We start from the raw sequence: 72,089 nt of genomic DNA, 5'->3' as shown, positions 1-72,089 counted from the left end.
TTTGGATGTGGGTGTAGGGTTGATTAGCTGAGGTATTGTTGCAGCCATACTCTTTCTGTGTGTTTTAGCCCCCCTTGACCATTGACGGAATTGGCAAAAGACACCGGGAGCAATCTTTGTCGGCTGTTTCTTTTCCACTGAAGCACAAACTTGTGTTTGGTTTGTGTGTTTTAGCCCCCCTGACTATTGTCAGCAGGGAAGGGATCGACAAAGGGTGGTATCATCAAATGTTTGCTAGGGACAAAGCCCCCTGTGTGATGGCGTGACATACTATTCTATGCTTAGTGTTTGTCAATGTTGTGTGATGTGGCGGCGTATCGAATTCTATTGCTGATGGGTGTCAGGGAAACCTTTTAAGGATGTCCATGTGTCGATCATTATGAGTGAATCCGTGTTTGTCATATCATGATAAATGCGGATTGTTCGCTCGTGTTATATTATACCAATATCCGATATATATGCTGTGGAAGTTGCTGATGTGGCACCTCTTTTGAATTAATGTTCCATTTAGTCCGCCCTTGGTGTTTATGTAAATTACCAAGGGCTACTTGTTGTCAAACATCATTTTGATTCCTGTGCTAGCATCTATGCATCTTCTCCCATGTCGATTGGTATTCTGCTAGTGCGGGGAATGTATTTTTAAGGGAGAGGTGTGACATTGTTACTTTTACTTTGTATTCTTGCTTTCGGTTGCCTTCTGTGCTAGTCCAGTTCCTCTGTTCAATTGTTTCTCCATTCTTGTTCCGCTTTCCGTTCATGGCACAACGTTGACAACGAGCAGAGAAGCAAACTGAGGAGACGATGAGCAAGATGGTAGAGAAATGGACTGAGTGTCCTTTCCCTGGTTTTGTTAGGGAAGTGGATATGGAAGAAATGTTGTTTGAGAGAGAGTTGGCCCCTGTTGCTGATGGTGGGAGGGGGTTTTGGCCTCCGATGCTTGTGTCCCATGGTGAGGGAGGGATTTTCGATGTCGTTTCTGCTACAAAGTTGATGTGCTCGTGTGATCACCACGAGGTGTTTGTGTCCTATAACTATCAAGAGCCTAGGACAGATGCTTTGAAGTCTCCTAACAATTATATGGTATGGATGCAATACATCCTGGAGAACCCTTTGTATTGCCGCATTTTACAGGATACAGGGCTTCTTAGGATTGTGGACTGCTACACGAATCTTGTAGGGAGGGAGGGGGTTAAGTATGTCAGGCACGTTCTGGATCATTGGTGCTATTGTACTCACACTTTTGTTGGGTCATTCGATGAATTCACCATTACTGTCGTGGATGTAGGCGCACTATTGGCATTGCCCAACAGAGGAGCCCTTTCTGCGTAACATTTGCAGCATGTCGAATCCCTCCCAATAAGCCTTAAGGGGCTTTGTGACCAGCTTCTGCGAGAGGTTACCGCATACAAAGCGCGAGTAAATCGATCTATAGCTTGAGGGAAGATGCCGCTGGAGAGGTGGCTTCAGTACTGGTTCGAGTCTCGCAGTGGGAGAGACATAATGGTTCGAGGTGTAGATAGCCAGTGTCACCTGACTGCTTATATACTATATGTGGTTTCTCGCTTTCTCTTCCCTGCCCCCCCTCCCAATTTTTGTCTGTGCTTGACTTTAATTCCTATTGCAGTCCTGGCTGCTAGCGGTCACCATCTGCCCCTAGCCTCCATGTTTTTGGGCTATTTGAGTGAGCAATTGGAGGACACCGTTCAACAGATAATGGACCCCTCTTGTAAGAGGCGCAAGAGCTACATATGTGCCCCATTCTTATGGATGTTCCTGTGTGAACGCTTCGCACTCAGCGTCACACCCCATCGTCTATCTCCCCCCTGTGTGGAGGTTGCTACTATGGAGGGGGATGGTTTCGAGAGGAAGAGTTACCATGTGATAGACTTTTCTTTTGAGGCAAGAAAATAGCCTGTGGTTTTATTGAAATTCCACCTCCTCCTGGTTCTGTATAACCCAGGTTTAAATACAAGAAGTCACTCAACCAATTCTCCTAAACTCAAGCAACCGTCTATCCTATACTTTAGCAATATTCTTAACCTAGTCAATAGTAACTGACGCAACAAATAGTGAGATATTCCCTCACTCGTTTATTTGACTCCTACTCATTTATTTGACTCATTCTTAAGCCTAACAGCTAGCAGATATGCACGGCCACGCATCTAGCACTTCATGCAACGTAGTCCTGATAATGTGGATTCTTGGCATGGTTCCTTGCTGACCTTCTCCATGTATCATTCCCCCCCCCCCCCCCCCCCCCCCCCCCTGAAGTGGAACCTTGTCCTCAAGGTTCAGATTAATGAACTGACTTTTTAACTACTGCGTATTCTCCCAGGTTGCCTCTTCCCTTGGAAGATTCTTCCATTGCACCAAGCTTTCTTCCACGAAGCCCGACCCTTTTCGAACCCAGCGTGTATTCAGTATAGCCTCTGGTACCGCTATTACCTCACCTTCATCATTCGTTGGTGGTAAGTCAAATCCAACAGAGGTGTCCTCTCCCACAAATTTCTTGAGCATTGAGACGTGGAAGACAGGATGGATACGGGCACCCTCTGGCAGCTCGAGCTTGTATGCAACGCTCCCAATCTTCTCCTTCACTCGATACGTGCCGAAATACTTGCTGGCGAGTTTGTGGTGGGCTCTTTTATAAGCAGTGTGCTGACAATATGGCTGGAGCTTAAGCAATACAAAATCACCTTCTTGATAAACAACCTCCCTTCTCTTTGAGTCCGCTATTTGCTTCATGTGATTAATAGCCGCCTGCAAGTGAGACTTTAGTTGTTTGAGGATGTTGTCCCTTGTCTCCAATGCTTTGTCTACCTCATGGACAGGTGATGTGCCGGTTGAGTAATGTGGAATTGCTGGTGGACTCCTCCCATATAGTGCTTGGAAGGGAGTCATGCCGATTGAGCTATGGTACATAGTGTTGTACCAGAATTCGGCCCACGGCAGGTAATTGCTCCATCTCTTCTGTTGCTGGGATACAAAGCAGCGCAAGTACTGCTCCAAACAGCGGTTGACCACTTCGGATTGTCCATCCGTTTGGGGGTGGTAGGACGTACTCACTGATAATAGATTTTGGCATCCCGTGAAGTTTAACCACTCCTATAAATCTGTCAGCAACTGTTTTGGTCGTGTGTGGGTGAGATAGAGGCAAGAAATGAGCGAACTTGCTTAGGCGATCTATGACGACCATGATTGTGCTTTTCCCTTTTGAGGGTGGAAGTCCCTCCACGAAGTCCATGGTTATGTCATCCCATACCTGACATGGAATGGGTAGTGGGTGCATGAGTCTGGTTGGGGAGAGGGTCTCTGATTTATTTTTTTGGCACACTGCACAAGAGGCGACATATTTTTGAATTGATTGGTGCATAGACGGCCAATAGAACTGTTGTGCCAATCGCTTGTACGTCCGCAGTACCCCTGAGTGACCTCCATAGGGAGTGTCGTGGAATTCATGGAGGAGTTTTGGTATGATTGGAGAATCCAATGGAACAACTACCCTGTTCTTATAGTAGATCAGCCCGTTGCGCCAACTGTATGGAGCTCCAGGCTTGTTTGTAGCTTGCTGACCGATCCGTACCATATATGGGTGCTGTTGCATATCTCGCTTGATCTCGTCCCATAGAGAGGCATGAGAAGTATATAATGTATGGAGGCTGGGACTTTCTAACCTCCTTGACATAGCATCTGTGGCTGAGTTCTCTTTCCCCGGTTTGTACAAGATTTCATAATCATATCCTAGCAGCTTGGAAACCCATTTTTGTTGTTCAGGCGTGGTGATGCGCTGCTCAAGCAAGTACTTAAGGCTTCGCTGATGATCTGTTTGGATATAGAATTTGCGTCCCAGAAGGTATGGCCACCATGTTTTGATTGCTTGTACGATGGCTAGCATTTCCTTAGCGTAAATGGACTAAGCCTGCTTTGCAACTCCTAAGGCTCGGCTCATATAGGCTATGGGCTTCCCTTGTTGGCTTAGGACTGCTCCGATGCCTTCCCCTGATGCATTCGTCTCTATGACAAATGGTTCATCGAAGTTGGGCATGGCCAAGGTTGGGGTCGACGACATGGCTTGTTTTAAGGCTTCAAATGCATCTTTGGCCTCCTTGCCCCATGCGAACTGGCCTTTCTTGAGCAGATTGGTGAGAGGTCGGGCTATCATTCCGTAGTTTCTTACGAACTTTCGGTAGTAGCCTGTGAGACCTAGGAAACCACGCAATTTAGACACATTAGTAGGTTCAGGCCATTCTATCATAGCTCTTACCTTTCCAGGATCCACGTGCACCCCTTGTACAAAGACAATGTGACCCAAGTATTCGATCTCTTGTTGACCAAAGGTGCACTTGCGAAGTTTAACAAAAAATCGATGGTGTCTCAACACTTCAAAAACTTTTCGAACATGCATAAGATGCGTTTCCCACTCTGAGCTATAGATGAGAATGTCATCGAAGAAAACCAGCATAATCCAAAAGGCATGACCAAGTATTCATAATGGCCATTGTGCGTGCGGAAGGCTGTCTTGTGAGTGTCAACGGGGTGGACTCACACTTGGTGATAACCCGATATTAGATCGAGCTTAGTAAAGTAAGTTGCTCCATATAGCTCGTCTAGCATGTCCTCCACCGTTGGGATTGGGAATCTGTCTTTGATAGTAATGGCATTGAGGGCCCGATAATCAGTGCAGAACCGCCACGTCCCATCTTTTTTCTTTACCAACAAGATGGGTGAAGAAAAGGGGCTGGTGCTAGTCTTGATTATTCCCATGTTGAGCATGTCTTGTACTTGTTTCTCTATCTTGGTCTTTTGAAAATGAGCATACCTATAGGGTCGTACATTAACCGGCTCGGTCCCTTGTTTGAGGATGATTCGGTGGTCAATTTCTCGTGAAGGAGGTAGCTGCTTTGGTTCTTGGCACACGTCCTCAAATTCTTGCAGTAATGGCCACATCTTTATAGGAACCCCCTCCTCTGTAGTCATCCATAAGCACACGACAAACAAAGAAATCCCTTGTTTTGCTTCCTTTGATATGGCTCTAAGTTCGGCAGGTTGGATCGGCTTATGATTGATTCCTTCTAGGCGATGGGGGCTTCCTTCCCACGTGAAATCCATCGTCATCCTTTTCCAGTCACACATGACCGTGCCTAGCTGCTCGAGCCACTGGACCCCTAGCACCATATCTAACCCGATTAGTGGTAAAGAGTAAAGAGTTAGAGTGAATGGGGTACCTTGTAGCCACACTTTGACATTCTCGAACCTCCCTTGACATTTGAGGGGTGCACCGTTGGCCACCTTCACCTTAAAAGGTTCAGTTGGGATTTCCGGAAGTAGCAGTAGCTCTGCAACCCGATCATTAATAAAATTGTGTGTCGATCCACTGTCAATGAGCACAACTAAATCGCGGGAGCCGACTCTAGCTACAACTCTCATGGTGCGAGCAGGGGACCAGCCCGTGAGAGCATGCAGCGAAATCTCAAGGCCTTCCGGTTCCTCCTCATCCTCCTCCAAGCTTCCTTCTAACAGCAGCAATTGTGGACCCTAACACTTGTGTTCCATGACAAATTTCTCGTCACAGTTGAAGCAGGGTCCTTGTGCACGTCGTCGTTGCATCTCTTCCCACGATAGTCGCTTCATCGGTAACGCTGGCTTAGGGTTGGTCGAAGTCGAACTCATCACAGTAGCCGCAGCCGCATGGAACCTAGTCACCTTTGCCGACTGATTTGTTCATCCCTCATCCTGGCTAGGCTAATGGCCTCTTTGAGTGACTTTGGTTTAAACATTCTGATCCCGTCCGCAAAGTCCGTCTTGAGGCCGCCCATAAACGTCCCTACCAGAGCCTTCTGAGTCCAACCACGGACTCTGTTACCCAGTCTTTCAAACTCTCGCTAGTAGTCCCGCAGAGATCCTATTTGTCGAATCTTGGACAAGGCTTCATCGAAATCCTCGCAGTCCGTTGGTCCAAATCGCGACCACAACTCCTCTACAAAAATGTCCCACGTAATTTCTCTTCTTTCTTCTTTGTAAGCTCGATACAACCACTGCCACCACTGGTCCGCTTCCCTTTCAAGATGGAAGGAGGCAAAAGGTACTTTTTGTTGCTCTGTAGTGCCTTGATACCTGAAGAATTTCTCCGCCTTATTGAGCCACTCAATTGGATCTTCTCCCGCAAACCTAGGGAATTTCAGTCTTGCAAGTTTTGAAGAGAACATGGGGTGGTCTCCTCCTGTGTGCTCACGACCTCGGTCACTTGATGAAGATCCACTTCGCTCAGTGACTTGGTTAAACTTAGGTTCCAGTTGTATCATAGCCGCTTCCGTGAGATTGCTGATTGCAGCCTCCAGTCGTTGCAACTTCTCGCCAAATCCCAGCTCCAGGCGGTTGAAGCTTTTCTGCAAACTACCCATGCTGGTCTCTAGACTCTCTATTCGCTCTTTGTGGCTTCCCATCGTCAGCCTCGCTCTGATACCAATTGATAGACTTTTCTTTTGAGGCAAGAAAATAGCATGTGGTTTTATTGAAATTCCACCTCCTCCTGGTTCTATATAACCCAGGTTTAAATACAAGAAGTCACTCAACCAACTCTCCTAAACTCAAGCAACCATCTATCCTATACTTTAGCAATATTCTTAGCCTAGTCAACAGCAACTAACGAAACCAATAGTGAGATATTCCCTCACTCGTTTATTTGACTCCTACTCATTTATTTGACTCATTCTTAAGCCTAACAGCTAGCAGATATGCATGGCCACGCGTCTTGCACTTCATGCAACGTAGTCCCGATAATGTGGATTCTCGGCATGGTTCCTTGCTGACCTTCTCCACTTATCACCATGTTTGTAGGGAAAAGCGCTGACTCCAGGCCACTAGTGGTAAAGAATTCAAAATGAGTGCGATCGATGTCAAACTATCCTCTCTTGATGGATTTATCTAGAAGTCATATGTACGACAGGTTCGGCATGCGATGCATTTCTACATGGGTGGCTAGTAGTTGAGGGTGGTGATCAGCATTGTGCGATCGAGACAGGTAGACTCATTGCTGGTGTAGCATGTTTGGTTACTTGGCCTGGCATTATTGCCTATTTGGATTGCACGGGGGAGGTTCAGTTCAGCACGTATCGGCTGGATCGGGTCCTTCGTCAATTTGGATACGATGACCTTGGTGGACAGTTTCTCCGGTAAACTGGGGAAGATGATTTTTGGATTCGTCACCATGAGTTGGCCTTCCTAGGATGTTCCTACTTCCCTATCGTAGGTTATGCAAGGGCGTAGGGGTGTTTATCTTTGCGACTCTCCTACCTATGTGCACTATTTGGAGGTTTCCAAGAGTTGTTGGTGGGCAACCCCCGAATTCGCCATGTCTCTGCCCCACCTGAGGGTCATGTTGCCAATCTAGGGGGTAGCTCAGTTGTTCCTCGTATAGATTCCCCGTGGAGGGTGAAGGGTCAACAACCAATTGAGGGCAACAAGGAGAGTAGCCAGCCTCCTCCTGCAAAGAAACCGCGGTCTGTGAGGGTGCCTCATTTTTCATCTTCGTTTGTTTTGGGTATCGCCGCCTCGGTAGTGACTTCATCGCATTCGTTGGAGGGTGGTCATGGCTCTGCAATGTCACCTACTACGAAGAAGACTACCTCGACCCCAGAGTCGGCGACTTTGATAGTTGCGACACCCTATGCCGGGGGTGTCATCATTCACTTCTTGGGTGAACGAATGAAGAGGAAAGCTCATCCTTGTCCAAAACGAGGTCCTACAGATAGTGCTTTGGTATGAGACTTTTGATATTGTGCTTTGTTTTTCTCTTTTGGGTTGCGTTAATGTAGTTTTCTTTTCATCCTTACAATTGGCAGAGAGTGATGGTGTTCGACCAACCAATGAAGTTCTAGTAGTTCCTCCGGAGTGGGTAACGGAGGTCCCGGTCAACTCCTTTGTTGGGGCGGGTTAGGTGAGTACTTAACGCTTGTGTCTACTTGGGAATGTTATGCTTGTTGGTTACTTTATAAGATGACAATTGAATAGTCTCTTGTTGTGAAGCGTGTGGATTTCGATGATGCATAGTCCAATGAGGACGTCATGGGGGTTACTGGGCCGGCTCAAGAGGTGGGTTATTTGTGTTCTTTGTTGTTTGTTTATTATTTAGCAAATGGCTAGAACCATTATGATTGAATGTTGGTATACAACTATATCACAGGTGCCTTTCTTCGAGTATCCTCCCGGGTGCCAGACACGCCATTCTTTAGGCGCTTGGCCGAGGAGTTGAGGGCGATGCAACCCCCAGTGCGACCACTAGTGATGTGGGTGACAACACCGTTTCTTTGGATCGGACAATTGAGCCAGCTGCAGACACGGGGGTGGCGACCAATTGTGTGGAGTACTCTAGTGCGACCACTAGTGATGCCGAAGGCCCCGAAAGTGTGGAGGGTGCGGTTCCTGTTGAGCCTCAGTCCCCTGTTGCAATGGTTGGCGTCATTGGGGATGCTTCCTTGCAGCCTAGGGCAAACGACTCTATGGGGCCTAAGGTCTTGGCTGAGCCGGAACGTCACTCAGGGAGTGAAGAGACGTAGCCCGACATTATCTTTCCTCCCGAGGAATTGTCGTATGAGAAGGAGCTGCTTCAGATACAGCGGAAGCTATTAGAGTACTGTGACAATCACAACATCCCATTGTTGCACTTCCCAGTAGTGGATTCGGTACTGGTTCAAGGCAAAGGCATGTAGCACAACATTTCTAGCACAGTTTCCCCGTTCGCATCAATTGCAATTCGTGCGGAATGGCTAACAAAAGGAAGGCTGCATCTGGAGATTTTAGGTCCTTCCCTGAACACTGTTGCTACGCTAATGAGTTGTGTAATGGTCCACCTGCTAGAGGATTTATTATGGACTAACTTCGCCTACTGGTTGGAGGCATGTCGAGCTTTTTCGTCGATGGGTTTCTTCATGGTCCAGATTGAGGACCGTGTCATGGTGTTAGCGCATACCTTTTGGTAGGCTAGCCGGGCCATACCTCAGATTGATCTGTTTCGTTCCATGAAAGATGTTCGTGGGCACCGGAAAATAGTTGAGGCAAGCGTCGCCAGAGTCGCGGATAAGCTAAAGGGTCTGCAGGAAGAATGTGCACGGCAGGAGTGGATCCTCGAGGATTAATAACAATTTTTTGGTAAATAGTGTAAAGTTCAATGATGTTCAGTATTAATCTTGTCATATAAACCTGTCATGGGTCGGGTTGAGCCGGGCTTGGGCCAGGCTTTTACTCTGTATTATCAAATTTTTCTAAGGCCCGAGCCCGAGCCCGGCCCTCATAAAAAATCCAAAGCCCGGGCCTGGGCCTGAGCCCGAAATTTAGCCCATGTTGTTACTATTGCTGAAGTGGCTGAATAGAGAGAGAAATTAGAAAGAAAAAAGTAAAAAAATGTATATATTATATTATAAATATATATATATATTTCAATAAATATTATATTATTTATATATTTTATATAATCTATAAAATACACATTATGTATTTTATAAAATATATAATGCTAAATCGGGTCGGGTCGGGCATTTTTAACAAATCTCGAGCCCGGCCCAAAACACAGTCGGCTTACTGTGTTAGGCCCGAGGTCTGACCCTTGGGCCTAATTACATGACTAAGCCCGACCGGGTTGCGGGCCGGGCCATCGGGCTACCCGACCCATTAACAGGTCTACTATCATATATATAGTAAAAAATTTTTTTCTCATTCCAGTCTTTCCTAATTATCAATCGCATTGTGTGTTTCTTGTCTTCGTGGTACTTTGTGTGGCAGGGTTCATCGTAGTGCGCTAAGGTAGTTGAGTGAGCTTATCAGTGCGCTTAAAGGAGTTGTAGCGTTTGTTATGACGGAGTCCTCTGGGTGGTCTTCGTGAGCGATCACTTGTGATTTGAATGTGTAGAAAACTTAATCACGGTATGCTACTCGTGTATGTATACTTATCGCACAATAGGGGTGTAGCGATAGGTGTGAGTTAACGAGTTCCCTATCGGGCTTTATTGTAATCGAATGCAAACATTATGTCACTTTATCACAAATCATTTAGAGAAGCTGAGGGATGTGGATTGAGGCGCGATTAGGAGGAGTTGTTCAGATAAGAGGTTGTGCCTATATTGAAACATTAGATGCAAAAGAACACCTCGCAGAAGAGTTGAAAAGTAGGGTGTCCTCTAATGTTTAGAAATGGATTTGTGCCTTTTGTGGGCGGAGGAACACTAAATGATTTGTTAGCTTCTCTGTGTTGTCATACCTTAAAGGGGTGGGGCCCTTTATGAGCTGTGTAGTAGACGCTTAGTTTATCGCAACCAACCTTGGGAGGGTCAGGTGTTGTTTGCAAGTGAAGTGTTATTGCTGATATTTGGGTGGTTGAAGTTTGTTCTCCCTTGGATCATCACGGTTAGGCAGAGTATTTGAATTTATGAATTCCATGGGAGTCATACCTGTTGTCGACATAGCCCCCCAATGGTTACATAGAGGTGTGGCTGTGCCTGGGGTTGCTAGGGTTTAGGCGGTGCCTAGGGTTGCTAGGGCTTGTCTGTGCTTGGGGTTTCTAGGGCTTTATTCGTGCCTGGGTTTCCAGGGCTTGTCTGTGCCTAGGGTTGCCAGGGCTTGTTTGTGCCTGGGGTTGCTACGGCTTAGTAGGGTGCTCGGGGTGTCCAGGGCTTAGTAATGTGCTTGGGGTGCCTGGGGTGTCTAGGGCTTAGTACTGTGTCTAGGGTTCTTGGGGCTTAGTGGTGTGCCTGGGGTGTCCAGGGCTTAGTAGTGTGTCTGGGGTGTTCAGGGCTTAGTGGAGTGCCCGGGGTGTCCAGGGCTTAGTAGTGTGCCTGGGGTGCCTGGGGGTTAGTGTTGTGCCCGGGGTGTCCAGGGCTTAGCAATGTGCCTGGGGTGCCTGGGGCTTAGTGGTGTGGCTGGGGTGTCTAGGGCTTAGCAGTGTGCCTGGGGTGCCTGGGGCTTAGTGGTGTGCCTTGTGTGTCCAAGGCTTAGAGTTGTGCCTGGGGTTGCCAGGGCATTCTTTTGGAGCATGCGGTATAGAGTGCCCGGGGTTTCCGAGGCTTTGAGAGCATGGTAAAACATATTGTATAATCATAAACATGATATGTATGTGATACATATTGGAACGAATTGTAGTGTACCATTTATTTCACTACTTTCACGGTGTACAAATGCATGTGATACATATTGGTGCGAACTTTCTCGTAGACATGCCAAGTCGAACGTTGAAAGTTGTCTTCAATACTTTATCCCATTCTTTGAAACTTCTGGGCCTTAGGTGTGTCTATTGAAGTTATTAGCCAGGGCTTGTTTGTACTTCTCCTGCTTCTGTGAGGTTGTGTCTCTAACCTCGTCGACTATTTCGAGTCTGTCTGCAAGTAGCTTATCTAAATATTCTGGTCTGATCTTCTTACCCATTGCGAAAGCTACCTTGGCAAATACAACCTTTATCTCTGGTGGGAGCACTGCTTCTTGACCGTAGACTAAGGAATTGGGTGTTGCCTGTGTACTTTTTCTGATAGATGTACGATAAGCCCAAAGTGTTTCCGATAGCATGTCCGCCCAATCCTTTTGGTTATCGGCCACTATTTTGCTCAACATTCTTAGTAATGTCTTGTTTGTGGCCTCTGCTTGACCGTTTCCCTAGGGGTAGTATGTCGTTGATGTTCCTAATCTTGCCCCATACTACCCTAGGAGGTCACAGACTTCTTGATTTTTGATGGACAGGCCATTGTCAGTCAGTATAGGCATTGGTATTCCAATTCTGAATCTGTGGACTATGTTTTGTCTCAGGAAATTTGCTATGTTAGCTGCACAAATTCGTCGTAGGGGGATGGTTTCTGCCCATTTAGGGAAATAGCCTATGGCTAAAATGATGAAACAATAACCCCTAGAGGGTGGGTGTATCTTGGCTATTAGGTCTACCCCCCAAGTGTGGAAGGGCCAAGGTGTGATAACTTGGTGAAGTGTGTTGGCAGGCTTGTGGATCCTTTCGCCTTGGATTTGGCATTTGTGACATCGACGCACATGCCGCTGTGTGTCTTCCATCATAGTTGGCCAGAGGAAGCCTAGATGTAGGATGTGGTTGTGTAAAGCGAGCTGGCCTTGGTGGGCTGTAGGTTCAGAACTATGGGCTGCTTCTAATACATCATTAATCTCTTCTCTGGCTAACCATCGCAAAGGTTTTCCTGCGTGCGATTTCCTGTACAGCATTCCGTCTTGGAGATAGAACCTCTTGACCTTGGACAATAGCTTCCTCCTCACTGTAATATCAATGGGCAGTGTGAGTTCTCGTAGGTAATCTAAATACATCATTCTCCAATCCTCTTCGCAGACCGCTAGACATTCTCTGCCATCTGTCTATGAGATGCATTTGTCGCATTCTCTTTGTACCTTGGTAGAGTCCCACTTCATCATAGGCCAACAATACCCTAACCTCTGCAATTTACAGAATAGGGTACTCGTGACATCTCCTAAATTGGCCTTATGAACTTCGTTCAACACCAATTTGGCCTCCGATTTGCCTAGGCATCTTGTCCTTACACCATCTGATTCTTTGTGGTACAACACCTTGTTCACCAGTTGGAACTTTGCGAATAACCTGATGTCTTGTGTCCCTATAGCTTGACTTTTTAGCTTCTGAATTACTTTGTATCTCCAATTATTTGTTGCTATTTTATGCTCCTCTTCCACCTGGTCCCTCAGGGTGAAAGTTGATTGTTTGCCGATTGATTGGATGGTAGTATCTATTGGGTCTGGGCAGGCTTGCATCTTGGACCCCAAGGTAGCTAATGCATTGGCAAACCTGTTTTTGGCTCTTTTATGATGTTTGAAGTCTACGTCCAGGTTATGGATTAGCTTATGGGTTAAGGTCCTATATGGTAAAATGGTTAGCTCTTTCACCGTCGTGCTTCCATCGAGATGTCTGATCACCAGCTTGGCATCACCAATTACCTATATCTTCTTTGCGCCACCTTCTATTGCCTTGATCAAATCGAGGGCTAGTGCTTCGTATTCTGCTATATTATGAGAACAGGGGAACCGAAGTTTGAATGAGTAGGCAGATGTTTGTCCGTCAGGCGAGGTTAGGGATACTCCAACACTGGCCAAGGTGCTCGTACTACTCTTCTCAAAGGTTAGGACCCACTCTCTACTTTCGGCTAGGGTGACCATGGGTGTATCTCCAAGAACCTCATCTGATATAGGAAAATCGGTGTTCGATGGGAAAGTGGCCAATAGATCTGCCGCTACCTGATACTTAATGGCTCTAGGCTATGTATACTTTATCGCATACTCATTGAGCTGCATCATCCATTTGATGAGTCTATCGGAAGGAGGAGGTCTGTCGATGATGAACTTAATTGGCTCATTTCGTGCAATAAGCCTCACCTGTTGCCCTAGGATGTAGTGCTTGAATTTTTGTGTAGCAAAAACCAAGGCCAGACACTTTTGCTCTATGTGAGAGTAGTTCCTTTCCACCGGTTTTGAGGGTCCTACTGGTGTAATAGAAAGGGAGTTCCACTTTGCTATCATCCTCCTAAGCTAATAGGCATCCTATGGCCTCTGCCCCTGTTGCGATATATGTTCTGAATTCTCGTCCGTATTTGGGCGGTGACATCATCGATGCCCTAGCCAGTGTTGTCTTTAATTGCTCAAATGTATTTTGATGCTCCTAAATCCATCTGAATTCAATGGATATCTTGACTAACTTCATCAATGGCAGAGTTACGTGCGCGAGGCCGAGGATGAACCTTCTTAAATATGAGACTTTTCCTATGAACGTTTTTAACTGGGACTCATTTGCTGGTGGTAGGAGGTATAGGATGGCTTTAACCTTGCTTTCGTTTGGGTGTATCCCAATCTGATCTACCTGGTAGCCTAGGGACTTTCCCGACTATACCCCAAATGCACACTTTAGTGGGTTCAATCTCAGCTTGAACTCTCTACATCTCGTGAATACTTTCCTCAAAACTTCTAAGTGATCTTCTCTTTTCCTTGCTTTAACGTCTATGTCATCTACATAACACTCAATCTCCTTGTAGATCATGCTGTGAAAGAACATTGATCATCACTCTCTAGTATGTGGCCCAGGCATTCTTCAAGCCAAAGGGCATCATCTTGTAATAAAAGTTCCCTATAGGTGTCCTGAAGGATGTGTGAGGTGCATCTATGGGATCCATGAATATCTGAATGTATCCACTGTAGGCATCTAGGAAAGAGAAGAGATCATGTCCTATAGTTGAGTCTATCAACACCTCCATGTTGGGAAGAGGGAAATCGTCTTTCGGACAGGCCTTCTTCAGGTCCCTAAAGTCAATGCAACATCTGCGGTAAGGTGGAGTTTGTGTTTGGGTGTTGTACTTTTATTAAGGAACTAGGTGAAAGGGTACTAACCTTAGTTGTCTGTTCTTCTTCTTCACTGGAACTACATTGGCAAGCCAATGATGATGTGCTATAGGTTTGATGAAGCCCACTTTCAAAAGCCATTATATTTCCTCTTTGATCTTTAGAGTTATTTTTGGCTTAAAAATCTTTTGCGGCTACTTTACTTGTCGGAATTTTGGATCTATGCACAAGGAGTGGCGAACAAGTTCTCAATCTAGCCTTGGCATCTAGTCATATGACCAAGTGAATACATCTTGAAATTCTGTGAAATAAATGCGGGTTTCTACGATAAGGACACTTACCTTTTAAAAGTGCGATGAGTTTTCCTTTGTCATCGATTGCTAGCTTTGTGGATATGTATAAGGGTCTTTTGTCTGTTTCGTCAGTTGCTAGGTAAATCTCCTCTAGTGGTTCCTCGACTGTGTCGATGGAATCCATCATGCACCTTGGGGGTACTCTAACTTCATCGCAGTATTCCAATGTATCTTCTTTCGACTCCTGAAGTTGTTCATGTTACTATTTGTCTTTGATTTTGAGGATTTCATGCCTATACATGTCCGTGGTTAAAGTAGTACCTTTGTGCCATATTTAATGGTCAAATTATTGCTTGATGATGTGACCGTAGAGATATTGATTTGTGATATGGTGAAATGGTATTGGTTGAGACATTATTTAGAGTCTTTCGTTAGATAATTGTAGTGACTTTGTGACAAATAAGTATGTATTTGATTTTGGAAAATACTGATAGTGGACTAAGTTTGAACTAAGAAATTTTATTGCTAGTACATGCTGCAATAAGGTTATGCTAAACATGATATATTATAATAAAATCATACCTCGGAATTGACCTTAGGTGCGGGTGGTTTGTCATCCTCGTGGTCCTTAATGATAGTGTAGTAGTCTTTCCCGTCGTCCCCCGTCACCCGGACGCACCTGCTTCTCTTCCGATGTTCCAAGGTTCCCGCAAGTTTGTTCTCAGGTGGGTGGGGTAGCTTTGTTCCCTTGACCTTCGCTATCCTTGTTTCGCCATCCTCTGCCAATTCTGTAAAGTAGATAGCGTCTTGTAAGTGCATCTCATACTTGTCAAACGGAGCCCTAGTGGTCGGGATCCTTATCGATCTCCCTCGGTATCCAACTTTGATGCATTGGTGGTATGTCAAGGGGACGAGGGCTAGGTTGTGTATTAGTGGACGCCCCAAGAGAACATGATAGCAGGTCCTTCTCGGGATTACTTAGAACTCTTACATTATGTTGAATGGCTCAATCGCCACTTGCAGCTAGATGGACCCTTCGGTGAGGGACAGGTTTCCGTTGAAGTCTGTTACCTCTAAAGGTTGTCTCTTGATGCCCTCTTTCTGAAAGTTCATCAACTCCAGCATGTGGATGGAGATAATATTAACAGAACTTCCCGGGTTGACCATCAATCTTTTCATGTCGAAACCCCCTATCTTCGCCATGATGTATAGGGGTCTGTTGTGATGAGGATCAACGACCAACATGTCATCTGCTGTGAACTCTACATTGCTGTAGTCGGGATTGTAGGTTTGTAAAGGGTGTCGGAATACCTCTGCTAATGCTTTGATGGCCAACTTATGTGTGGTTGTGTTGGCCCTGTGTTTGGTGAAGAAATGTTGTAGTTCTTCGGTCTATTCTAGTTTCTTTGTAAGAGCATCAGCCTGGTACTGGTCAAACGCCCTGACCATGTTGATGCTACCTCCTACACGAATTGATCTAACTTCACCTTCTACACAAATAACCTTCTCAAGGTGAAGCAGTCCATTAGGTCATGGTGTGGTGTCTGATGGTAGTTGCACCATCTGCCTCCGCGCTTGTCCTTCTCTAGGTCTTCTCCTGGCGGTGGTGGTGGCAGGCTGATGACACTGTCTTCTACTAACTTGTTCATGATCATGATTACCTCCTCCCTTGTGCAGGGGAAGGAGGAAGGTGGTGGTGCGTTTCTCTTCCCTTGGTCGAATCCTCACTAATATGGTCCTTGTCTGGCTCCTCCATTGTTTTTGGGTCTCCTATCAACTGCTACACCCTGTTTCTGTTATGCGGGGAGGTGTCTTTGATGGTTCGTGTCGTTCTCTCCACGCACCTCCAGAGTTGGCTGAAGGTTTTGACTTCGATATTTTTGATGCCGATTCTGTAGGTAGGGCACATGCCTTGAACACATTACTCGATAAAACTTCTCTCAGTGGCATGCTCATCGAAGACAGAGTGTGTAAGTTTCTGGAATCTCATGACGTAGGCCAAAAGATCCTCTCCTGGTCCTTGCTCTACATTTTGTAGATCGACCATTGTCAGTTTTCTTTCTAAGGTGAACCATTTTGACAGGAACTTCTTGGCTAGTTCGCCCCATGAATCAATGATCTCGGGGGTGAGGCTTACGAACCATGTATTCACTAGGCCGGTCAATGACTTCAAAAATTCTCGTACTTTGAGGTCCCCGTTGAGGGTGAAGGAGTCGAGGATGTCCTCGAACTTGTTGATGTGCTCCTACGGGCTACCTCTTTGTTCATCGTATTACGACCACTTCTGAGGAGGGCTGTACTCGTCAGGGTAAGACTTGTACAGAATATGGTCAAAATAGGGCTTTTGCAAGATGGCCGAATCCTAGGCTGGGTTGTGACTTTCAACTACCAGCCCCTGGATGTATTACCTCAGCTCGTCCAGGCTGAGAGGGGTCTTTGTTGTCAGGTCGGTGCAGGGGAAGGTGTGAAATTGGTGGGCAGGTTGGTGATCTATTTAGGTTGGGGTTGGGTTGGCCCTGTTGGGATGTTCTGGGATGGCAGGTGTAGGGTTAGAGGTGTGGCGGTTGGGGTTTGGTGTGGAATTTGGGATGCCAAGGATAGTGGCTGTAGGGGTCTATTCGGCTTGGGCCGAAATGTAGACCAGGATCTGGAGGGTGCTCCTTGTCTCCTCCTGGCTTTGTTCGAGTTTCCCGAACCGTTCTTCGAAGAGCACCTCAAACCCATAAACCTTATTTGACAATATTTCAATATCGGCTTGGATGGGCGTTTGCATCTTAGGATGGTTTTCAACTTTAAGGTTGGTGTTCTCTTGAGTGTTGCTCTCCTCCTCAGGGATGGTGGTAAGGTTGATACTTCTTGAGGCCATTCTCTGTGATCAAAGTTGGAACCAAAGGTTCAACTATAGGTAGGGTAAGGCTGAGGTGAAGAGCGATCTCTTTGAAAAACAGAGAAGGGTCTCGTGGACAGAGAAGTGAGGATTTTTGGGTTGAGGATGCAGGAAGAATAGGGAGAACTTGGGGTGTACTCGGGGGTACAAGGTGACAGATTGCTTTGGATCAGATGATTTCTCATACGAGGAGGATCCCTATTTATGGAGGGTATCCTGAGATCCTAAAAGGTACAAGATGAGGATATTCGCTCTATATCGGGGAAGGGAATATTTGATTCGTTGTCAATTATTGGATGCATTGTTGGGGTATCGCCACGTGTCTCATGAGGATCTTCTCAAGGATTGGCTTTCCTTATCCTCGAGATCCCTCATACTAATGCGTGCTACTACCTTTTTTGGCGCGTTATAACTAATCCTAAGTCACAACGGTGGCGTTACCATTTGGCGGTTGGTGCTTCATCGATTCCATGTGGCGACTCGTGAGACCCTTTGCTGTGGTGGGCCCGTGTGCGTCCGGGCACACGCGGGCCTTGCCGTGGGATCGACCAACCGTCCCTTCTAACCCGTCGTCAACAGTGGGCTCTCGGGCTATGAGTTCATCGCATGCCATAGCGGGTGTAGCTTCATCACACACTCGGGTGGGCTTGGGTCCCTTGGACGGGTCCTTTCTGGGGTTTCTTTAGGTTCAGACGTTGACTAGACTCGGTCGACCGCGGGTTATCATAATTTTGCTTCATGTATTGCGAGTTCATCACAAAGGTGATAGTGTGCCACAGGTTCATCGCACCATGGGGGTTGATTGCGAGCTGCTCGTAAGTGAATATTCCATCATTGAAATATTCCGTCACCCAAAAATGTGAATATTCCATCACCAGAATATGTCGCAGGTTTTTGGGTCTTTGTCCACCAGAAATGTGAATATTCTGTCATCCAAGCTTGTTTTTCTCCTTTGTCTTTTACTTCTCCTTAAGTCTGATTCTTGATTCCTAGAATCAGTGTTGTTTTGGCTAAGTACTGATTCCTTAAGCATTCAAATGTTCTTGATTTCTGTTATGGATTTGGGAGGGTTCCCTATTTACTGTTTATTTTCTCCATGAAAAAATGTGCTCAAAGAATTCTACATCTCAGGACTCAATTATTGTGTTGCTCTCTACAACATTATCAATTGTTTTAATTAGAAGGAACTGATAAGCCGCACTATTGTTAGACAGTGTATGCCCTTATCTCAAATTAGATTGATGTACTGATCCATTTATTGTAAATGAACAAAAGTACATAGTTGATTCATGTTATGTATGGTGTATTTCTCTGTAATTACCCTTAAACTGGACACTTATGAGACTTGTGTTAGTTTAGAATGTTCTCAGCCATTTGATAGACTTGGGGAAGTTTATCCTGCCAAGGCTAACATTAATGTGCTGCCACATTGGTTAGGGTGGCTTGTCTTAGCTACCCAGGTGAGACCCGAAGCACATGTAGTGTGTGTTTGTCTAAAACACTAAACCAGACCATTTTCCAGTTATGCCCTAGACCTTGGAGACTGGTGGGCAAAATTGAAAATTCACACCTAACCCCTAGACTCGATTATGGTATTGCACTATGTATCGGATTGGGTTGTCTTTGATATGCCAATCACTGAGATCCTTAGAGGGGGTCAAAACTTGGGTATGTTGGAGTAGTCTGAGAATTCACTCGAGTGGGTGATCATAGTGATAGGATCTGCCCCTTTGTCGGACAAAGTGAAAGATCGGGACTGCACTCTCTTTGATGGAAACCAAAATTGTCGGGAGTTGATTTCAACCGTGTTTGAGATTTGTTTTGAAAAATATATTTATATGAATATATATATATATATATATGTATATATATATATATATTAATTTTTTATGAAAAAGGTTTGCAAAAGGTTTTAAATCTTGGGATCCATCCGATCAGAAAGTGCAACAATGTACCTTGCAGCCGAGGGAGAGGTCATCTCTTGTTTGACAATGTTTGATTATTAAGGGCTGAAAGGTTAAGTGTAAGACCATTTATGGCTATTATACCTGATGAGCTAATCTCACTTAAGACCATTGTCCTTGGGTATTCAAAAGATGATTGGACTCAATGACCATTTAGTGTAAATGTTGGGCCCATTAAGAGCCCATGTTGATGGACTCAGGGGTTCATTGTGTTTAGCAATGAATTCGGAAAGGCTTTGTTATAGAATATAAGCTGAATCCATATGGCTTTTGTGAGGTCAATGTTAGGGTCCCACTCCATACAAAGAGAGCCAAGTTATCTAGCAATTAATAAAGGGACATGAACCACCTGCTTAATGGGCCTAAAGCCCAAAGATTAATTGGATTAATCATCATGGGCGAATTTGGGTATGGATATGGGTTGGATCAGTAGATAAGGATAAGAGGATAAGTCTTATCCACTTAAAAAGTCCAGATCCAAATAAAGATTTTGATTAGGAAACTCCTAATTAGATTAGGAGATCAACTCTTTAAGATCTATATAAATAGAGGAGGGCGAACTACTCTAAGTTTACACACTGCTTTCAGTTCTCTCTCTCCTTTTGCTCTTGCCGCCCTAACCCTAATTCGACCTCCATTCTTGAACTCATAGAGATCAGTTCTGATTCCAATTTTTGCAAGAAAATATCAGATCTAATTCGTGCTCACCTACCTTGCTAGATCCAAGCTGTTGGATTGTACTTCTTATTAAAGGACTGCATTGTTGAACCTACTTCATCTCAAGCTACGCCATATTCAGTAGAAGCGGGTTTTGGTACCCTCTTTGGGCGTGAACACCTACTTTGGGAGCTATACGTGTGGATTCCGTATTAGGCATTCCCCTTCCTTTCTTTTGGTTTCAGATTTGGTCTTGTTTGGTTCAAGAACGATCTTTGGAAAATGCAGTTTTTCTAAAACTGAGAATACGATTCCTGGAAGGGAGAAAAGAAATTTTTGAAATTTCACCTAGCCACCCTATAAGGTTCGGCCATCCATATGATGGATTTTCCCTTCCTTCAACTGTTTTGTGCATATTTAATGAACACACAAGCACAAATTTTTAGTCCCAATTTCTTTCTTTTAGGTTCAGGTATTCCAACTTTTGCTAAGCATCCCAAAACTTTTAGGTAGTTCAATCTAGGTTTCCTGTTATGCCATAGTTTAAAAGGTATTTGTCATTTCTTATTGGGTGGTATTCTATTATATAAGTAACAATCCGTTAGGATTGATCCCCCTACAAGTTTAGAGGTGCACCTAAACTAATTAGCATAGCATTCATCATTTCCTTTAGTGTTCTGTTAAGTCTATCTTTAACTTCATTAGATTCAGATTGATATGGGACTATGGTTTCATGTATGATTCCATTTTTTGTCAAAGAATTTTGTAATGGTTTCTCCATCACATTCAGTCCCTCTATATATTCTAAGTTTTTTTATTTTCTTTCCTAATTGATTTTCTACTTCAGTCTTGTAGTTTATAAAGACTTGTTCAACCTCATCTTTTGATCTAAGTAGAACTACTTTTGCATATCTAGAAAAATCATCAATGAAAGTTATATAATATCTTTTTCCTCCTCTAGCTTCATGATACTTAAGGTCTCCTAGATCATTGTGTATAGTTTGTAATGATTCAATTTCTCTCTGTACACTTTTATAAGGTTTCTTAGTGAATTTTGCTTCTACACATACTTGGCATTTTTCATTTGTAAAATTAATAGGAACATTCAAAACTTCTAATTTATATAACCGCTTTAAATAAGGAGCACTATGATGTCCTAATCTAGCATGCCAAATATCAAATGATTCAATAATATAAGCAGCAGAAGAATCATTCTTATTTATAATAATATCAGAAAAGTTCAAAACAAATAGTCCATGATCATTATATCCTTTTCCAATAAATACATTATTTTTATTCAACACAACCTTGTCTGCTTCAAATGTGGGATTCAGTCCTACTTTATTGGGGAGTGCTTATGATACCAATTTTTGTTTGATTTCTAGCACATGTAGCACATCATTCAGCACCAGGATTTTTCCCGAAGTCAGTTTCAGGAGCACATTTTCTTTGCCAATGACATTCGAAGTTTGTGAGTTCCCCATGAAGACTTGCTCTCCCTTAAATTGAGTTGTGTACTCATAGAGGGAGCTGCGGTCCCCACATATGTGCTTGGTAGCACTAGTGTCCAGTACCTACTCCTCCGGTTACCATGGCTACAATAACATCCTTAGTCAATTTGACTTTTTTTCCTAGAGTCTTTCTTCTTTCAGTACTGGTAGTCTTTCTTGTAATGCTCGGGTTTGCCACGTACATAGCATTTTCCTTTCTTTTGTTGCTTTTGAATTTCTGATCATTTTTTACATTCAGATTCTTTTTGAATTTTGTAGTCGTTTCCTCAACTAGATTGGTTTTGGAAATTTGATCCTCATCTTTCTTTTTGTACTTTTCTTCTATTTTAATTCAGACCACTACTTGATCCAAAGTAGTGTCATTCTCTTATGCTTCATACTTGTATTGAAATCATTTCATATATGTGATAATTTCTCCATGAGAGAACCAACAATAAATTCATCTAGCAGTACCATGCCTTCCTTGGCTAGTTCCTCCACAAGCACCTGAAACTCATCTATTTTAGAATACACGTCCATGTCATCTTTCATGGTGAAATGCAGGAAATTGGCAATCACATATTTTTTATTTCCAGCATTTTCCAGAGCATACTTTTTGTCGAATGTATCCCAAATTTCATAGGCAAAATTATAGAGAGTAGACATTGTACAGTTCATTGGATAAGCAGTTGAGGATATGGTTTGTGCAAAGGTGGTTGGCCATAGTCTAGTGTTCTGCAACAACTGAACGGGTTGGTTCCTCCATGTTTAATGGGTTTGGTTCAATCAAAGCAAATGCTACCCCTAACTATTATAAGGCAAATAGAAGGCGTTGTCTCCAATGCGTGTAGTTGGTTCCACTGAAATGTTCAATTTTTGAGAAATTGGGAACTGTTGACAGTATTCGGATTCTCATGAGAGGATTAGCAAAGATAGGTTCCATAAATGCAATTTTAAGATTGTTGGAAAATAGTAAAGAAGGCAAAATGGAACTTATCAGTAATCGTTTTCCAAACCGAGAACTTGCGAATCAGTAGCGTTGCAGAACTGTGAAACCGAGAACTTGTAGAGAGAAAGAGGGTTGAGTTGTGCCACTTGGTCACTCTCCACAAAACTGCATTTTCCCCCTACGGTGCAGCCGAGTGATTGCAAATTGGTTGTCAAGATAAACCAGCCCATAGGCCATTGGTAGGCATGCACTCGCTTACCAGACTTCCGTGAACCACAAGGTATGATGCTTAGAGAATAACGATTGACAAAGAAGAGAAGACTGTGTCGAGTACACGGGTGTGTGTTTCTAGGTCAAGCAACACTCCTTTTATAGAGTGTTCTCAGTCACCCGAATGGACACAGAAGCGTCCTTTCAGACAGAAGCCTATTCAGAATAGTGCATCTGGTCAACGAGACACAAAGAGGAAGAGACACGAAATAGAAAAGAAAACGTTTAAAAAAGATTTTGAAATTTTAAAGTCAAATCATTTAATCCAATCAAAACCAAAACGATTCAGTGTAGCGCACGTATACACGCACACACACCCATGCCCACACCTCGACCCAGCCCGACTCGACTTGGCGGGTGCGTGTGAAAAGGCCCCATTCGATTTTGGAAGATGGTTGGGCTGTTATGTTTAGGCTATGTAAAGCCAAAAGGCCCCATTAGAAATGACAGCAATAGCTATTTTGAAAGCAACCCCAATACGTCATATCTTTAAATATGTCTAAGGTGATATTGGAATGTGACAACATGCAGCTAGTTAAGAATCCGGATAGTTGGAGGGATACTATGAATAGAGAGATTTACTTTGTGGTCAAAGAGATGAAGAAGCTGTGTTCTAACTTTAATATTAATTTTGTCTGGGCCAGTAGATCTAGGGATAGGTTGCACATGAAATTGCAAGGAGAGGTTTAAATCAGTCCTTTTTTGTAGTTGAGATTCCTCTGTGGCTTTCTGATGTGTTAACGTCAGAAGAGAGGGTTAGGGTGGAGTCTTGTCTTGTTGATGAGTTTGTTCCTTTTTTTCCTTTAGAAGATGATCACTTTAACAAGAAAAAAAAGACAAGAAAGAAGAAGGAAACATATAGCTCATTTATGGCCACTTCCAAGTGCCCTATATAATAATAACTCATTTATGGCCTTTTCCAGGTGCCCAATTCCCACACTATACAACTTTTAGTTCCATAATGCCGTCACAAAGAGAGTACCTGGAGGGTGATTCTCCAATGTAGCCGGGCTTAGTAAGGGCACTCATGGACATGCACATTGCACAACCCAGATCCCAGCTTTAGTCATCCAAGGTGTTTCCTGGACTCCACAGAGCAGGTATATTTATTGCTGGCAATTATAGGGTCTAAGTTAAAGGGGTAGATTATTGTGGTTCTCCATACCTTAGCAATCAATTTGGAAAGGAACTCCTCTTAGCAATCAACATGAGATCTGGTTGCATGGAAAGGGAGGGCTGAAGGCATACCTCTTGGCTCTTGTGTCAGAGTGCTACAAGGAACACTGGTATTCTTCCCTTCAACTATTTACTCATGTTCTTGTAAGGTTTTCTAAGACCATTAGTTTGGTCTCTTGCTTTGTTTTGCTGAGCATTTAGAGTAAACATATGTAGGTTTTCAATGTCGGTTAAAAAAAACAAACACAAAAACAAAGGAATAGTGGGTGACAAATGTCCATAGATACAACCCATAAAAGGAAAAAAACGAAGTTATGAGTTAAGGTTGTGTTTGGTTTAAAGGAAAAGGTTAGGAAACCCATATAGCATTTATATAGATTTTCCAACCTTTCCCTACCTTTTGTTTCAAACCAAACATAGTGACAAGGATTATGGTGTCAAGTAAGGGATTTTAGTGTACTGATCAGATTCTTTAATGAGCCAACCCCACTCAACACATCATAATGTTCAACCCCTTCATTAGTTATTGGCTCAAAGAGCATTTCCTCCTTGGCACTTCTTTCAATTGGTTAAAATTTCAGCCAATCCCCATTTGTTTGAAATTGAATTGCGAGGAGCATTAAATGGGGCTGTTGAGCATCCTATCACGTAACATGGGGCGGCATTCACTTCCAAATTTAAATTTTCAATTTTGTATTTTTTGTATTTATCCTATCCTTGTATTTTATCCTAGAGAGTAGAGAGAGTTCTCCAAAGAAAAGGGAGAATGATGGTTCAGCCCAGGGTCAGAATTTGTAGGCCCCAAGTACAGTTGGGGTAGGTGCCAACCGGAAATTAATGCCAATTCAGGGTGGGCGGTAGTATACAGAGTGGGGGTTTTTAACATTTTAAATGTTTATAATTGTACAATAGAATTCAGAAATCTGCAGTGAATCTGTCCCTACTTTTCCGAAAAAAAAAACTCCATCTGTTATACATATTTAGTTTACTAAAAATACCTTTTCAAATCACTCGAACTGTGAGTGATAACATTCCTGGTATCGGAACCATCAACCCCACACACCATGCCAACTAAGCTCCACTCAATCGAACAATGGCAATTCTCTTAATTCCCCAACAATCTCAAACTTTCACCCAGCCCTCGTCAAGAATTATATATCTTATGGAGATTTCACATCGAGCTAGTGATCTTTGGATCTGGACTTACTGGCTATATATAGTGATTAGAATTTTTAATGTCCTACTCGACAACTTGAGAACAGCTCATCTAAAAACTCTGCCTATACAAATTGGGTGAAGCAACAAAGCTGTTTATGGGGTGGCTTCTCTCCATCCTCTGTGAATCAGTCATGAGGTGTAGTGGACCCTTGAAACACTCTATGCCTCCATATCCAAAACCTGCATCACTCAACTCAAAAGTTCATCTGCTTGTCTTGAAGAAAGATGGAGACTTATCTCCAGAAAAAAAAAAAATATATATATATATATATATATATATTTCTGATAACCTCTCGGCAGCCGGATCTCTTCTATCTGCTTCGGATATGATTCACTACATTCTAAATGGTTTAGGGGGCCGACTATGATGCATTTGTTAATTCACTACCTGCTTGTCTTGATAAGCCAGGAATTTTGGATAGAATTTCGACTTATTGTAGCTTCGATCCAACCTTCATGAGCCAACTACTCGGCAAAAGGATCTATAATGGACTTACTTGATCAGCTCTCCGTCGGCAATGGTGAAGATTTGAACATCTCATATATTGGTTCTTCCATAGTTCTTTACAATTTTCAAAGTTTATTATTCTTCATGTTCCATCGATTAGCAAGAATTTTCTAGATATTTTGAATTCTATCCTTTCTCTTGCAAGGACTGGAGAAGGGGATGCTCCCCTCCTACTATGTATTCGATAAAACCAAACTGATTGGTCTGAATACGTCAGTTCTGGTTCTATGATTTTATTCCAATTAGAATTGGGTTGGGACCGGTTCTGAACCAATTCAGATCCAAGGGCTCTTGGTTTTCTTGTAGTTTTTGTTACATTTTATTTCCAAAAGGTAAATAAGATAATTTTGGTTAAAGCACTTTGTTTATTAACATAATCATTTTAATTAAGGTTGTATCATCAAATTTATATCTGATGCTCGACCGTACGCCCACTTTATTTGTGGGCGTACGGTAACCTCTCAAATGCTCGACACGTTTACAGTTTTAAAGATTTTGTACTCGACACGTGTTCGATGCGTATAGATAAAGCAGAAACCGGCTACCCGTTGGACCGATGGACAAAGGCAGGTTGGCCTTGGGCAGAGCCCGATGGAGATGCTTGATCACCTCTCTCGAGGAGATGCTTGCCTACTCGGTTGCTCGGGGAGAGTCTCTTGTTCGAGATGCTTCTTCCCAAGTTCGAAGAGAGACTCTCCCTCTTCGAAAGAGCTCCTTGGCCTTTCGATTTTCCCCGTCGTTGCAAAGGGAGAACGAAGGAGGGCCTGTCTCCTCATCGAAGGAAGGTATCTTTCGTTTTGATGTCTCCACTTCGCGTAGATCTGATCGATGTTCCTGTTTGCGCTGCTGTTGAAGACGGAATATCTCGCTTCGACATTTTCACAGGCTACAGCTCGATTTCTGAAGGAGGTCACCTCGCGTAGATCTGATCGATGGCCCTGTTTGCTCTAGGGTTTGTTTTTTGGTGATGATCTGTGGGGTTTGCGGCACGGGAAGGTCTCATCGCCTCGGTGTCGGTCTCCACCACTGATAAGGAGGTCACCTCTTCCCAGGTCCCCAAGACAGAAAACGATCCTCTAGACAAGGAAATAGGTATTTGACCTTCAATTTGCTCTATACTTTTCATTTTACTATTGGTTTTTAATCTAATAATCTATTTACAGGAGTCATAGTCCTTATAGAAGTTACAGTCCTGCATATCGAAGCCGAAGGAGCTTGAGTAGGGATCGTGACCTCTCCATTAATTGAGTGGATAACGGAAAATACCATGAGGATTCTGCATCTCAAAGGTAGTTTTTTTCTTTCTTTCTTTGAGCCCATGGTGTTGTTTTGGAACATGGTTTGCCTGAGTCATACTTTGTCGTTTCTTGTAGTCCTCCATATAGGACCCGTGAGAAAATGTCTCCTGTTCATCATACCCACGAGAGAGATGAGGTTGATCAGTTTGATCAGGCATGCAATGGGCATCCAATTTATCAAAGGAAGGCCCATCAGAAAATGTCTGCATTGTCACCATCACCAGAAATGTCACGAAGTTCATCAGAAACTTCACCAAATCCACGGAGAATGAATCCCAGCGAAGATAGGTCTGTACTCTGTAGCATGGTATTGCATTAAAATGTCATAATGTTTATGCTCTTCTTTACTGACTTTGATATGCTAACATTTTATGTACTTCTCAAGGATGTCTAATGCATCTGACAGTCCTGTCAAGCAACTAAGAGATCATATTATTCATCATGACAATTCAGGAGCAAGTGAGGAGGAACTTATTCTCTACCGGTAGGATTGACATTGACTGTTCTGTCAATTTTGACTTCTTAGTTATATTAATTTTGTTTTATTCTTTCTTATTGGTTTTGGATTTCTAATATTTTAGGGATCATGGGAATACCATTTTTGATTCCTCACGAAAAATATCAAGGCATCATCCATAAGTGATGGTCTGAAAAAAACTCTTACAAAGGCTCTTAAGCAAGAAAGAATATTCCCCTGAAAGATTAGCTAGCTGTGGTTCTGTTGAAGGTTGGAGTCGTCCAGATGACATGCTGCCAAGGAAAAAAGACTGACAGAAAAAGGTATAGTCATTTCAGTTTTTTTGTTCTCTTTATTTATTTACTAATATTTGTGAAAAACCTATATGTACAAGTTCTGTAGACATATGACATCAAACTCCTCTGCAGTGAGAAAGCTTCAGTCAGGAACGATCATTCTGAAAGCCCTATTCAGCGGACATCACCAATGTTGGAAGAAGTTGTATATGGGTTAGGGAGGCTAAGGGGAGAAGGCTATATAATCGAGCATGCCCAGGACAAAAAACCATCTGTTTATGAACATGAAAAGATTCTTCTTTATATGAAGAGTTACAGAGACGATGTCTCAGAGAAGGTCGAAAAGCTTATGAAAAGAAGCATTCTCATTTGAGCAATATCGAGGGAAGTGACCGAGTTTACAAAATAGAAGTTCATAAATCATGGAAAAAGGTTGGTAGGAAAAGCCGAGCTGGTGTTTATGGTTCTGATTCTGAGGAAAATAAGAGGCACGGATCCAAATACATGGAAAGGTGAAAGCATAAGAGAGTGGATAGGAATTTCCTGAAAACTGGTGGCAGCTGAAAACTGGAAAAATGAGGATTTCCTGAGCTATTCTGTTGATGTGCAACTTTGTGCAGACCTTGCTGCTAGATTTTCTGGTAGTATTTGCTTTCCCTTAGATGGGAATTTGATTTAATTTTTTTGTAGTTCTTAACTGGGTCGATATGAAACCATCTTGTTGTTTATCACAATGGCTTCTTAAAGCTTTCAGTGGCATTAATTTATATGTTATGTTATATGGATTTATGTACTGTTGCTGGTAAAACAATAATGCCCCATTTAACATGGTCAATAAAATCTTATTGCCTGAATGTAGAACAATAAAACCTAAAGGTCTTGGCACTTTGTTTAAAATGAAGTTTATACTAAATTGGCTTTGTGGTTGATTGATAGATGAGTATACTGTCAACTAGATGACTTGGTTGAGCAGGGCCTTGTGCGGACCACTTATTGAACATCAATTTAGGTTTAGTATCATACATACTTCTCGGACTTCTAGAAGGAAAGACTCCAAACTCTATTGGCTAAAACTGTGTCTAAATACTTGTCTCTTTATATTGTATGATGATTTAGCCTCTTTATGGTGGCAATATGAGAGCTGTTCTGCGGACTTTGTTTTTAAAATTCATCAAGGTGATATAGGCACCCGACTCATACTGTCTTGATGTTGATGTCAGCTGTCAAGTGTCTCTGGATGGCGTCACCATGTATGCATACACTATATTATGTAGAAACTTAAGCACTTTTGCTCTGCATTTTTCGACTTGATAATATTGGCGTGTGCCATGAATCATTTATGCTGGTTAGTGATTGCTGGGTTTTGGTAAACATGAATTAAGCATGATTTTGTGGTGATTGATGGACTTGGCATTTTTATTATGGAAGGAAAATGAAGCAAGTATATTAATGTTACTTTGTGATCGTGCGAGATTTGACTATTTCTAGTTGGAGGACGATCCGGACTTTAGGTGGACAGTGAACTGGATCGGTCTGAAAAACAATCTATCATAGAACCCAGGGTAGATACCCGATAAGGTCGTTCCGATGCTTAAGTCAGTATGTTGTAAGTGCGAGTTGAATGCTTGAGAGCTTGAGTGCTAGAGAGTAGAGTAATCACGCGTATCTTTGCCTTGAGGGTTCAGTCTTTATATACTGGAGTAGTCGTGAGTCTTACGAAAAAGCTCTAGGATCTCTAAGGTGTGGAGATAAGGTTAGTTCTGCTTTCGAAAGAGTAGTACGTAGACAAGGCTTATCGTTTCACCTCTGACTCTGGCGGAGACGGGATGAGTCCTCATCGTGATCTTGGAAAAGTCGGGATCTGTTAGTTCATCGTGATTTCAAGTAACTTGGGGTTTGTTGGAGAGACCTCTAGAGTTGGTTACGTGGCGGTTCGGGTCATTAGTTCCGAGCTAGTACTTCAATTCTTTAGTCTCGAACTGGATTGGATGTCGAGGTGCCTCTACATCGAGGTGGGTTTTGGACTGAGGCGACTGAATACCTGAGCTCCAAATGTTGCAAACTAGGCTTGCTAGACTGAATTGTCATCCCTTGATCAGATCGCGTCCACATGTCTCCTTTTTGCTAGGTCGGGTAGAAAGTAGAATTGCTAAAAACATTGAGGGATCTCCTATATGGTTTGGGGTTGTATCAAAATTTCATTAGAAGGGTCACCCTTTTATTTAGCATTTGCTATTAGTGTATATTTTCTTAGGAAAGTGGCTATGGTGGTTATGGAGATCACTAGAGTTTGGGATTAGGAGAAAGCATGGGACATAGTTGGCATTTGGGACTCCGGACTTTCTTGGGACAGCTGAAGTGGCTGAACTGAAAATTTCGTTGCTTTGTCTTTTAGTGAATAAGTTTCTATATCCTTGAATATTTTATTATTATTTATTGACAAAGCAACAAGTGATTCAGTTTAGCAACTTTAGTCATTCTCAAATATCCACTTTGTATGGTATGCGCTGTTTTTTTTTGGTGAATATGGTATGTGTTGTTCTTTCTGCCCTTGAAAGGCCAATTCTGGTGCTATGTGCCCCCAATTAATGATATATGTTATTGTTTGGTGAAATGGAGGTAGATTTTGGAGGGATCTTGATAGGGAGAAGTTTTATGGTCTTACCAGTATTGTCAGACCTGAACCAGATTGGACAGTTGAAATTGAGCCTTCTGATTCCAGAATTTGGGTGGTTTTGAGTATTTTGACAGGCTGAGAATTACAATATTGGTCAACCTGGTAAACCAGTGATTTTGCGAGTTTTCTGGTCTTTATGTCTGCTTCGTTAATAACACCGTCTGGGAAATACCCTGGACTGTTTTTTTGGGTAGAGAGATGCCTTTGGCTTTATTTTATTTTCCAACTATAAATGAAATTCTGGTTTTGTGCCCTAATTGAACTTTTCGCCCTAGTTGTGTCCTTGACGAAACTAGTTTTGAAGTACGCACGTTTTAGTGTTTTACAATTTTGGTTTTTATGGAATGGAAGGGGTTTTATTCATTAGAAGCAATTAAAGGGAGATACTGATTTGCTATTTTGGACTGATTGGCATCAGCAAACATTATAATTGAGGATCTGGATTTTAGAGTCCCTCACTGTCTGGTCGGTATTAGCAAAGTTTATCTCTTCTTCAAGGGCTATGAAGAGTAGGTGCCAAATTATAATGTGTATCCCAGGTGGCGGTGCTTAGTTTTTATCTCTTTTTACTTGTAGAGATTCAGTATCAAAACATTTTTTGTTTTATGGGTTCTTTGTGTCATTGTATGTAAATTTCATTTGAATTTTTAACCGCAAAAGACTCGTTTTTATGAGTGATCTTTTCTCCAACTTGGAATTCTGTCCTAGTGATTTGACTTAAGTTTGTGTCCAGTTGATATCATGGGGTAATTGTAACAGGGAGACAAGAATTTCAAATATCACTGATTAAGATCCACACGAAGGATCCTAAGGTAGTTTGGCTAGATTGGAGTTTCAAATATAGCTGACTAATTAATCTTGATTTGCAGGTTTGTAAGGAATTTCCGAGCTCTTTATTAGTTATTTGTAGCCATTTGAATGGTTTAGCTTTCGTTTGGAATCCAACCAAATACATCTTTCACAAATTTTAAGCATTTACTCAAATAGGCAATCTAAATTAAATGAAAAAAAAAAATGAAACTCAACAAACAACAAGCATAAGAGATGCAAGTGAGCCTACCCTGATTTGGGATGGTTCTGAGTCCGTCATACGAAACCAATTAATTGATCAGTTAGGGACGGGTATAGCCTGTCCTGAGTCAGACTTATAGAGGTGCAAGTGAGGTTTCCGACTTGAAGAATTTATACAACTCCCAACCTAGTCCATTCAAATTTTAACAAATGTTCAACTTGAGCCTACCCTAATGAAGAAACAGACCCAAAGTCTCAGTTTAGGAGTATAAATACAAATATGTAGAGTGTAAAATCTTATATTTTATATCTATTTGTATTTGTACTTTTTTCAAATTGAGCCTAAAGTGAAAAATTAAGGTTGCATTTGGAAACAATGCAAATAAGTGTAAATACAAATCTGCAGAGTGTAAAACAGTTCATATAAATTGTAAAAGTTGGATTAGTTTTACATGATAAATTTATCTTATTGCCAAATAGAGCCTACCCTAATGGATGTAAACACGAATTCCAATAAAGCATATGCCTTTTTTATCAAAAGACCAATTGAATGGAAATTTACTTCTTTTATTAATGTACTTTTATCAATATAAATCTGCATTGAAAAATGTATTTTCTGTTATTTGTCAATGCAAAAATGTAATGTTGCCAAACATAAACAAAAGTGAACCAGAGTACAAATTTACCCGAGATTTACACTCCATTTGCATCATTTTCAAACACAGCCTAAAGAATAAATTAAATATTTGCATCAATAAAAAAAGAGTGAATTAGATATGTGATATTAAAGAAGGCCATCTAACTTTCAACTATAATCACACAGAGACCTTTGGCTTTGAGTAATGTTTCTTCTTTTCTATAGAGTTGGTGTCGAAACATTCTTCTTTTCCTTAGAGTTGGTGTCAAAACATTCTTCTTTTGGGCTTAGATTAACATTCAGTAATCATATTCATTTGAGCTGTTCTATAAATATTTAAAACCACTGTTCTACCTTTCTATCCGAAAAAGCACTATTCCACCTACTTAATTAGAATCAGTCAAATGGATTGTTAGTTGACATGATGGTCAAGCCTATAAATCTAGGGCGTTTGGTATAATAGTGTTGCATTTACATTCCGGTTTATGCTCCACATAAACTCTGCATAGTCAATTTGACCTTTAGGCTGTGTTTAATGCAAATAAATTTGCATTGACGCAAAACCGGCTATGGCAGTGTAAATGATTTGAACGTAAATTTCGACCTATTTTTGTTTTAAATTTTAACTTATTTTGTTTGATTATAATAGAAATGAAGTAAATTAAAACATGAAGGAGAATAAAGTAAAATCCAAAACAAAATAAATATTCGCATTTTTTTACCATTGCACTCCCATGCATTTGTATTAGTACAAATAAATTTACATTGCAACCAAACACAGCCTAATAAAAATAATATTTGGTAGAGCGATTTCAACTAGAAGTGGGAACAACATGCTTGCATTAGGTTTTGTAGAATCCAAATAGGAGCATCGAAACTGCTGTTAACATGCACTTGTGTAGGAGAGGCAACGGGGAGGGGACAAGGTTATCCCCACCCCGTCTCCATCCCCGCTAACGGGCACAAGGTTATCCCCCATCCTCGTGGGGATTCTCACTCCTTGTGATTTTTTTATAATGTCAACCATTTTTTTTTATTTTTTTTTTTATTTAAAAAAATAAAAATAAAATAATTGAAAATTACATTCATATTAGAAAAGATTCAACCATATTATTTTTAAAATATTAATATATAGGCGCATGTATAGATATATACATATATAAATGTATGTGTATATATATACATATATTAGCGGGGGTCAAGGTCCCCACAGGGGGGGAGTGCTCCCCTCGTTTTTGCCCCATCCCCATCCCTACGAGGAAAGATCGCCCCCATCCCCGGCCCATTCGGGGTGGATCCCCACGGGGATCAAGGAAATGGGGAAAATTGCCATCCCTATTTCCGTGTATTGCAGGTTATGTAATCAATCACAAATGAACCTACCAATATTCCATGCACTAACATGTGGGTTTCATGTAGAGGTGTAAATCGGGCTGTATCAGGCACGAACTTGGATCAGCTCGACACGATGGTGTGCGAGTCGTTCCAGGCCCGACACGACCATACGGGCTGTGATAGGCCTAGGATTTTAGGTCCACATGCCGTGCCGCCCGCGGCCCGCGAGCTGACATAGTCCAGCCCGCAGCCCGGCCCAACACGACCTATATATATATTTTATATATATTATAATTAATAAAATAAATATTTTTTTTTATTTTAATATACTAATTTATTTAATTATTGCATATATAAGCAATTTTATGCACACAATTCATATAAAATTAAAATTTTAAGTTTTTTTTGTCAATTTTTTAAATAAGTAACTTTGGCCTGATACACGTTCCAACCCGGCCTAAAGCTCGGCCCACGGGCCAGCCCGACCCGTGGCACGACATGGCACAGCACGGGCCCACATGGGTCGGGGCCGTGAGCAATGTTGGGCCGACCCCCAAAATTTTCTCCGAAGAGAGCGGCACGGCCCGCACTTTACACCTCTATGTACGTTCCACTATATTCACCAGTGATCAGTTATATACCCCATAATTCACCGTGGTGCAAGCAACAAATCCCAAGTGTCCAAAAAGTATTCTGTTAACTTGTCCTACATGACAACTAGGACTTGTTTGTTTTTACTTGCCTTGGTAAGTATATTTATCAGGGCAAGTATTTCCCACGTAAAACTTACCCGGAGAAACAAGTTTCCAGCATTCTTGTACACTACCGGTTATCTGAGTAAGAAGGAGAGAGAGCGCTTATGGGCTTCAACAAAGGTGTGGGTAAATTATTTTCCCACCTTGCAGGATATCAGTTACTCGCGTAATTGATAATGTTAAGTATCATCATTTCCATGAAACCCAATATAGCGGTAAATGAACAAGGGTATTGTGGTCAACTTATTGGTTGACCAACTTACCCCGCTAAATAATGGAAAATGAGCGGGTACTAATGGTATCTAAATTTTTGAAATATCTTAATACCATCATGCTCCCGATTTCTACCCTAAATACCATCACCATTGGTCGAAATGCTAATGGCTTCAAATCGACCCGCCAGGGCCTGCAGCCTGATCTCATACGACTCTCATCCGGTGCGTTCATCTTCACCTACCCACAGTACGCTCAAGTATAAATAATAGGTAACTGCCCCTTAAAGGGAGTTGGAAAAGAGAAACTCCAACATCACTCACTCATTTACTCCCTGCACCAACCTTGTCTTCTTAGCATTAATTCAAGGTGATCCGATGCATCTGAGGACTCTCTCCAAGTGCTCTCATGCACCCTCACCTACTCTACACCTCGTACTAACTTGAGCGTCGGAGCCTCTGCCTCGGGTATCCACCCCGAGACCTCTAACACTCCCTGTCTTGCAGTATCTTTGGTCACCACGGTCTTTGCCTCAACTTCCAATCCTCAAAAGGAATACTTCGCCTCAGCTTGCGATTCTCAACTTCAGTCAATCTTTTTCAAGGCCCCGTGGTCCTCGGCCAACACTTGGAACCTGAAGAGTGAATTTACTTCATAGCCCCCGGCCAATTCGCGTGGCAACAATTGGCGCCATCTATGGGAACTTGTCGCTAAGACGACACCCACTTTAGGATAAAAAGTAATAATACTCTAAACCCAAACCCCCCTAGAGCTCGAAAGTCATGGTGAGGAGAGCCAGGAATAATCAGAACCTGCTCACCTACGAGCAATTTCAGGCCATCCACGATCGTTTGGACCGCCTCACCCAACGAATGGAGGAAGTTTGCCCTCGAGCAAGAGGTGTCAGAAGATCATTGCCCCACTAGGGTGTCAGAAGATCAGGACCAACACGAGAACGTCGAGCCACCAGCCCTCGACCACGGTAATCCGCTAGCCGAACCATCGGAATCGGGCAATAACCGCCTCCCGGACTCACCTCGAAGGAATATATGTCCTCCTAGCTGAAGGGAATGCGAGCCCGCCCAATCCAAAGACAATCATCAATCTTCAGAGCAGCACCACCGCCGCCATAGGGAGGCCCCCCGGGATGATGGCGGGGACCTCGGCCGCTCTGGAGTTCGCTCCCTAAGAGAGAGGCGACGTCACCCCACCCCACCTCTTGTCTTAGATCTTAGGGATGTTTTGAAAGATAGTCGCGCCAGCAGAGGAGCGTGCAATCCTGTCTCGGAGTATTCGGGAGTCTGGGCCGACACCCACTGGGTCCGCGAAAACATAAACGGGGCCCATGCCCGTATTGACCTTGGGCTTGCCGAGTTGCGAGCCGAAATTGGGGCCATCAAGGACGAGCTCCACCAGGTTAAGGAGCGCGCGATGTATTCACCACGAAAATCATCTTGGAGACTCTTCCCTCACACTTCAAGGCTCCCACACTGGAAGCGTACGACAAAAGCACTGACCCCGATGACCACCTAGAGGGTTTCACAGCGCTCATGATAGTATACGGCTACTCCGATGCCATAACGTGCCGGACCTTCCAGGCCATCCTCAGGAGGGTCGCTCGCCGCTGGTTCTCCAGCCTTCCTCCTCGATCAATCAGCTCGTGGGAGCAATTTATAACCTTGTTCCTCGCCCGCTTCATCAGCAGTAGACGATGCCAGAAGAGCGTAGTCTCTCTGATGTCACAAAAACAGGATCAGATCTTAGGGATGTTTTGAAAGATAGTCGCGCCAGCAGAGGAGCGTTTAATCCTGTCTCGAAGTATTCGGGAATCTGAGCCGACACCCACCGGGTCCGCGAAAACATAAACGGGGCCCATGCCTGTATTGACCTTGGGCTTGTCGAGTTGCGAGCCAAGATTGGGGCCGTCAAGGACGAGCTCCACCAGGTTAAGGAGCGCGCGATGCATTCACCACGGAAATCATCTCGGAGACTCTTCCCCCACACTTCAAGGCTCCCACACTGGAAGCATACGATGGAAGCACTGACCCCGATGACCACCTAGAGGGTTTCACAGTGCTCATGATAGTATACGGCTACTCCGACGCCTTAACGTGCCGGACCTTCCAGGCCACCCTCAAGAGGGTCGCTCATTGCCGGTTCTCCAGCCTTCCTCCTCGATCAATCAGCTCGTGGGAGCAATTTATAACCTTGTTCCTCACCTGCTTCATCAGCAGTAGACGATGCCAAAAGAGCGTAGTCTCTGATATCGCAAAAATAGGAGCCGGGTGAAAGCCTACGTCTTATATTGACCGCTTTAAGAGAGGAGCTCGAAGTTCGAGACCTCGACCCTATGGTCTCCATGCATGTAGCCATCAATGAACTACGCCCCAGCTCGTCTCTCAAGTGCTCGGTCACTAAGACCCGTCGAAGACTAAACTCGAATTCCTCAAAAAGGCCCAAAAATACATCACGGCCGAAGAGGCTTCGGCCGGGGACAACGAAGAAAGGGTAGCCGAGATCCACGACAGGCCCTCGGAGAAGAAGAGGAAAGGTGGGGACCAGTGCCACCCCGACAACCATGGTGACAAAGACAACAAGAAGCCACCAACTCTGACCTTGGTCTACATGGACTACACGCCACTCAACTCCACCCGCACCCAGATACTGATGCAGATCGGGGAAGAGAAGTTTGTAAAGTGGCCAATAAAGCTGAAGCAGAACCCTACAAAGTACTGCAAGTACCACCGTGGGACCAGGCAAGACACCGATGACTGCTACAATCTAAAGAATGAAATAGAGTCCCTCATCCGTCGCGGGCACCTCAAGCATTTCGTCGGAGGAGAGGCCGGTGCCTCATCATCCCAGCAGCAACAGCAACACCAGCAAGTGGTAGGCGTCATCGACGTCATCGCCGTGGGCATGGCCTCAGCTCGAAAAGCCTATGCCTGGCAGCTTAACATCTAGGAGCCTGCCCCGAAGAAGAAAAAGTACCTGGAGGCTCCACAGAGACCGAGCTATCCACATGCCCTCATCTTCACCGACGAGGACTTAGAGGGCGTTACTGTCCCCCACGACGATGCCCTCATGGTCACAACCATCATATCCAATTTTATGGTGAAGAAGATCGTGGTGGATAGTGGTTCGTGAGCTGATATCCTTTTTTACAAAGCCCTCTCCAAATTGGCAAGCACCTCGGATGTGGCCCTCGGCCACATTGTACACGTGGAAAGATTGGCCCGACCCTCCATAGAGAACATCCAAATCCTCCCCATAGAGTCCAAACTGTCTTGGATGGAACCTATCTGCAACTTCCTACTAACGGGAAGGCTACCCGACGACAGGAACGAAGCCCGAAGACTCTGATGATGGGAAAGCTATCGACAACTTCCTATTATATATAATAGGAACTTCCTATTATATATATAATAAAATATCGAAGAACGCCTTACCTCGGCCAAATGGTACAGGCCCTTGTTGTAAATGGACTTGGGGTCGTTTTGCAGAAGGCAGTAGCGATCCCTCAACAGGATGGATCCGCTAACCAGCTCTTGGCTTATCCCCTCTTCACGAATGGAGTCCCCCTCTCGGAGTTGCCATTGTGGGCGGAAGGTCTTCCCAGCCCCTTCAGTTCTCTCGGGGACCCCCTGTACTGATGGAGGGGCTAATGAAGGACCAGATGGGCGTTCCCCAGGCATAGATCTCCGCACCACCTCCTCGGCCTACCTGTCAGTGTTGGCAAGCTTCCACGGGGGCTCCTCCCTCGGCGTGTCTACAGTGGGCCTCTTCCTACCCGCCTCAGGCCCATCCATGGGCCTCTTCGGCGCCTATACCCCAGTGGTGGGCTTCTTCGGCGCCTCCCTTGTCTTCTTCTGTGCCACCACCGGTTGCTTCCCCTTGGCGGGAACCTGGGGATCTCCCCCCTTCACCTGGGCAAGGGGCAGCTTCATCGCCGGGCCTCTTTGGTGTTTACCCTCCGACTTTCTTCTCGACCTGCTTCGCCCGGGCATTCTCCAACAAATGTTGTTTGGTGCCCATTGGCACTTATGCAAAATAGCAAAGGAAAACAATCAGTACATTAGTGAAAAAGAAAAGAATGTGAAGACGCACTAACCACAGAACCTCTCCTACAGTGGGGGGCTAGGTTAATCCCAGCGAAGACTAGGGGGACCTCCTCCTCCACCAACGGTTTTGCCTGGAATGTCCCCATCACAAGCAGGTGAGCTACAGTTGCAACCTCTTCGTCTCATAGCAATGGGGGACATCTCTCGAAGACGACCGGTCTAGACCGTCGAATTGGAAAAGCTAGGAACTGGTTAGGTGACTGGTTCCGTTTTTTCGCCAAAATCGCTACCGGTCAGGTGACCTAGGTGGTTGAACCGTTCAACGGTTTTGGTCATTTTTTATGTTTTATTATTTTATTTTTCTGTCAGAACGGGACGATCGTCGACCCAGGAACCGGAGCCCTGACTGGTACGTTCACCGAGTTGGTTTTAAAATCCTTGTAAAATAATAAATAATAAAATATATATTTATCCAATTAAATGTTATTACTTTTTCCATGGTTTTCAAAACTAGACCGGATCGGACGGAAGGACCGGAAAAACCGAAAGCGTTGATTTAGTCAGCAAATCGCTGACCTAGTCGGTTGAACTGTTTGAACCGTTCAACGGTTTTGACCATTTTTTATTTTTTTACCAGAGTGGGCTGATCGTTCGGTTCGAATGATCAACCCATTCAACCCAGGAACTAGACCCTTAACCAGTTTGTTCTTCGAGTCGATTTTAAAAACCTTAACTTTTTCATGCAAACTCAAATAGCATGATATATGCAACGATAAATATTAGATGCGAAGTATGAGATAATTCCTCATCCCATACAATAGGGTAGCATGGTTTAATCCACGAGATAAACCTGTGGGCGATAAATTACCCCGTGGTGTGGACCAATTCACAAGATAGTGTGGATTGGTCGACACCATGAACCAACCCAATGCCCTAAGCAATCGTGGTGTAGACCAAAGTTCAATATATCATGGATGTTCCATGAAACCAAACACCACCTAAATCCATGAACATTAATTTTAAAAGTATAAAAAACCTATATTTTTAAAATTGACCTGAAAAAAATAAATTGGTATTTTGAGATGGTAAATAAGCAATTCAACATTGGGTCAAATAGGTCAAGTCATGATGTAATAATTAAATACTAAAATTTTAAATAGATAAAAACGTAAAAAAAATAAAGAACGCTTATAAAAAATTTGGACACAAGTTTTGAAATTGGTCCCTGTGAGGGCAGAAATTGTTATTTGAATACAACTATACAGTTGAACTAACCCTGAGTGGCCAGAAACTTATATGGTGAGGTGCTCGAAGTTAAGGCTTATTTTATGGCCAGAAATGATGAAAAGAGAGTCACCACCATTAACCTCGCAGAAGCCTAGGTGGTCTGGGAAACCCACAATTTGCTAACTCCCCTATTATTATTGAGGGTTTGATTCTCTTTTGATCATTTCTTGTCGAATAGGAAGTCTGGAACCCCTTGGAGATTGAAGACCATCATTGATGAATGTTACAATTGCTGAAAGAGTTGCTGGAATTCCCAACCAAGCTGCGGACTAGGCAGTTCGAGAAACTCTCCTCTCCTGTGGACACCACCTTGCATTTTTACTCTTTTAACAATCCTATTTAATTGCTTTTTATTTGTAGAGAAAATGCTGGAGGCGGAGCTACCTCCGTTGTGTCTCCTATTTTCTACCCAAAAATATACAAAAGTTATTTACAGTTTAGGCTAAGGAGTATAAATACAAATATATACACAAAATGTATAATTTTGCACTTTACATATTTGCATTTATGCTCCTTTCAAACTGAGCCTTAATTTATTAATGAGGTGAGGAAGCTTACATAACCTAGGATAGCCAATAGTATACACATCCGTGGAATAAAGCTGATAAGCAATGTCCCTGGGCAGTTGGGCTATCAAAAAATAAGTGCATGAGAAGTTGATTAAAAGCTGTATTTGTTATGTTAGTTTGTTAGCACTAGCATTGGGCATTGTGTGTCAAATTCAAATGTTAAAACTTGCGTTAAATGTATAAGTAATAGGGGTGTCAATGGACTGGGTTAGATGGTCCAATAAGACATATTGAATTGAATCAGTCCAGACTTAAATGGTCTAATTGGATCGATTTGAACTAATATCTGGTCCATTGACGGAAGATAAGAGTAGGGGTGTCGATGGATTAAGTTTGAGTAGGTTGCAATTTGAAATAAACCAATTTGAAAAGGTTGGACGGTGCAATAAGACATTGAATTGGTCCAATCCAATTCAAAACATTTATCAGATTGGATTAGACCCAGTCCATCTGTAATGGACCTTATATTGGACTAGATCTGGTTGGACCAATATCCGATCCATTGACAGCTCTAGAAGTAATAAATGAGAAAAATTAATGTGAGAGAGAGAGGGGGGGATTGATTGATGAGAAAGATTAACAAATTTGAACGAGAGAGCGAAGTAATTAATGAGAGAGTCGAGAGCAGAGTGGGGTTAATCATTAGTTAAAGCATGAGAGAGGGATTATTTATTTAAATAATGAGAGAGGAATTAATTAATGAGAAAGATTAATAAATTTGAATGAAAGGGTGGAGTAATTTTGAAAAATCTTAAATATAGGAATTAATAGGGAGAGAGAGGGGAGTGGGGTTGATTATTAATACATTTAGAGCAAGGTTTTTTAAATCGGACCGAACAGGGAACCATTGGGTTCCAGTTGTTGGGTTGAACGGTTTGATTGTCTAGTTTGAACGGACAGTCTGTTTTAATAGAAAAAAGTTAAAAAAAATAAAAAATGGCCAAAAACTGTTGTTTGGGTCAATGATTCAATAGTTTGATTGTTCGGGTCAGTGGTTCACTGACCAAATCAATGGTTTTTGACCAAAAGGCGGTTTGGGGGTAAAACAGAACTGATCAAGTGATTGGTTCTCAGTTTTTTCAGTCTCACCATCTAGTTTGATCCACTTTTGAAAACCGTGATTTAGAGTATTGATAGGGGTACAAATGGATCAGATCATGATCCGATTCGAAGTTCGATCCTATTTTGTTGGAATAGGATATCTCCATTTTGGACCTTCGGATTAGATCGGATTGGACTAGATAATAAGATCTAGGGGTGCAAATGGATCGGATCATGATATGATCGGATTTGAGCTTTGATCCTAGTTGGTTGAATTCAGATCACCCCTAGTTGGATCTTCGGATCAGATTTGGGCCACCCCTATCCGATCTGAGAAGATCTGATCTGATCTGATGTGTTATATATTTATAATATAAAATATATATAATACATATATATATTTTTTGATTGTATTTTTATAAATATGTTATATTATTTATTTCTTTTATAAAAACATGTATATATATGATGAAAATAATTAAAAAATACTTGTATTTTTTATATTTATTCACGTTAGCTGCATGCCACGCGGATAAGCCCGACTACGGATAAGGGTTGGAAGACAACTCTGCCGAGGAGTAGGACTCTACCCTGGTAACCTCGACGGAGAGCTCTATCTTGATTATCTCGGAACTCTAATCCGACCAGGAGACGAAACCCTGACTATAAAAAGGTGCTCCATGCTCAAGGTAAGGGAGCCCAACTTCTAGCACCCACACCCTTACTTTGCTCGGACCAGCACCCTCATTGCTCAGCCTGATCATTCATCGCCCTCTCACTAACTTGAGCGTCGGAGTACCCACCCGGGGATAGCGCGACACCATCCTTGTAAGCTCAGTACCGCCCAGTCAGCAAGGATTATCAGGCTGCTCTCCTCACTTCGTGCACTACCTTCGATTAAGCAGCATCAGATTGGCATCGTTTGTGGGAATGCACAAAAAGCCTTCCTGAAAAATCCTTTGCTGTGCAGCCTCAAAGTCAATCAAGATGCCTAAAAACCAGTCCGAACAATCAGTAGGTCATTCCCCATCTCGGGAGAACCGACATCATACCTCTTTGCATTAGGAAGCCCCACCGCCCTTGGCCGCAGTGCACCCAGCACAGTTCCAAGCTATGCAAGAGAAGGTCAACAATATCTTTGAGTTCATGCAAGCGTTGGGGTTTCCGCGCCGCCCAACCGAGCTGTCCCCCCTCATGCCCCAACGCGCACGAAGGACGATCCTCGGGCCAAGGACCGAAAAGTACGTCGGTCAGATGTGAGGTGAAAGTGGTCCGAGCGAGAAAGGCGGGACACAACCCGAAGGCCCGCCACTACCGCCCACTCCCGCAAGTAGGATCACCACAAGCAGACATGCCAGTCAGCTCGGGTCCCCGCTAGAGAGAGGCTCGACAAGAGGACGCCACCCTTCATGGTCTCCATTGCCGAGTCAAGCTTAGTGAAGGACTGCCCTATGCGACCTAAGAAGGAGAAGGCCACCCACACTGCGGCCCCAGACGACAGAGATGCCGAGCTCAAAGAGCTCCGGCAACGTTTAGAAAAATTAGAACGCACTTAGACCCATAAGAGCATGACACTCATTGTGGACCAGCTAGCACGGGCTGCTGCGCATACCGTCAAGGAGTTGCCCTTTGTCCAAGACATCATGGACGAGATACCCTTGGAGAAGTTAGCCTTAGCCCTTGTCACAACCACCAGAAAGCTCAGACCCTACATCTAGGCCCACAACATCTAGGTACTTATCGACCAACCCCTTAAGTACATAATATAGAGGCTAGAAGTATCTGGCCGCCTAGTGAAGTGAAGCGTGGAGCTAAGTGAGTTCGACATTGAGTACGCACCCCGACCAGCGATCAAATCCCAATCCCTAGCAGACTTCATCATCGCAGAATGTACATTCACCACTGAGGAACCCACCCCACTACCTCCAGTATGGACTCTGCATGTAGATGGCTCGTCAAACCAGTAGGGCAGCAATGCCGGTCTCATCCTCCACAGCTCAGACGATGTAGTGTTGGAACATGCCCTCAGGTTCGATTTCAAGGCGTCCAACAACGAGGCCGAGTATGAGGCCCTGATTTCCGAGCTCCACCTTGCCTTGGACCTCGGGACCTGAAGAATCGAGGCCTTCAATGACCCGCAGCTAGTGGTCAACCAAATCCACGGCTAGTTCGAGGCTCGGACCCCCTCCATGGAGGGTTATCTACAAAAGGTGCAGGATCTCATTTAGTAGATCCCTCGAGGCGAGAACACCAGAGCCGACGCCCTTTCGACTTTAGCCAGCTCGCCGCAGACAGACCTTGACTCAACTGTCCGACTGGATACACTAGCCCAGCCGAGCATCGCACCAAAGGCCCTTCTCGTCCTCCCAATATAGCACGACCCATCTTAGATGGACCCCATAACCGAGTATCTTCGAGAAGGCACTCTCCCAGAAGACAGAGCAAAAAAGAAGAAGCTCCAACATAGAGCAGCCCAGTACTGCCTTATACAGGGCCAGCTCTACCACCATTCCCACACACTCCCATACCTAAAGCGTCTCCCCCCAACTGAAGCAGACTACTTCCTTTGGGAGATACATGAGGACAATTGCGGAGATCACCCTGGCGCGTGCACATTAGCCCATAAGGCACTCTGGTAGGGCTACTTCTGGCCAACGATGAAACAGGACGCCGCCCAATTAGTTCGAAAGTGCGACAGTTGCCAACGACACTCCAATCTCCATCACCAGCCTGTAGCCCCCCTGAAGCCGATACACCAGCCTGTGGCTGTTCGCCCAATGGGGAATGGACATCCTCGGCTCCTTCCCCACTGCGATTGCACAGAAGAAATTCCTTCTCGTAGCAATGAACTAATTCACGAAGTGGGTGGAAGCCAAAGCCTTGGCACGCATCACTGCCCATAATGCCCGAGACTTCTTCTGGCAAGCTATTGTCTGCCGCTTCGGCATCCCTCATGTGCACATCATGGACAATTGGACACAGTTCACCGACAAGAAGTTCGAGGCCCTCTGTGCCAACCTAAAGATCGATCATCGGACTACCGTAGTGCACTGACCCCAGAGTAACGGGCAGACCAAGGTAACCAACCGAACCTTACTACATGGCCTGGAAACACGCCTGGACCAAGCCAAGGGAAGGTGGTTAAGGAGCTGCCGAGCATACTTTGGGCATACAGGACGACCCCGCAGACTGCCATCGGAGAGAGCCCTTTTAGCCTGACCTACAAGGCCAAAGCCATAGTCCCCGTGGAGATAGGTCCCCCAACTATCCGAACTAAGCTATTCAACGAGGGGCAGAATGACGAAGATCTACGCGCGGAGTTGGACCTAGTAAAAGAAGCCCAAGACCGAGCACATGTAAGAATGACCGCACAACAGCAATGAATGGCAAAGCACTATGACTCCAAACTCAGAAGACGTGAATTCAAGACAAGCGACTTCGTCCTACGTAGAGCCACAATCCCTGCGTCCGGAGAAGGCAAGCTCAAACCATACTAGGAATGGTCGTACAGAGTCACCAGGGTCCTCGGACATAGTACTTATAGACTTGAAGACCTCGAAGGTCGACCGATACCGAGGAGTTGGAACTCGGGAAATCTCAGGATGTACTACCAGTAGATCTACAAGCAATAAAAGTTTCCTTTCCTTCAAGCTACATCTCTGACCTCCAGACACATACATGCTCACCGCACACACTACACATGCACAGGCCAAGCCATACTACCGACAAAGATGACTCTGTCGATCCCAAAATGGCTGATCCCATAACGCACTGTTCGATAGCGTATCGCCGACTAAGCTACGCAACTCAGCTAACCACGGTTGAGCCTAAATGTGGAGAAAGAATGCCCCCGCCCATCAAGGCCTGAGGGCGGTCGTGGAACTCTGCACAACTACTGGCTTAAAGAATGACCTAGCTAGGAAACGGCTAGCTTGAGAAGGGCCCCAAAGGCTCTCGAGACTAGAAACTGAGCATACCATGGCTGAGAGCTCGAGAACTGAAAGATCTCGGACAACTACACCTCGGTCAATAGAAAACTAGGGACCCCGAGAAATAGCCTGGCTCAGCCCACATAGTAGCCCGATCGGCCATGCCTCGGCTAACAAAAGAAACCGAAAGATCCTAGACAACTACACCTCGGTCAGCAGAAGATTGGGGACACCGAGGCATAGCCCGGCTCGCCCCGTGCAATAGCTCGGCCGGCCATGCCTCGACTAGCATAAGAAAAGTGCACGAGGATACCCGAGGCATAGCCCGGCTCGGCTTGCGCAATAACCCGACCAGCGAAAGAAAATTGTACAAGTAATAAGGCGCCGAGGCATAGCTCGGATCGACACACACAATAGCCCGACGGGGCATGCTTCGGCTGAAAAAAGAAAAATACACAAGTAAAAATAGCAACAACATCAAGATGCATATATATAGTCAACACAAAGAAGAGTTGGTATTCAACTTAAGATGGTCCATTACATCGTTTAAGTTTCAACATACCGAGCAAATACAAAAAAAAAAAGAGCACAACAAAGACAGAAAAAGAATAACTTGGAAGAAATAGCCGCTCAATCCTTGGTGGCAGAGTCGACAGCCTCGTCCCCAGCCTCTTCATTGGCTTCCTTGACAGAACCCTGCTGAGTATCCGGATTGCAAACTCCCCAGCCCTGCGATTCCTCGGCCAGCTCCAGGTGGCGTTAAAGGATCCTTTGGCGGAAGATGTTGAATCCAACTGCGAAGGAAGCCTTGATGTACTCATCCATGTGTAGTTGCATCTCCTCCGACACCTTATACTGATTGACTGCCTACTCGGTAGCCTCCTGCTTCAGCCTCTTCCGCTCCGCCTTTATCTCAGAGATCTCCTGCCTCAGTTCGTAGACAACGCTGGCTAGCTTGGCCAGCTGCGCCTTAAGCTCGACCACCTCTCTCACTAGTGCGGCCGACCTTTCTCCTGCAGCCTGAAGCTCAACCAATTCTGCCTTCTAGCGTAGATATTCAGAGTGCTCCCGCTTGTACATTGATCGAAGATCCCGCAGGTGATCGACCAATGTAACCGCCATACAAGCATTCTGCAAAAGAGAATGATAAGTATATGCCCAAAAAAAAAGAACACAAGGGATAAGAAAGAAAGGAACTCACCTGGGCAGCAGACCGTAGAAGCGCACACTCCAAGGCTCCGCTACCGACCCCAACTAATGCCTGAGCCATCAACATAGTCATAATCCCTCACAACAACTGCTCTGGAACCCTAGGCATCTCCAAGTCATCGTCAACACGAACCGACCACCGCGGCATGTGTAGGCCCGAGCTGCTACCACCCATTTCCGTCCCCGACTCACTCATAGGACGACGAACCCCTTCAGGGTCAACCACGACAACATCGTCCTCCTCGGCCTCATGCTACCGAACTCTCGTATGCCGACGAGCCACCTTATCCGCGGATCATGGCAGGTCTGCTGCCTCGGGCCTAGCCTCCGGCTGCATACCAGCTCGCCCCTACCTCTGTCGAAGCGCCCTCATCCGACGAACAATCTCTTCTTCACTGGCCATCCTTATACCTGCAACACAAAATGCCCAAGATAAGTAGAAAGTAAACAAGGGAACAATGACTCAGCAATCAAACGGTAAAAGAAACAGACCGGTCTCCCTCTCCATCAACCCAGTGAGCATCAACATCTCCGAGCAAGTGTACGCGATAACATCTATCTCATGGATCATGCTCAGGGCCGACCTCTCTCCCAAGTAATCGCCATCCACTTGGGCTGCAGCACAGTTGTCCTCGGCTCCTGTAGTTCGGTCAGGAAAGGGAGACTCCCGGGAATGCGCACGAATAAAAACGACTCCTTCTAGTGCTTCATAGAAGAAGACGCCTCGACCAACGACCGGACATTCTGCTTATTGGAAAAATAGTAGTAGCCCTGCTGATGGTGCTTCAGCTGAAACATAAAGTTCACCATCCCCAGGGTCATCTTGATATCACGAACCACACAGTAGGACATGAAGCTGAGCAAGAAGCTGAAGGAGTTTGGCATCAACTGCACTGGCAACACCCTATACCAACCCAATACCTCGGCGACCCCCTCGTTCAATGGGAACCTCAGCCCAGCCTCCAAGCTATGCTCGTACACACATATCTCGTCGGGCTGAGCATCAATGGCCATTTTGCCAGGTTGCAGACACCTCATCTGGAACTTTGCGGGGATGACGTACATAGCTCGGATCTGAGCCATATCCCCAGGCCCCAAGACGTAGGGCGTGGTGCCAAACTGGTGACATTCTCGCAGGGGGAGTTCCGCCTCCATCCTAGAAGGGCCAGCCTCAGCCTCCTCGACTTTGACGGCCACAAAATCCCCCAGCTCCAACTCATAGTTGGAGCCATGGGAAGAGTTGGAACCGTAACCACTACTAGAGGACCTAGAAGAGGAAGAGGATCGATGGGAACCGAGCAATTACTGTCGAGCAACCATTGCCGAGCAATCACACCACACTCCACTGAGCAATGCAAGCTACCTTCCTCGCAAATGACATAGAGCCCCCCCCCCCCCCCCCCCCTTTTTCTTTTATAGCCACCAGGAGCACGGACCGAGGAGAGATCAACGATACAGATGAAGCACCCCTGACAATGCCTCGGAAGATCAATCGACACAACCAATAACGCACGCGCAAAGCATTAAAAACCAAAGCGGCACCCCGACAGGCGGCAATTACGACCATTAATTGCGTCGGTTCGCCCGTCAATGCCGGTCTAACCACCAGCGCGGATCCTCGGCTGGGCTGCTCAAGAACGTTAGCCCAACTGGAATGCCTAGTACCGACCTTAACCAAGCCTCGACGTCAGGCAAGGCTATAGGCCGGCCGAGCATTCCCCCTCCTCGACAGCAGAACTGGGGGAGTGGTTCGGGAACTAAAATTTTGGTTCTTATTTAAGTTTTGTAACCGACGATTGAAGGACTCCTCGGCAACGACCAACACTACATGGACGAGACAACAACTCGGAAGTTCCTTAGCCGAACAACGAACCAAGAGAACCTCGTCCCTCGACTTCGAAACTGGGGGAGTGGTGTTGAGATCATGGCTGAGCTGGCCTAGAGAGACACGTGGCCACCCAATCATCGCCCGACCACGTCAGCATAGCTCGGCCACATCAACTCAACGCGGCCATGTCGGCTCAACTCGGCCACGTCAGCATAGCCCAGCCGAGCTATGTTACTATCGTGGTTCCCCCCTTATCCCTCTAGCCACGTCAGCTACATGTCGCGCGAATAAGCCCGACTACAGTTAAGGGTAGGAAGACAAATTCACCGAGGAGTAGAACTCTACCCCGGTAACCTCGGCGGAGAGCTCTATCCTGATTATCTCGAAACTCTAATCCGACTAGGAGACAAAATCCCGGCTATAAAAAGGTGCTCCATGCTCAAGGTAAGGGAGCCCAACTTCTAGCACCCACACACTTTGCTCGGCCCGATGATTCACCGCCCTCTCACTGACTTGAGCATCGGAGTACCCACCTGGGGATAACTCCTCAGGCCTCTGACTTCTTCTCTTGATCGTAGATTACATAGTGCGGCACCATCCTTGTAAGCTTGGCACCGCCCAGTCAGCAAGGATTATTTGGTTGCTCTCCTCGGTTCGTGCACTACCTTGGATCGAATCATATTATATATATATACATATGTTGTTTATATTGCATTTTTGTAAATTTGTTATATTATTATTTTTTATAAAAAACATGTATATATATGATGAAAATAGTTGAAAAGATACTTGTATTTTTTGTTTTTAATTTAAATTGTTATATTTTATTTTTCTTTTAATAATTTATTATTTTTTAAAAAGCTAAACCGGATCGGATCATATCCGACTTATCTGATACAAATTCAAATCAACGTTTGTGAGATCTGATCAGTTTGGATCTGCGGTTCATAGTATCAGATCGGATTTGGATATACCCTAATTTGAATCCGATCCGATCCGTTTGCATCCCTAAGTATTGGGCTTATAATGGTCTAATGTGATCCCATATCGTTCTGATATATTCAGGGTCCATTTGGTTCGCAGTCAGAATCAAAATTGGAATTGGAATCCTTTGAAATCAGAATCAGAATGATCTATTCCCATAGTCTATTTGGTTCAGACAGAAATTAATAAAAATAGAAATTAGAATTAGCTAGAATGGAATTTCATTCCCAAGGGAGAGGGAAAGAATGACCATTCTCTTTAATGGGGAATGAGTTTCGACCATGAATCGGAATGAGATTCCGAATCAAATAGTTGGAATAAGCTAAGCTCCTCCGATTCTAGATATTCCCAAAAATCAAACGGACCCTAAGAATATTAGACGTTTTGAAATTTTGAACCTTCCATGAGACACAAAGGTGAAAGAGTAGTAGACAACGCATTTTTTCATAGTTCACCGTACCAGTTCCCACTTCCCACATGGGCTGCTCGTCAGATTATTTTGCATTGTCGAAATAATCCATGCTGCAAAACAGAATATAGTCTTCTCGTGGGTGAAAGATTGAGAACTTGAGACATGTTTTCTGCACTACTTTTATTTCAGTGACAACGTGTTATTAATATAAAGAAAAAAATTACAATAAATGCTACTGCCCTTCACCAAAATCCAAACGTTGTTTTTTTTTTCTCATTACTACTTTTTTATTCACAATGGGGTTGCCTCATAAGTCGAGGGCTCTCTCATAATCATACCCACATTCCAGAAAAATTCACTTTAATACACTGAATTATGGGGTTAATACCAAAATAAAAAGTTAAGTTATTATTCGAATTTTCAAACCTGTCATTACAGTATTTAAATTTTTTAAAAATATCAAATTGGTCCCTGTTATTAATTCAGTGTCAGTTATTTGTTAAAAATGTCAAAACTATCCTTCAAAAGAAAATGAAACAATAATGGAAAGAAAAGAAATAACTAGATAAGAATGTGTTCCAGATATAAAGGTAGAAGATAATGACTTTATTAATCTAGAATCTCAAACACTTCAACTAGTTTAGTCTCAAGGTAGAAGACAATGAACAGTATCTTCTTTTGAAGGATAGTTTTGATATTTTCAACAAATAATTGATGCAATAACACGTTTGAAAGTTCATATACTAACTTGACACTATCCCAAAATTCCCTAATAAATTCAAATATGATAGATATTTTCATGGGCGGCTAGGATATGCTGTCAGGTGGGTGTAAAGCGCGCTATGTGAGTAGCAGAACCGGATTCGTTACGAACTTGTTCTCTTACTAGTTACTACTACTTTATTATCGACAACGGGGGTTGCCAAATTGCTGTTTCACTTTTTTTTTTTTGTTATTAGCGCTTTTTTATTGACAGTGGGGGTTACCAACTTACTGTTTTTGACTTTTTGTCACAAGAGCTAACGGCTCCTCAGCTTACAAAATTCCATCTACCAGTGGCAGTGGCCACTAATGCCCTAATTAAGAGATCAATGTCTACATTGAAAATAATCAACAGATTCTTTAAAGAAAGGAATCAACAGTCTCAGACGGCCAAGAATAATATTTTGGCGGGGGCCAGTGACCCATCTACACAGATCCAACGGCCATTATAGCTCATATAAAATTTTAAATGGGTCTACATTAAATTGGATGAGGCGTTGGCTTTGATGCATGATTCTGAAGCAAAAAGACCTTATAGGTTTTAGCGCTGCTCCTGTGCTCTACGACTGGTTCTGATGCTGAGGAGAGGTAGGTGACAACTACGGATCAGTCATTCTCCCTTTTAATTCCATGAGGCGCCGGCTGATAAGGAAGGTTAGATGGTGGGTACTCTCGAAACGAGGAAATATATATATATATATATATATATATATATATGCAGGTAAGTTTCTGTCCAGTTCAAGGTCAAAGAGAGGAAAGGTACGCAGGGGCTCAAGCTCCAAAGTCTGGTCTGAAATCGGTGTACGTACTCGACGTTACAGAAGCTAGAAGCATGGGGCCGACGACAAACGCGAACAGCCAGCCTCTGTTGGTTGGCCTGCAGTCTCATGCCCGGCTCAGGGATTTGTCGTCGGAAGAGGTGGAGGAGTACTTGTCGCATGAGCCAATCGCTTGCGGAAGCTGGCCGCGGCTCATTGCCTGGGAGTCCAGGTTCCTCTGGTGCCTTTCCGGGGCTTCCATCGTCGTGCAGATTTTCAACTTCATGCTCAGTTTGGTAACCCAGATGTTTACTGGGCATCTGGGTGCCGTGCAGCTGGCCGGAGCGGCGATTGCCAATGTCGGGATTCAAGGTTTTGCTTATGGTATCATGGTGAGCCTTCTTTTCTGCTGCTATTTAATTTAATCCATTAAAGGTTGCATCCGAAGGGAGTTTAATGCAGTTACACTATCTATCTTCAATTTGATATATACTTGTTAGGATTATAGGTGATTAGGGGCAATTTTAAAATAAATTAATTTTTTAAAATATATATCAAACAAGGGTAGAAAATACTGTTCATTTTCCAAACCACTTCCGCCCCATAAACCGATCGCTGATAGATTGAACTGCGACTTGAGACTTGAGTTTCATCCTACCAATCTCTATGAAAAAAGATTCCAATCCTACGTCATATAATCTAAATCAATATGTCATCTTGACCACCATCTACCCGCCATCTTCTCCTGCTTTATTTCACTAGATTTCAATTTCAACGACTCAAAAGCTACCATTCAATTCAAGCTAATCAATCCAATCGTCATTCTCTCGTCCAAGATTGAAATTCTTGAAAAAATCTCAAACCCCATTACCACACAAACGAACGCCATGAATTAATTTGTTGTTCAGGGGTTAGTGGGTTAGTCTTTCTTACGAATCTCTCACAAGTCACAATCACAAACAGCCGGTCCATTTATCTCTCTCTCTCGTGGTTATGAATACCACATATGGGATATCCACCCAATATTCGAAATCAACGTTGAGAAATGAGAATGATGTGTTAGTAGCACTCTGCACCTACTACACGGAACACTCCCACATGTAATAAAAGGCAGACACGTACGACCAGTTGGTTAAAGAGTGTACACAACTAGCAAAAGAGTAGACCAGCGGATCTTATGTACTTATCAAAGGTCTCTCCAAAGTTATTTCAAATTTTCACCAATCTCTTTCGACTCTTAGACTGATTAGTGATTAACCCTTGTTGCTTTTAACTTTTTTTGCTTTTTTATTCAACTCACAACAAGAAAAACAAATTAATTGAAGAACACCCCATTAGAGTTCCATTTCTTTCACATATTTTATTCTGTTTTTATTGAATTAAATGTCATACCACAGGAAACAAAATATTTATTTTTTTCTTCGTATAAAATTTTGATTGCGGCAAGGGTGGGGACCAGGGGAGGACATGTTCAGAATTAAAGGGACATCTGGCTATGACCGAATGGTTCATTGCTTCGTCTTTTTAGCATGGTTTTCAAATCGCCCTTGATCCGGACGGTCGGATCCTTCGGTTCAGGAACCATCCAAGCAACTGGTTCGTTTTACCCCAAACTCAGTCCTTGGTCAAAAATCGTTGAATCAGTCAACGATTCATTGACTTGGGTGATCGAACCATCGACCCGTCGACCCATTTAATGGTTTTGGCCGTTTTTTACTTTTAATTATTTTTTTTTATTTTTATTATTAGAACGAACCATCCGTTCGAATCAGATAGTTGAACCATCAACCCAAAAACCGGTAACTAAAACGGTTCTACTTTCTGATTGTTTTTTAAAACCATGCTTTTTAGTAAATAAGTTATTAATTAAGTAGGTTGCCAGCCCCTCAGAGTTCTGTTTGTTTTCAGTACAAATTTGTATGGATCGATAGGAATTTTGTATTTGATTCAACTTTGCATCCACTTATTTATAATTAAGATTTTCACTTCTACCTAGTATAAAATATACACTTTTTATCTCCTTTCCATCCGTTGGTACTTCAAATTCCTCCTTCCTCTTAATTTGATCCTCTCATATAAAGTGAGAACCACATAATTTTGCTTCCTATTTTATTCTTCTTTTCAACAAATAACTTTCCTCCCGTGTCTATTATGGAACCCAACTATTTTATTTTTGATTTTACTTCTCCCTAACAAATAAGACAGTCATATTTGAAGTATAATTTAAACTAATCAGCTGATTTACACTAAGGCTATGTTTGGTATGAAGGAAAATGCAGGGAAAGGTAAGAAAATTTTTACATTGTATAGGTTTCCCTCTTTTTCCCTACCTTTTCCTTCAGACCAAATATAGCCTAAAAGCTCAATTTGAAAGGAATACAAATATATACAGTAAAAATATAAAATACAAGGTTTAAAACTCTACATATTTGTATTCATACTCTTTCCAAACTGAGCAAAAGGCTTAGTTTAAAAGGAGTACAAATTTGTACTTTACATATTTGTATTTGTACTCCTTCGAAATTGAGCTAAAATAAAAATTAAATTTACACTGCAAATAACCACATCCTTATTGATTAATTAAAATAATAGGGGTGATTATATGGGCATGGCCCTACACAGATCCAAAGAAAGAATTGAGCTTTCCACAAACACAATTAATATATTGTGTGATGCTCAAAAGACAAGAAAACAATATATTGTGTGATAGAATATATTATATAAATCGTGGGTAACTTCTGGCCCGCCAACCCATACTGTCCTAGTGTAAGCCTGAGCTAAATAGGATTTTGGATAGAAAACTTGAGATCGGCTTGGTCAGGGCAAGTCCGTGCTCACACCGTCCCAACAGCCTCTTGCAACTTTCCCATCAGGAATATTTCTTCATGAAATAAAGCACATCAGTACGGAGATATTCCCAATGCAAGGCTGTAAAGGCTGCTAGAACGGGTGTTGCTCTGATGGAAGTTGAACTCAGAAAACTTAAGTTCAAACTTGAAATTTTGTCAGTCAAACCGGCCAAACAAGTTGCCTAGCTATAGCAATTTGGTATGTTTTAACTTTTCACCATAGCCATAGTTTTTGAACCGCCGTTGACCCGGACGATCAGACAATTTGGCCCAAGAACCATCCAGACAACCAGTTCCATTTTATCCTAAACCCAATCCCTAGGTTCATGTGTGTGAAAATATTTGTAGTATGCAAATGAAGTACTTAACCATCCAGACCTACGTGACCCATTTTTTCGTTGAGAGAGAGAGAAGAGGGTTTGATATGGTGGTCCAACTGTCCAATATCTGTGGGAAACAGTACAAGTATTTAAACCTGACCTTTGTTTTCTTTGAGAGAGAGAGAGACACTAAAGGAGAAAAAAGCGGAGGAATATTGAGGACATGTAGGTATAAAAGAAGAAAGAAAGAAAAAAAAAAGGAATAGGATGCAGACATGTAGCTAGAGATATCATAAACATAACAAAGGAATATTGAGGACACTCAACTTGGAAACCGTCATAGGAAGAGAAAAGAAGGAATGGTAGTTGACACTTAGCTACCTAGTTTTTCTTTGTAAGCCCCCTTTTCAAAAACACCTTTCATTTCAACTGTTTTTGGCTCCGATGAGACGAGATGACCTCAAGACAACAACTCGAAATCGTGTGCATTCGGATCTGTTACCAATCAGACGCTCCCAATATGTCCCAGCGTTTTATTGGTTCGATTTGATTGAATTTTTTTTTTTTTTTTTAAATCGAACCGAAAACCGAAATTTCTAAAATCTTAAAACCGAGCCAAACCAAAAATCGAAATAAACAAACCGAATTAAACTTATTCGGTTCAGTTCAGTTTTCAGCTTGATAACCGAATTTGAACACCCCTACTGATGCCCAGCAGTGTTTTTTCTTTTTATTTTTTGTGGGAAAAATAGCCCAATAACTGAGGGTTCAGTCAGCAAGCAACATGCCCTCAAAAACTGGAGAGGGAATCAAGATCTTCTAACCACACAACATTTCATGTGTATTTATTGTTGTCATTTATGGCTAATGGACCGACCTCATGTGCATCCATCCCACTCTGTCCCTACCCCTGATTCCCCAGACACCCGTCCCACAAATGTATAAACTTCACTAAGTGTAGCTATCAAATCCCAGGAGAGCTTTTGGAACTTCGGGCCATCCCCTAGCTATTATCATATTAGCATAGCAATGTTTTTAAAGACAAAAATACCTCCACAAGTCAGGCTTTGTCATCACAAATAAAGACTTTCTTATTCACTGGGTTGTGTACCCAACTTACTTTCCTAGACTCTTCGTGTTGACTGTTAGCTTTCAGCTACCTAACAAAACCATGAGCACATGGATTATTTTGATGCTTTGGAAGGTTAGTTGAAGATCTGACTTGGCCATGGTTTTCAAAACCGGACTGGACCGGATGATCGGACCGGAAAAATCAGGAACCGGTCATTTGACCATTTCCATTTTTTTCTAAAACCGTTGATTTTGGTCAGCAAACTGTTGAACTGACCGATTAATCATTCGAACGGTTTTGACTACTTTTCAAATTTTTATTTTTTTATCAAAACGGACTGGCAGTTTGGATCAAATGGTCGAACCGTTCGAACCGGTAACCGGACCCCTAACCAGATCGGTTTTAAAAACCATGGACCTGGCTAATCCATTTTGATGTTAGTCTAGAGCCATCTATATAAATAGACCAAATGGAGCGTATTAGGTGCTTGGTCTCATTGGAGACTTAGGCTCAGTTTGGAAAGAATACAAATGCAAATAAAATACATACAAAATAATACAAAATATAAGATTTTGCACTCTACATATTTGCATTTGTGCTCCTTCCAAACTCAGCCTTAAGTTGTCTATTAAGCTTCCAAGGCTAAAAAAACTTCTGGATTGGAAGGGACTCTCGGCCAAGAAATTGACATAGACCAAGCTAGAACCTCCTTTGGTTTCCAGAAATTAATTCAAATTCTTTTCAACATTAGACCATCTCTCTCTCTCTCATTGTAATATTAATGCCCATTTCTTATTAAAATATAGAGTAGAATATGGTGACAAAATCCTTGCTCTGTGGGCCTCAAATGCCACCCTGCAGGCCAAAATAGAGCTTAAGCAGATTGATGCAGACTTCACCTTCAGTAGGATTTGAAGCTATTATCAGTATTTATTAGTTACCCAGATTAAATTTCTTTGTGATAGGCAGCTATATTAAATTTCTGGCAAGAATAAATTTGAAGATGCACTGATTGTGTCTCTTTACAACTTTGTCCCTCAGTTGGGGATGGCTAGTGCTGTGCAAACTGTGTGTGGCCAAGCTTATGGAGCAAAGAAGTACGCATCCATGGGCATCATTTGCCAGAAAGCCATCGTTTTGCATTTGGGAGCAGCCTTCTTACTGTCATTTCTCTATTTCTTCTCGGGCGACTTCCTTCGAGCCATCGGCCAGTCAGACGAAATATCAGCAGAAGGCCAAGTGTTCGCGCGTGGATTGATCCCTCAACTTTGGGCATTCGCGCTGAATTGTCCAATGCAGAGGTTCCTTCAAGCTCAAAATATTGTCAACCCCTTAGCCTACATAGCTGTAGGGGTTTTCCTCTTACATATGCTCCTCACATGGCTGATTATTTTTGTATTCAAGTGTGGCCTTCTGGGAGCATCTCTTACCTTGAGTTTCTCTTGGTGGCTCCTTGTCATCCTTACTGGGCTTTATATAATCTTTAACCCATCTTGCAAGCACACATGGACTGGGTTCTCTAGAAAGGCCTTCAAGGGGTTATGGTCCTACTTCAAGCTAACAGTTGCATCTGCTATCATGCTGGTGTAAGTGTACAAAGTAGAAAGTAGAAAGTAGAAAGCATTTGATGTGATACTGCTACATGGGAAAGGCCTCAAGCCCAGCCCATCTAAACCTGGGTGGTGGTTTGGGTGCCCATTGGGATGATGCCTGGCCCATGTTCAGTTCTCATCTTTATTACATGAGCTAACTATTTTCCATTTTCCAACATCTCTTGATACAGCTTGGAGATATGGTACAACCAGGGAATTGTACTTATATCAGGCCTCCTCCCTAATCCTACACTCTCACTGGACTCTATTTCTATTTGGTAAGTTAATGGTGATTCTGCACTATATTCCTCCACAAACATTGCCTTCATTTTCACTTTCGAAGCAATTATGATGGCTCTGTGGTTTATCTAATCTGCTTGAAATTCTCCAATTTGTGGATGATACCAGCATGAACTACTTAACTTGGGACATGATGTTTATGTTGGGTCTCAGTGCAGCAGCCAGGTTAGTATAATACTAATAAGGTTTAGTGGATAAACTAGACTTGAATTCCAAATTAAACCTTACAATCCACAATTTAATTAGTACAGTAGAACTCTACAGTAGATCTTAATCAAGTAAGGGATTTGGGCCTTGCAGTGTTCGCGTCGGTAATGAGCTTGGGGCCGGTCATCCGAAGGTCACCAAGTTATCAGTATTTGTCGTCAATGCAACCAGCATCACCATCAGTGTGATCTTCTCTGTATTCGTTTTGCTATGTCGCACTGCATTAAGCAAGCTTTTCACTTCTAGTGATGAAGTTATTAGTGCAGTTAAGAGCTTGACTCCATTGCTTGCAATCTCAGTACTACTCAACGGCATTCAGCCCATTCTCTCAGGTAAATATACATTGCACAATACTCATATAGCAACTGTGGACCGATTTGAGCCCTGCTGGGCTTAGTTTCCATGAAGGGCTCGTCCTTATCTGTATGTTTGATAGGAGCAAACTTATGGCCCATATATTCTACAGTTAATGAGTTCCAAATTAGGCTGTCAATGGGTCTGGTCTGGTTCGGGACAAGTTGGACCAGTTCCGAAACGATTACAAATTGGCTCTATGAAATAGACCCAGAACCGAACCAATTATTAATCGAGATAATTGGGTTTGACCTGATTATACTTGACATCTAAAATTATTTATGGCATAGAAAGTTAGAACCTTTTTTTTATTTTTGATAATATAACCTTAATGAAAATGACACTAAATGGTATTGTGTTTATACATTGATAAAACAAGTGTTTTTAACTAAAATTACCCTATGTACTGTTTATGAAATGTATAGAAATCACAAGATACTCTGTACTTTGTGCCTAGTGTCACTTTGGTCCTCAAACTTTAAAATGCAATAATTCAGTATTCGAACTTTCAAAACGTGATAATCCAATACCTTCCATTAATCAGCAGTTAATCTGTCGTTAAGTGACATTTGAAAAGGACACAAATGCCCTTTGAATGCCATTTAATTTTCTTTTTCCACCATCTAGACATTGACAAAAATTTAACTGTCTCAAATCCTCGCTTCTTCCATTCAAGAAAGTTGGGGTTACATTTGAGTGGGCATTCTGGTGACCCCAACTTTCTTGAATAGAAGAGGTAAGGATTTGGGGCTATTAATTTTTTTGTCAGTGTTTGGATAGTTGATAAAGAAAATCAGATAACACTCGAAGGGAATTTTTGTCTTTTTAAAATGTCACTTAACAGCTGATTAGTAACTAGTTAATGGCAGGTACTGAATTGTCACGTTTTGAAAGTTCGGATACTGAATTATCGCATTTTAAAGTTTGGAAATCAAATTGACACTAGACCCAAAAGACAAGGTACTAATCGAGAATTTTCCCTATTATTAACTAGATGATCAATTCGGGTTTTAATCAGTTTGGAATAGCAAAAATCAGTCCCGACCCACTTATAATTGGGACACAAATCTCAGAACCAAAACCAATACAATTGGTTCAGCTGGTTCAGTTCCAAAATGTTGTTTCTAGTGTTTCTTATTGGAAACTTTTATTTGGTATGTCATTTAAAAGATTTTGTGACTTCAGGTGTGGCTGTTGGAAGCGGATGGCAAGCCCTAGTGGCCTATGTTAACCTCAGCACTTACTACGTTATAGGTCTTCCTATTGGTTGTGTTCTTGGATTCAAATTGGGCATGGGAGTAAATGTAATCTCTCTCTCTCTCTATATATATGATGCAGATGCAGAAAAGACATGTTATGAGTTTTGACCAATCAAAATCCACACATGAATCTTGATAAATAACACCTGATTGGCCACCACATTTATGATACTAATTGATTTGTCAAAAACTTTTCAGACATTAAATCTTCCCGATATAATAGTCGAACCCATATATATCTAACATTTTGAAATTGTACTTTGTAGGGGATTTGGTGGGGAATGATTTTGGGAGTTGGTCTACAGACAATAACCCTCATCATCCTAACTGCCAGAACAAATTGGAATAAGGAGGTATCTCCATCTTGATTTACTTATATAAACTCATTAATCATTATGCCCTAAAATGAATCAAAGAGTAACCACTGAAGATCCCTTGTAGGTTGACAAAGCTGCTGAGCGCATAAAGAGATCAACTGATGAAGAAACTCTAAGCTTAGTGGAAAGCGTTGCCTGATCGTTCCTGGCTTGAAGAAAATTTTCATAGGATGCAATTAGCCCTCTTTTCTTGCACAAATATGAAATGAGGTGCAGTTAGTTTTGAAGATCAGCCGTTTGAACTTCCAAGCATCAACAGAAAATCACTTTAGCAAAAGCAATCTGATTATGGAAGAGTAGTTGCTGCCATCGTTGGAGATTCTTTTTGTTTCCTCCTCTCCAACGCATTGTAGTGATGTAGAAACAAATTCTCTGATTAATATGCAATTTACTATTAAAATTATAAAATATATTATCTTAGCTTCTGTTTCTGCCTCCGGTTGAAATTGTCCATTAAAGGTTGTAGACAATTGGCCCTTATTGCTGCTTCTTGGTTGTGGGCCATTTCTTTCAGTTGCAAGAAAGAGTTGTCATTTGTATCAAGCGGCAGACTGGTTACTGGTTAGCTCGTAAAGCTCTTAACAGTCGAGAGTGTAATAGTGAATTCAGGTTTAGTGATGCATATGTAAGGGGAAGAGCTACCCCCAGATTTGTGTAGCTCATCTTTTTCTATCAGAAAAAAAAAAAGAATTGTCATTTGCATACACCATCTAGAGTACCGATTGATCAAATTCTCGATACATTAATTCTTGTGAAAATTATGGCGTACCCCACCTTACAAATTTCTATCTGAAACCCCCCACTTATCACCCATCTCCCCCCTGAATTGTGTCGAACTGCCCCACCTGTTATTAATAGAATCAATAATTTGCCCTTTTGCGATCGAGTATTGATACTTTCAACCTTGCTCAACACATCAATAACATTCAAGCAAAGCTTACAATATGTACTCCAAATCATTTCTCTCCAATTGTTGCCATATAGAGTTAATGGTAAAGAAAAAGTATGGAAGCTTTTGGGAAAAGTACAGATGGGCCCAATTCAGAATTCTGAAATCCAGCCCAGCCGTAGTAGGTCATAAAAAGACTTGTAAATATAGCTTTTGGAAAGTTTAGACATATGCCCGATTAGGTGGCAAGTTAACATGGCTTCTATGTCAAAACTTCAATTTCCCCTTGAAAAGACAAAAACTAAAATGCCCTTATCACAAAAATAGGGCTCACTTGAATCTCTCCCTCTTTCCCAATCTCCCACTGCATTCTCTCCCTCTCTTTGTGTTGAGTTCATGATCATGTTCTGTATGCATTTAGAGAATTCACATTTCTTTCCATTGGGATTGATCAGGGAAGAGAGGAGACTAAAGAGTGGAAGAAGCTTGTTTAGTGGACTCCCCCAAAATTGGGTGAGATAAAGATAAATTTTGATGCTTCTTGGGGAAATGCTCAATTGGTAGTATTGTGAGGAATCATCGAGGACAAGTTCTTGACGTTAAAGCCTATAACGTGGGGATAACAACGAATCAATAATTAACATGGTTGAGGCCTGGGCTGCTATGGAAGCTCATAACATGGCTCTTAATTTCAAGGGTTCTCCCATCACTATTGAGGGAAACTCTAAATTGCTTATTCTTTGCTTACAACAAGTTTTGGACCCGCCCTCGAGATTGAAAAACATCATTAGTGATTGTCTAGAGATAAAGAAGATGTGTGAAGTTAGTCGACTACAACCATGCTTTTCATGAAGCAAATCAAGCTACAAACTGGCTAGCAAATGAGGCACAGAGAAATAAGGACAAACTTGTTGATCTCAACCCGAGGGACTCTCTCTTGGGACCTTAGCGTTATTATTTTTGGACATTTCAAGAGAGAGAGAGGTGTAGGTATTTTAGGCCCCCCTATAGAATGGGATTCCCAATCTAGAGTCTTAAGGAGTAAAGAGCTCATAACAAAAAAACCCCAAAAAACCTAAAATTAAGAAAATAATAAAATATTAATAAACCATTAACAATATATTAGTAAAATATTAATATTGTACTAAACATAATAATAATGTATAAATAAAATATCGATACAATATTAAAGTAATAATATTATTATTAATAAAATAATTATATTAATATCAATATAGTATAATTAAAGTAATAATAAAATACTAACATATTAATTATTAAATAATTTTAAATTAATAGAATATTAATAAACTAATAAGAAAATAAAATGTAATAAAATAAATAGGCTAATACAAAATTAAAAATTTTTAGTTGATTCTGATTCCAACAACAATCAGAATTCAGTTGCAATTCTCAATTGAACCAAACAACACTACAAGAAAAACGAGCTAGGCTGGTGCTAGCTAAACCGCCAGCATAGACATGAGCCGGCGGTTCAATGGCCGCCTTCTATAGTTGTATCGCCCTAGGTCATGGACGTCAGCCTAGAAGACAAAGACCATCGTCCTAGGGACCCGGTCCAACCATTCATTTGCTAGTGGTGTTTAGAGAACCGTCAGCTTATATAATGCATGACAATGGTCCAAACCGCTGGGATAGGCGGCCTTGACCGTCGGATTAGATTCATTTGTCATTTCCATAAACCACCGCCTTAGCTAAATTATGTAATCAAATCCAGTAGTTTTAACCACCAACTTAGACCGAATTGTCATCTAATTAAATCGCCACCATAAATGTTGTATTTCATCAAAGGTGGCGGTTCGGACCGCCGGCGTAGACGTTGTATAAACTGTCGGTTTAAGTATAATGATTTGCCAAAGGTGGTGGTTTGTATGACTGTCGGCGTAGGTTTTTAATTTTTTTTAAATAAGAATATCAGTTGACACCTACTAAAACCTAAGGCATAAAATTAATAAAACAAATGCATGGTGCATATTGATTTTTTAATAAAAAAAAAAGCATTTCTTTAATTATGAAACTGAAACTTGAACCAAGCATTCAATACAATCAATTCTGATAATCTAATTTGCACTTCTACTCAAGTTCTGGTAAGCTAATATGCATTACTAGTTTTTCAAATGACCAATGCTTCATAAACTTCTAAAGACCACCAAAATAGCCAAGGGAGGTTTTCTTGCAGCATCTTGGATCCATTGCGATGACAATATCACCCTAATTCCTTTATTTGAACCATTACTTGGAAATATGCATCCACAGCTCTTCTCAATAACTCTAGGAAGTTGACATCGGGTATTTTATTCATGTTTACATCAATGGCACACAAGTGTTTCTAGAATGTGAAGTATTGGGGTGGGCCTGTAACTTGACATTTACATCACTCAATATTTTAACAGATTTTTTATGGGCTTTATTGGGATTTCAATAGATTGGGTCTTCAAGCCAATGATGCTGTAAGAAAAAAGCTGCATAAATGTTTCCCCTATAAAACATGTATTTATTTCTCCTATTGAGTTTGTTAAGATGGTTGGTCCTTAAATCCCTTCGATTTTTTTCTTTCTTTTGCTCTTCATTCTTCAAAGCCCTGGCTAATACTCCCTATTGCTACTTGGCCATGCTCTTACAATTAGAACATTTTGTTGATAAGATTTCTTGATCATTGTGAACATCAGAAAAACCGATTCACTTGCCACTTGGGCTGAAAATGGAGTCGCCACCCATCAAGTTAGGAGATGAAGGTGATGGGACCTCCGGGGAAATGATTTTCTAAAACATTTTGTTTTAACAGTGACTCCAAAGCCCAAGGCACCGGTCCAACCAGTCTAGGTAAGGCTCGGATGGGAGAGGGAAGGGGTTAGGCACCCCTCTCCCGAGTCCAATAGGTGGGGCCCACATGGTGTCCCATGACAAGAAAGTAAAAAACAGGGATAGAATATCTAACTAATCTGAATCCATCAGGAACAAACCATATTAAAGAGAATAAACCGAAAGACTAGAAAAACACAGCTAATCAATTCTAGAGAAGTTACATATTAACTATTATTCCAGCTAATGAAATTAATTGGAAGCAAATCCTTCAACCAGGACTAAAATAATATAAAAGATAACTAATCGATGCAGCATCAAAATAAAAATCAGAAATATAAGAAGAAGAACACGAAAGAAATGAACACGGAAAGATGATCGGTATGAAGATGGGAAAACTAAAAATAGTCATGCAAATAACTTGCTACTTGATAATCTTCTTTGCATGATATGAAAGCTATAGAAGAGAATGCACAACTAGAAACTATCTAAAAAAGAAATAAATAACAGATCAATTAAACCTGCTACTAAGTAGCCTGGAAAATGCATTAGAAAGGCAACGGCGAAAATGTAAAGATAAGAAGATAAAAAAAATTAAAGAAAACAAAAGAAAATAAAAGAAAGTAAGGAAAAGGAAAGATGAACACAAAAGTGGAGTAACCATCTAACATTGAGATTTAAACTTAATATAACATCAAAGTAATTCAAAATAACACGAAGACGGAATAAGAAAATTAAAACTAACAGAGGAGCGAATAGCTAACAAAAACTATCAAAACGGATGAGAGAAGAAATTATCAGAAATAAAGAAAAGACTATTAGAAACTATCGGAAATAGAAAAAGACTATCAGGAGCAAGGAATTAACAGAGGAACAGAACTAAATTAGAACCAATAGAGAATCGGCTTCTCCTTTCCCTCATTCTTTGACCATGCATAGATAAGAAGCCAGAATATGAAAATGAAAGCATGAGAGCAGCGAGAACAAGTTGAGGGAAGATTACCTACTTGCGCTTGCTCCCAAAACGTGGTCGGTGGGGTTAGATACCTCGATGGGGCGAATAATGATCTACATCTAGATTTCAGCGAAACCTGGGTTGTTTGGCCAAGTTGAGATCGATGCTGCAGGTGCTCTGTTCGAACGCAAGTGTACTCTGGTTGGGTCTGATGGTCGATACAGAAGAAGGGTAAAAGAGGAAAGAGAGGAAAGACGGAGAAAGGAGAGGGAAGAATGGAGGGTGCCAAGCAAAAACGCACAACAAAGAGGCTTCTCTTGCTTTGTCCCGCCACTAGTTCGAGTGGAGGAGACGATGAATAGTCTCTCCCTCCTTAACCTCCTCAATTAGGGTGAAATGAGTGAACCGACTCCCTTTTAAGTGGGTTATGGGTATTTTCGTAATTTCAGAGATGTTTGGGGGCAATTTTGGTAATTTTCGGTAGGTTGGAATAAACCGGGTCCAAAGATTGAATTGGATTCTTGGGTCAATGATGGGTGGTTCTGGGTCAAGAATGGAGGGTTGGTATGGGGTCTGATTGTAGATGGGGGTTCTGTGTGTAATGACTAATGAGATTGGCCAAAACGAAATCTTTTTGGATGGAAAGGTTAACGAGGGAATTTTTGGCTGAAATTTTGTAGGGTGGGGTCCTCGAAATTTCTGGGTTGATTGACGGAATCAGATTGGCCCGACTAGGCCCGGATTGGGCAAATCTAGAAAGGATTCAATTCGGTTAATTTGGGACTTAAAATTGAATCTTTATGTGATGAAGAGGAAAATAAAGGCAATTTTGGATGAACATTCTCTAGGTAAGGTTTTTGGGTAGTCTGAGATGATTGGTAAAATCCGATTGAGCCAACTAGGCCTGGATCGGGCAGATTTGTAATCTGGTCAATCTATAACCTTGAAATGGAATCTTTGGTATGATTAAGGGTAAATGGAGGTGTTTTGTGCTGGAATTTCATATGTATGGGTTTTGTGGTATTCTGGGGTGATTGGAAAAGTTTAATTGGCTTAGATGTGTTCGGATCAAGTGGATATGGGTTTTTTGGCATTCTTTGGAATCTTTGTTTGGATGGGTGAACGAAGGAATCTTGAGTTCAAATTTCATGGGTAGGTGTTTCGAGGTGTTCCGGGTTTAATGGTTGTGTCTGATATAATGGTTGAGGTGTATGTGAGGGTTGATTGGGGCCATCGGATAGGTATCGGGCAGGTTTAACGGTAGATCTGAGGGCTCTCGGGGTGAAATTTGGGTTTTCTGGGTTTTTAGGTGTTTTGGAGAGGTCGAAAGGGTCTGATAGGGTGTTTGGGGTGAATTGAAGGTTCAAGTAGCGGACTGAGCAAAAATCGGGTGCTAACAATCATTAGGATAGGTGAAATGCTCCAATGTAGATAGAAAAATTTGGTACCTATCTCCTCACATGTGCATCGTCTCTCTAAGGAGTTCAAATAGTGTTCCACCTTTCTGTGGTAGTTGGGACTACTTTGGAGTGTCTAGAGTGATTGCAATTCCATAATCAAAAGAAGTTACAAAGACCATTCTCGATCTTAGTGCGCTAAGAGAAAGAGTTTTACCATGTGTGTTGGCTAGAAAAGAGTTGAAAGGCATTATAGTTGATTCTATTTTGAGAGGATAATTTTTTGGGAAAAGTACGGATAAGCCCATTTCAGAATTCTAAAATCCAGGCCAGCCCATGCAAAACCCAAAATGACATTTAAATTCAACCTTTTCAATCTTAGGATAGATTCCCACGCTAACTCAAAGCGCTACAGAACCTTCCATCACCTCTTCGTTCGTTTTCCCGCCTGCCTAGATGTAACCACTTCCAGTTTTCTAGTGTTTCTGCTCACCATCTCTTTAGTGGCGAGCTCTCTTAATGCAATGACAACGACAGATTCTAGGGAGTTATTGGCGAAGAAGACGTTGGCATTATTGAACAGAAGTAGCAGATCGCAGAAGAACTTGTTGTTGCAACTGTTGTATCGCCCTTCTTCCAGCTGAGTCTGCACCAATTCGAGGTCTACGTGTTGCCGCACTAAGCTCGTATACTTGGCCACCCTTCTTCGCAGTCGATTACAAACTAGTTTCTGAGCATTCTAAGCGGCATTCTGAGGTTTCTGAAATCTAGGGCGAAAGCGAGACAACAGAGGGAGAGAGAGAGAGAGGAGGAGGAGGAGGAAGGAGAGAATGAGAGTGCGAAAGAGGAGTTATGGGTTTGGGAGGAAGAAAGTTGCAGGAAGAGGAGAGTTAAGAGTGGGAGAGACAACGAAAGAGGAGGGAAAGCGAGAGAGATCTAAATAGTGGGCCCCATAAGGATCATCTTAGTCTTTACAGGTTTATTAGTAACTTTGAAATTAAAAAAAAATAATAATAAGGAAAATCTGAGTTGGCGTGGGAATCTGTCTTAAGATTGAAAAAGTTGAATTTAAATGCCATTTTGGGTTCTGTATGGACTGGCCTAGACTTCAGAATTCTGAAATGGGCTTATCCGTACTTTTCCCTATTTTTTTTATAAATAATTGAGATCATTTTATTAAATAGGAACAAAGGACAGCTACAAAACATCAATGCAGCTAATCAAATAGTACAAAATAAACTCAAGAGAAGAACCCAAATACACAGTAGAGAGAAGAAAAAAAAACTATTAGGCCACGTTTGTTTGGGTTGGAAAATCGAATCGGGGTAAACTTTACACCCAAGTTCGATTTTACACATGTTTGGAAAGAGTGTAATTTTACACCATAAATCGGTGTAAAACTCTTTTTTGAATTTTTTTATACGGACAATTGATGTAAAATATACATTGAAATTGTTTGTGTAAAACTAACATCTCTTTCTTGTTGTTTTTTCTCTCGCTGGCACCGATGCATATCTGTCAAACATCCAGGAGGGAAACCCAGCAGCGGCAGCGGCAGTATGAGATTCATCTCTCCCAAGGCGGATCTGAACCCAGGGCGGCAGTGGCAAAACTCAGTTGCAACAACAGCATGAGATTTCTCTCTCCCAGGGTGGATCTGAACCCAAGGCAGCAGCAGTATGCCCAAGGCGGATCCAAACCTAGGGTGGCAGCGGCAAAACCCAGTTGTAGCGGCAGTACGAGATTTCTCTCTCTCTCTCTCTCTCTCTCTCTCTCTCTCTCTCTCTCTCTCTCTCTCTCTCTCTCTCTCCTTCTCTCTTCTTCTTCTTCCCCCTTTTTTTCTTTCTTTGTTCCACCATCACCATTGTAACCATTTGCAATGGCAAATCTGTGAACCCACCTCTGACCTTTCTCTCTCCATCTGTCTCTCTTTCGTTTTCTCTCTTTCTCTCTTCTCCTCCTCCTCCTTTTTCTCTTCTTCTTCTTCCTCTACTTCCCTCCTCCTTCTGTGTCGATTACAGTAGCTCCCATCTCACCAAATTTACACCTTGACAACCAAACATAGTCGGTGTAAATTTTCAAAATCTACCGGTCTCAATTTCCATTGACAACTAAACCGGTTCACATTTCCCATCGGTTACACCTAAAACAAATGTAGCCTTATAGATTAGAGATTACAAATTACAGATTACAAATTACAACTCGATCTAGGACAACCCCATTCAAGAGAAACTCTCCCCACCCCAGCTCTTGCCAAAGAATTTGCTACTATATTAGCACTACTAGGAATCCAATTGAATGAGGAGTTCAGATTGGAACCTAGAGGGTGGACCAATCTCACCAAAAGGTTTGAACGACCAAGGAGACTGAATTTGAGATCTCATTCAGCTTACAACCATTTGACAATGACCTTCCAACCTACAACTGTTGAGGAGGTGATCAACAGTGGTGGACTTCTCTGTTCAAAGACAGGTGGCTTCTAGACCTTGGGAGGACTAGAGATGAGATGCATATGATTGGATTTTGGCAGCAACTTAATTGGAAACCCATGTCAGTCGAATTTGGGGATGTTTTCAAAAATCATGCAAGAAACATTCTAATAATCTTTTTAGATCATTAGTGACAACTGTCAGACGACAATAGGTTGGTTTCTATTCAGTTATGAAATCATCAATGACTATTAACAAATTGGGGCCCTTTTTATGAGCATATGAACAATCATGCCAAATATGTAAAATTTCCAAGACAATGGCTTTCTACATTGTTCAAAAACTATTGTCATTTAACTTAAACCATTCACATTCAAACTATAGTCATACTTACAAGTTAGCTTAAATAACAAATCTTTCATAAAACATATATAAAAGATGAGAAATCAAACCATAATGGTTCCAGCAACTGATGCTGCTTTTGTTGTTGCATACTCTCTTGCAGAAGAAATAAACCTTGGGGTTAGACATATTAATCTTCTTTTTAGGCAAACAAATTGGATTAAAGATTAATTTAATTACAGGAAGAGATTGAGCTTCATTTTTTAACTTTGCTAGTTTAGGTCTTAGAAATTTTATATCCCCAAAACCCTAGAAAAAGAAATTTTCCAGAACTATGTAGACATAGGGCTCAAGAATGCTATCGAAGAACTGAATATATTAATTAACATAAATGCAACGAAATACAAGTCCAACCTTTAGACAATTAGGATGCTTGAAAGTGATAAAGGAGACTAGAAAACAGTTCCCTCTAGACTTGAACCCCACCCTGCTTTACAAAAAGATTATCATGTACAAAAAAAAGGACTCAAAACCTATACCCCTAACCAGCCAGTTACCAGACAACCAAGAAAACATCTTTCCCACAATTTTCTAAAAAATGGAGACTACAGAACTTGTCTTATTTTTGAAAACCCAATTGTTTCTTTCTTGCCACAGACACCAAAAACCACTGTTGGGGTTAAATTCCAAACTAATCTTCCTCTTTTACTTAGGCCCTCCACTCTCCAACCTTTTACAAAATCTTGTTCTGAACCTGGGCAGCAACTAAAGAAAAAAAAATGCTTTCTTTTCGTACTTGAACTAATCGGCTATCTTCTTTCTAGACAGTTCCATTCAGGACATAAACAAATCCTTATAAACCTTCACCCGACCAACAATAGAATTTCCCCTCAAAATTCTTTTATTCTGCTAACAATTTTAGTATCATTGACAGTTTTCTTGACAGTTCCATCAGTCATTCACCACAATTAGCATATGAAATCTAAGTGGACTTTACCATCAAACCTTCTTTCTCTTATAATCAGCATGATATATGGTATTCAAAGGCAATAAGCACTTTACCAATCAAAATAAAAGATAGAAACGTTAACAAAACCATTTAACGTAAAAAAATATTTCTTATAAGCATCTTAAATAAATTATTCAATAAAAAAATCCAATTGTTCATTTGCAGGACAAGGGGTGATTCAAAAGAAAACAAGTGATGCAAAGACATCTCATGCTTACAATGCAAATTCACTTAAGAAATTGTTTCAATCTGCAATAGAAGAATGATAGATATTTGAATTAATGTTGAAAATTTTAATTCTAAGGATACAAATGGTAAAAAAAAAGAATCTTACAAATCCATAAAACCAAGCAATTGGTACACCAACACTTCCAATTGTTCTGTAACATCCATGTGGACATACTAGAAGTGCATCATTGATGATAGGAATGTCGATCAAAACCTCAACCCATCCTGGACCAAATTGGATACTGCCTACAGTTTTTGATGGGTTGGTACTTATAAAAGTTGCTTCTATTACAGATGCAAACATCCCTTGATGGCTAGTCAACAAATAGCATTTCATGTTTTCCTACAAATGAAATTCAATCATTACCAAATGTCTTTTTATTATTTTTAAAATAAATGTTTGAGATAAAAAGTAACACTTACAATTAAATTCTATAATTCATTGTTATGGTTGGCACTAAACTGATGATAAAAGGGGCTTTGAAAAGCATGAGTTGAAGAATGGTTTGGAAACTGAGATGATTCTCCTTCGGAGCCCTTATTTATAAATGATGAACACAAATATTGAATTAGTCCAAATAACATTTAGTGTGTGTGTGTATAAACAAACTATTACCTGTCTATTAGCCGATATAGCATCCATTTCATCTAGTTGAGCTCGTAATTAATTCCTTGTTTTCCTCAGCCAATTTATTTGCACACTCTTCAGCTACCTTTTACCCTTTTTATATAGATCTTGTTTGCTCTTCATTCCTCTATCAGGGGCCATTGAACCTAATGGGGGTTGGACCCAACCCTATTCCACGCACTCGGCCATGATGCTCTTGAAGGGATGAGAGATCCATCGTATGGACGCCCAAATCTTGCGGAATAAGGGGGCGAATTTCAAAAATTTTTCTCTCCCTTCAACTGGGAATCACATTCCCTATTTAGAAAATCATATTTTCAATGATCATTCTTGAACCATAAACTGAACCAGATCTGAACCAAAAGGAGTAGGAGAGGATTATACCTGATACGGAGAAATAATATCCCCCAATGAAGGTGTTCACGCCCAAGGAAGGATCCAAAGACTGCTCCCACTAAAGATGGCGCAGTGCAGGATGGAGCAGAATCAACAGTATTCTTCTCCAAGAATTCTGTCCTTCGCAAGAAACAGCAGGATGGAATGTGAGCACAGCTTCCTATCAATTCTTTCTCAAAGAACTGATGTCAAGATCGAATCTTGACTTCTCCCACGACTGGAGATCGAACTGGCAAACAGGGCGGCAAGAACAAGGAGGCGGCAAGAAAGAATTCTGCAGGGTTGCTTAATACTTTCTTCTGTGATTTCAGCTCCGAAGAGGATCTGATTATGTGTCTTCTAAAGGCTGCCGCCCCCTCCTTCTTTTGTTAACCTAAAAGATCAGCTCCTAATCCAATTAGGAGTTGCTTATCCAAATCATATTTGGATCAGCCCTCTCTTTAGGTGATAAGGATAAACCCTTATCTTATCTGCAGATTAGATTAGCTTTCTCCTAATCTCATTAGGAGGTTTCTAGATCTGAATGTGATTCAGATCTGGACTCTCTGAGTGGATAGGGTCAAGACCCTATCCTATCTGCTAATCCATCTCAGAATTCGCCCCATAATTAATTAATTAAATAGCCCAGTTCGAAATGGGCTTTAGGCCCATTAACCTACCTAACTGCTACCCAGTTGGGCTTCCTTGTATGCCGTGGGACCCAAGCATTGATCTACACATCGGCCACATGGGTTCGGCCCAACCTTTGTCACAACGCCTGGCCGAATACACTGTCATGGACAGTGCACCCCTAAAACCCATCAAATGGGCTCTATGGGCCCAACACTTACCCTAAGTCGTCCCTGGGCCAAGCCACCTTGTAACACTCAGGGACTGTGGGCACATGCAAGATTAGCCCATCAGGTATTATCCTCAATGGTCTTACACTTAACCTCTCAGCCCATAATGATCATACACTGCCCGACAAGAGAGGACCTCTCCCTCGGCTACAAGGAACAGTGTTGCACTCTCTACTTTTATGGATCCCGGGAATTAAAACCTTCTTACAAACATTTTGGAAGCCATAATATATATACTTTTATATCTCATATAAAATATACTTTGCAAAACAAATCTCAATGATTGAAATCGGTTGCCGGCAGTCTTGGTTTCCATCAGTGAGAATGCATTCCCAATCATTACCTTTGTCCGACAAAGGGGCTGATCCTGTCACTATGATCACCCACTCAGATGAATTCTTAGACTGTCCCAACATACCCAGGTTTTGACCCCCGCTAAGGATCTCATTGATTGGTACATCAAAGACAGCCCAATCCAACACCTAGTGCAGTGTCATAATCGAGTCTAGGGGTCGGGTGTAACTTTCCAGTTTTGCCCATCAATCTCCAAGGT

At 42.4% G+C, this 72,089-nt stretch overlaps 2 protein-coding genes across 4 annotated transcripts; both read left to right on the top strand.

Annotated features, from left to right (window-relative positions):
• The first annotated feature begins 26,312 nt into the window (after window positions 1-26,312).
• LOC104588483 (uncharacterized) lies at window positions 26,313-28,672 on the top strand. 3 transcript variants are annotated; one of them, XM_088902029.1, is made up of 6 exons: window positions 26,313-26,844; window positions 26,916-27,041; window positions 27,126-27,338; window positions 27,436-27,534; window positions 27,632-27,830; window positions 27,936-28,672. In XM_088902029.1, the coding sequence occupies exons 3-5, from the start codon at window positions 27,151-27,153 to the stop codon at window positions 27,687-27,689; spliced, it is 345 nt and encodes a 114-aa protein (XP_088758155.1). In that variant the 5' UTR covers window positions 26,313-26,844; window positions 26,916-27,041; window positions 27,126-27,150; the 3' UTR covers window positions 27,690-27,830; window positions 27,936-28,672. The 3 variants fall into 3 exon arrangements, with proteins under 3 accessions (XP_088758155.1, XP_088758157.1, XP_088758156.1); XM_088902031.1 differs by having other exon boundaries at window positions 26,360-26,844; window positions 27,436-27,509; XM_088902030.1 differs by having other exon boundaries at window positions 26,364-26,844; window positions 27,138-27,338.
• Window positions 28,673-51,236: 22,564 nt separating this feature from the next.
• LOC104588482 (protein DETOXIFICATION 41-like) lies at window positions 51,237-60,305 on the top strand. Its single transcript, XM_010246421.3, has 8 exons — window positions 51,237-51,663; window positions 56,554-57,098; window positions 57,296-57,382; window positions 57,513-57,569; window positions 57,705-57,943; window positions 59,151-59,269; window positions 59,491-59,577; window positions 59,666-60,305. The coding sequence occupies exons 1-8, from the start codon at window positions 51,346-51,348 to the stop codon at window positions 59,738-59,740; spliced, it is 1,527 nt and encodes a 508-aa protein (XP_010244723.1). The 5' UTR covers window positions 51,237-51,345; the 3' UTR covers window positions 59,741-60,305.
• The last annotated feature ends 11,784 nt before the right edge of the window (window positions 60,306-72,089 follow it).

This window comes from Nelumbo nucifera, chromosome 3 (assembly GCF_055504915.1).
Source record: "Nelumbo nucifera cultivar China Antique chromosome 3, China Antique-T2T, whole genome shotgun sequence".
Lineage (NCBI taxonomy): Eukaryota > Viridiplantae > Streptophyta > Magnoliopsida > Proteales > Nelumbonaceae > Nelumbo > Nelumbo nucifera.
The sequence above is the reverse complement of the archived record's forward strand: the minus strand, read 5'-3'. Positions and strand labels throughout refer to the sequence as shown.

Bases quoted from the DNA above. Each gene is read 5' to 3' on its own strand.
- LOC104588483 (XM_088902029.1), top strand. From the start codon at position 27,151: ATGTCTCCTGTTCATCATACCCACGAGAGAGATGAGGTTGATCAGTTT. The intron at 27,339-27,435 runs GTCTGTACTCTG...GTACTTCTCAAG, and splicing joins ATGAATCCCAGCGAAGATAG to GATGTCTAATGCATCTGACA. The intron at 27,535-27,631 runs GTAGGATTGACA...CTAATATTTTAG, and splicing joins GAGGAACTTATTCTCTACCG to GGATCATGGGAATACCATTT.
- LOC104588482 (XM_010246421.3), top strand. From the start codon at position 51,346: ATGGGGCCGACGACAAACGCGAACAGCCAGCCTCTGTTGGTTGGCCTG. The intron at 57,099-57,295 runs GTAAGTGTACAA...CTCTTGATACAG, and splicing joins GCATCTGCTATCATGCTGGT to CTTGGAGATATGGTACAACC. The intron at 59,578-59,665 runs GTATCTCCATCT...GATCCCTTGTAG, and splicing joins GAACAAATTGGAATAAGGAG to GTTGACAAAGCTGCTGAGCG.